This window comes from Phoenix dactylifera, chromosome 7 (genome assembly GCF_009389715.1).
Source record: "Phoenix dactylifera cultivar Barhee BC4 chromosome 7, palm_55x_up_171113_PBpolish2nd_filt_p, whole genome shotgun sequence".
NCBI lineage: Eukaryota > Viridiplantae > Streptophyta > Magnoliopsida > Arecales > Arecaceae > Phoenix > Phoenix dactylifera.
This window is the reverse complement of record NC_052398.1, coordinates 941,149-1,012,237: the sequence shown is the minus strand read 5'-3', so window position 1 is coordinate 1,012,237 and position 71,089 is coordinate 941,149. Positions and strand designations below refer to the sequence as shown.

The following is a 71,089-nucleotide window of genomic DNA, read 5'->3' as shown; positions in this document are numbered from 1 at the left end:
CCCCCCGAAATTGAGCATAACGATGGAAAAATCATGGCAAAAATTCCACTTATTTTGTAGAGAGACTGAATTGTTAGGGGGGAATCTGGTAAAAATTTCATAAAAAGAGGAGCTACTATTGAATTTCCACGAAGAAAAGGCTCTCTTACCAGTCTCCTGATCTTTCTAGCCGGCGACGACAGGGAGAACTCCGAGAAGTCGCCGTACACTTCCTCCAGATCCTTCCTCTTCATCTTCCCCGGCAGAAATCCCGCCATCTCCCAACCAACCCACAAACCCTAACCCCAGCCGCCAGTCACAAATTCTCCTCCGAGTCGGCCACCAGAACACCAAGATTATACGAGAAATCCCAAAACCCCAAACCCCCTTTTCACCAAAACCAACTCCCTAGGGTTTCCACCTCCGCTTCTCCAACAATTCCTCTCCCCCTGCTCGCCTCTCCGTCGGGTTTACTCCTCTCTCTCTCTCTCTCTCTCTCTCTCGATTGGTCCGTCGTTGAGAGCTTGGTAGTGTCTAGTGATGGGTGAAATAAGTGTGGGAAGGAGAAAAGGGGGTTGGCGAAGACGCTTCCGCGGCACTCTCGATCTCTCCAGAACCACCGTCGCGGCTTTCAGATGTAATTACTGGAATGCCCTCAAGATTTAAGGTACGTGGGAATCGGTTTTGGGGCGAAGACGTCCGGTTTCGTCATTTAGACCTTCGTGAGCAGCTAGGCAACCGACTACTGGACACGTGGCAGGGAGACATCGGCTTGGGCGATCTCTGCCAACTACATGCCGTGTACATGGGAAGGTACTGTCGATCCAGATCAAGATGAACGAGACAAACCGTTCGTGCACTTGATTTCGTATCACATGGGAGCCCCCATTTAGCGAACCCAGCTCCAGTCGTGGCAGTACTTAAGTTTGGCACATGGAATACACGGCGAAACAAATCATGCCGTAATTGCATCCGGTCGAAGACTATGGACCGGATGGATGAACCTGCATCGGCTAAACGACATGCCATGTGCGATTTGATGACGATTAGATTGCATCGGGATAAAGCACTTCTACGCTATTCACACTAGCTAGTGTTTATTATTTTTTAAAACATGCCTCAGAATGTAATCGGCTGATAAGCTCTGAACCACAAATAAGTATCATTGGCCATCGAGCCTACTGTGCGAGATAGATAATTGGCACATAGATCAAGAGGTCGAGTCTTACGTTCACCCGGGAACCGTCTATATATATATATATATACACACATAACTTGTCCAAGTTCGCTCTTTCCTCATTTATTATTGTATTAGATTTGAGCTGATTATGAGCTGCCGTTAGATATAGAAAAAATTAAATTTTAAATAAATTCAGCAGAGTTTAGACTCGAAACCTAGATCACCATACCAAATGATTCCATGGCCAAAAATTTTGCTGCGCGCACGCATATATATATATATCTATATATATATGTGTGTGTGTGTATATATGTATATATATAAAGAGAAAGATAGATAAATAGATAGATGTTAATTTCAATGATTAGCACTTTCGCTCAAGGTACCGTCAACTTTATTTATAATGTCGTGCTTGATTAAAACTTGATCAACCATTAAAAAACTATGAGAGAGATATTCCAAAGTCAGGAGGGCAGATTTGGAGCTATGATCTTTTCCAATTTGCTGTTGAAATAGAGATATGAAAGGTCCACTTCTATGTCGCCTGCAATCTGCGTATGGTAGTTGTAATGTCCGGGCCCACAACCTACTAGGCCCAATAGAAAAATAGGCCCAGTTAAGGGTTGGGCCCAAATTTTACTGTAGCCAGTATAATAATTATTATAAAAAAAAAAAATCATACTGTAGCCAGTACGAAGGGATAAGATCGACAGGGAAGGGTGACCCCCACCCCTGCTGGCAGTTGATGCCGGCGCACCGGAGACAGAGGGGGCGGCGGCCATTCCCGGAGAGGGGAGGCATGGAGCGGATGGGACCTCTCAGAGAGGGGGGTCTCATCTTCTAAACCACTATTTAAGTCCCTGCCGGCAACCCTAAGTCGGAGGCCCCCAAGAACACTGAAAGAGAGAGAGCCGAAGCCCTGGAGCCTAAGGCGGAAGAGCCCTGAAGCTCCAAGAGGAAGGAGGGACTACGAGGGGGAGGAACGGCCCAACGGTAACCAGCAAAAATCCAGGTAAGTGGCCCTTAGGTTAAATAATAAAGTTTTAGGGAGTGGAGATACCCCTCTGTAGGGTATTCTCCCCTCTGTTTCACTGATGAAACAGAGGGGAGGAGACTGGCACAGAGAGAGAGAAGGAGACCGGCACGGGAGAGAAGAACAGGAGGAGGGCCGTGGGCCAGACCCACAGGCTGCGGGCCGGACCAACAGGCCGCGGGCCGGCCTGAGAACGGCCCAAGCCGAGCCCACGCCACCCGGGCCGAGCCCAGCCGGACTCGGCCTGCGGGTGACAGGCCCCGGCCGTGGCTGCCCTAGGGCTGAGGGGCAGCCAAGGGCCGCCGGGTCTGCCGTGCCGGCGACCAACGCGGCCTCAAGGCCGCCAGCCTCAGCCGAGCCCCACCTCTCCGCCGGCCGAGAGGTGGTGGCGAGACTCCCACAAAAAAAAAAAAAAAAAAAAAAAAAGAGAAGAAGAAGAGGGGGATACTTACCGCGGACCACGGCCTTACCTCGCCGTGGTCGGAGCCGGAGAAGTTCTCCCGAAGGAGATCGGCCTCGATCCCACCTCCCGGCTCTTCTCCTCTCCTCCGGCACCACTTCGAAGGAGAGGGAAAGGGCCGGCCTCCCACCGTCGCCGCCCCGAAGGGGGAAACACCACTCCGGGCTGGTAGATCTGGCCGGGGAGGGTTCGGTGAAGGTCGGAAGGAGGAGGAGGCGGTAGATCCGGCCGGCGGAGAAGAAGAAGGCCACAGATCTGGCCGGAGGAGAAGAAGGGGAGCCGGAGAAGAGGGCCGGAAGCATGGGCTTCGGTAGAGACAAAGAAGGTGAAGAGGCGGAAGCCTCTGGAAGGGGGGAGAAAGAACCCGATAACGGGTTCGCGGGTCGGATCCGAATCCGAACCCGCAACCCGTTAAGCCCAAAGAAAAAGAAAAAGAAAAAGAAAAAGAAAAAGAAAAAGAAAAAGAAAAAAAAAAAAAAAGGGGAAAGGGTTTAGCCAAATTTGACTAAACCCGAGCCCAATCAAATTGGGCTAAGTCTGGACAAGCCAGACTATAAATTAAACCAAAATTAAAGCCCAAATTAAGCCAATGTAATTAATTTGGGGGCCAAATTGATCCCGGATTGACCCTGACTCAGGCCCAAACGGGTCACAGTGACCCTAAACCCGAAATTAAACCCAATTAAGCTGGGAATTAAGCTTAGTGGCCAATCGGAAGGCCAATTAAGACTTATGAGCCCAGCCAAGACCCCAATACAGAGGAATTAGGCTTGGGCTAAATTTCAGATAGAAAAGGAAATAATATATTGTTATTATGACATGATTGTAGGTGACTTAGGACACGTCACCAGGACGCAGGAGACCTAGGAGAAAGGCGAATCACTGTAAGTAACCTGTTCTAATCCTATTATAGATCATGTCATGTTATTAATGTTTTCCTAAGCATTTATTTTAAGTACATATGTTTCATGCATGATATGTTACAATGCATAAGTAACTTGCATGATCCCAGAAGCTATGGCTATGTATGCAACCTGATGATATTGATATTTTAATCATGCATGTAAGTTTATAAAGTCTTAGCTAGCCCCAGAGGCACTATAATGGGCTCAAAGATGCTACTGAGAATGACTGAGCCGCCAGTAGCTGAATAGTAACTGAGCTGCCCCGCCAGTGGCTGAATAATAACTGAGCCTGCCCCGCCAGTGGCTGAATTGGAATTGGGCTTGCCCCGCCAGTGGCTGAATAGTAACTGAGCTGCCCCGCCAGTGGCTGAATAGTAACTGAGCTGGCCCCGCCAGTGGTCGAGTCTGACTTCGCAGTAGCATCCGAGAGAAAAAGGACCACGGCATGCTGGGGGCACGGTTTCATATGCATATTTTATGAAAAATTTTGTGATTTGCACTACTGCTTTGTTTAAATTGCATACTTATTATGCCAGGATGATTTTTAGATAAACATGCATGTCAGCTTCTCAAAACCCTGATTTACATGTTTAGTCTACTGGTTGATCCGGTAGGATTATGCAGGATTACTTACTGAGCCGTGTAGCTCACATCTGTTTATGTTTCGTTTTCTTTCAGATCCTCACCAGTGATCGCCATCAGACATGTTTTTATTTTGTTACAGAGCTTCGTATTTTTGGAGAAGCTTATATACTTCTGTATATATGAATAGCCTAGAAGTTCTGTATTTTTGGTTTCAAACTTGAAGGTTGTACTGCAAAACTTTTAATATATATATATATAAGTTTGAATCCTTTTGGCTACCTGTTACCCCTGTATGAGGCTGCGTGCTACTGTAGGCGATAGTCGGCAATAGCACGGCCGTGTCACGGATCCGGGTCCGGGGCGTGACATCTAGTGGTATCAGAGCCTTAGGTTAAACAATAGAATAACCATAAAATGCCTAAGGAAAAGGATAGAAAAAGAATTAGAGACAAATCTTTTACAGCTTGACATGCAAGACTTTGATATTATCTTGGGCATGGACTGGAGGTCACGGTATCACGCCCACATTGATTGTTACCACAAGAGGGTGGTATTTCGGATACCTGGGGAGCAAGAATTTTTCTTTCAGGGCGATATACCCCTTCAAGATGCTCCTACACTACACTTTATTTCCGCCTTGAAAGCTGGAAAGGCTGTGAGAAAAGGGTGTAAGGCCTATCTGGCCTGTGTAATGGATACCCAGAAAGAGACCAAACTGGAAGATATTCCAGTAGTCAGAGAATATCCGGATGTCTTTCCGGAGGAATTACCAGGATTACCCCCAGACCGAGAGATCGAATTCACAATCGACCTCGCACCAGGAGAGGGGCCAGTCTCCAAGGCTCCTTACCGGATGGCCCCTGCTGAGTTAAGGGAATTGAAAGTACAACTACAAGAACTCCTGGATAAAAAGTTCATCCAGCCCAGTGCGTCGCCATGGGGAGCTCCTGTCCTATTTGTGAAAAAGAAAGACGGGAGTATGCGGCTATGCATCGATTACCGGGAATTGAACAAGATAACCATAAAGAACAAATATCCCCTACCTCGGATCGATGACCTGTTTGATCAGCTGCAAGGCGCCCAAGTCTTCTCCAAGATAGATTTGAGGTCAGGCTACCATCAGCTGAAGATCAAATCTGAGGATGTGCCAAAAACTGCATTTCGAACCAGGTATGGGCATTATGAATTTCTGGTTATGCCTTTTGGACTGACCAATGCCCCGGCTGCATTTATGGACTTGATGAACAGAGTCTTTAAACAATATTTGGATCAGTTCGTGATAGTTTTTATCGATGACATTTTGATATACTCAAAGAGCCGGAAGGAACATGAAGACCATTTGAGGATAGTGCTACAAATCCTTCGAGAGAAGAGGCTGTACGCCAAGCTGAACAAATGTGAGTTCTGGCTGGACAGTGTGGCGTTCCTCGGCCATATAATCTCCAAGGAAGGAGTGTCAGTGGACCCCAAGAAGATAGAAGCGGTGGTGGATTGGCCTCGTCCCACCAACGCCAAGGAAATAAGAAGCTTTTTGGGATTAGCCGGGTATTACCGGCGATTTGTGGAAGGGTTCTCCAAAATAGCTACCCCCTTGACCCAGTTGACTAAGAAACGGGCCAAGTTTATCTGGGACGGCAAGTGTGAGAGGAGCTTCCAGGAGCTTAAACAAAGGTTAGTTTCTGCCCCAATTTTGACATTACCGTCCTTAACTGGAGAATTTACCATCTACAGTGATGCTTCCAAGAACGGGCTAGGCTGTGTGCTGATGCAAGATGGCAAGGTGGTAGCCTATGCCTCGAGACAGCTGAAACCCTATGAACAGAATTACCCGACACACGACCTAGAGTTGGCCGCAGTAGTGTTCGCCTTGAAACTTTGGAGACATTATTTGTATGGCGAACACTGTGATGTGTACACCGACCACAAGAGCCTGAAGTATATATTCACCCAGAAGGAATTGAATATGAGGCAAAGAAGGTGGTTGGAACTCTTGAAGGATTATGACCTGAGTATTAAATACCACCCAGGAAAGGCCAACGTGGTGGCGGATGCCCTAAGTAGAAAGTCAGTTATAAGCTCCGCCGCTTTACTCACCACTCAACCACAGATTCAGAAGGATCTCGATAAAATGCAGGTTGAGGTGGTTACCCAAACTACAAAAATTTTGCTGGCCGCCTTGAGTATACAACCAACCTTGATCGATAGAATAAAGGTTGCCCAGCAGTCTGATGAGCACATTTGCCAGCTCAAGGATGAAGTGGAGAAAGGGTTGCGACCCGAACTCCAAATGCACCCAGATGGCACTCTAAGGTTTGGCCACCGACTGTGTGTACCGGCAAATGTTGACCTAAAAAGGGAAATCATGGAAGAAGCCCACCAATCCCGTTTCTCTATCACCCAGGCAGTACTAAAATGTACTGGGACCTTCGGGAACATTACTGGTGGAAGGGGATGAAGAGAGAAATAGCTGAGTTTGTGGCCCGATGCTTGACCTGTCAGCTAGTAAAAGCAGAGCACCAGAGGCCAGCAGGGTTGCTGGAACCAATAGAAATTCCGGAATGGAAGTGGGAGCACATCACGATGGATTTTGTTACAGGACTCCCCAAAACGGTGAGAAAGAATGATGCAGTGTGGGTGATTGTTGATCGCCTTACAAAATCAGCTCATTTTCTGCCATTCAGAATTGGTACTCCTTTAGATAAGCTGGCCCAATTATACATCGATGAGATTGTACGCCTGCACGGAGTACCAGTGAGTATCATTTCTGATCGTGACCCCCGATTCGTGTCCAGATTCTGGAAAAGCTTTCAGAAGGCCATGGGTACCGGACTGAGGCTCAGTACAGCATACCACCCCCAGACTGACGGCCAGTCAGAGCGGACAATCCAAACTCTGGAAGACATGCTGAGGGCTTGCACTGTGGACCTAGGTGGAAACTGGGATAGTCACATACCACTGGTGGAATTTGCTTATAACAATAGCTACCATTCCAGTATCCAGATGGCCCCATACGAAGCTCTCTATGGGAGAAGATGCCGATCCCCCTTACACTGGGATGATGTCGGGGAGCGGAAAATGCTAGGACCTGAACTGGTCCAGCACACCAGAGACAAGGTACTACTAATTAAGCAAAGGCTTCAGGCTGCCCAGGATAGACAGAAAAGATGGGCTGACAGAGGAAGAAGGGCCTTGGAATTTTTGGAGGGGAACTTTGTCTTCCTAAAAAAAAATTTCACCATCAAAGGGTATTACCCGATTCGGAAGACACGGCAAATTAAGTCCTCGCTACATTGGCCCATTTGAGGTTCTTGCTAGAATAGGCAAAGTTGCCTACAAATTGGCCCTACCTTCAGAGCTATCAGGCGTACACAACGTCTTTCACGTCTCCTTGTTACGGAGGTACGTTCCGGATCCCAGCCATGTGGTGCCACCTGAGCCTCTGCAATTAAATAAAGATTTAACCTATGAGGAGGCTCCCCTGTGCATCATAGACAGAAAAGAGCAAATCCTCCGAAGGCGCACCATTCCCTACGTTAAAGTCCAGTGGACCAACCACACTGAAAGGGAAGCTACCTGGGAATTGGAGGAAGAGATGCGACAACGCTACCCTCAGCTCTTCGAGAACCAAGGTATGTTTAATTTCGAGGACGAAATTGATTTAAGGGGGGAAGAATGTAATGTCCGGGCCCACAACCTACTAGGCCCAATAGAAAAATAGGCCCAGTTAAGGGTTGGGCCCAAATTTTACTGTAGCCAGTATAATGATTATTATAAAAAAAAAAAAATCATACTGTAGCCAGTACGAAGGGATAAGACCGACAGGGAAGGGTGACCCCCACCCCTGCTGGCAGTTGATGCCGGCGCACCGGAGACAGAGGGGGCGGCGGCCATTCCCGGAGAGGGGAGGCATGGAGCGGATGGGACCTCTCAGAGAGGGGGGTCTCATCTTCTAAACCACTATTTAAGTCCCTGCCGGCAACCCTAAGTCGGAGGCCCCCAAGAACACTGAAAGAGAGAGAGCCGAAGCCCTGGAGCCTAAGGCGGAAGAGCCCTGAAGCTCCAAGAGGAAGGAGGGACTACGAGGGGGAGGAACGGCCCAACGGTAACCAGCAAAAATCCAGGTAAGTGGCCCTTAGGTTAAATAATAAAGTTTTAGGGAGTGGAGATACCCCTCTGTAGGGTATTCTCCCCTCTGTTTCACTGATGAAACAGAGGGGAGGAGACTGGCACAGAGAGAGAGAAGGAGACCGGCACGGGAGAGAAGAACAGGAGGAGGGCCGTGGGCCAGACCCACAGGCTGCGGGCCGGACCAACAGGCCGCGGGCCGGCCTGAGAACGGCCCAAGCCGAGCCCACGCCACCCGGGCCGAGCCCAGCCGGACTCGGCCTGCGGGTGACAGGCCCCGGCCGTGGCTGCCCTAGGGCTGAGGGGCAGCCAAGGGCCGCCGGGTCTGCCGTGCCGGCGACCAACGCGGCCTCAAGGCCGCCAGCCTCAGCCGAGCCCCACCTCTCCGCCGGCCGAGAGGTGGTGGCGAGACTCCCACAAAAAAAAAAAAAAAAAAAAAAAGAGAAGAAGAAGAGGGGGATACTTACCGCGGACCACGGCCTTACCTCGCCGTGGTCGGAGCCGGAGAAGTTCTCCCGAAGGAGATCGGCCTCGATCCCACCTCCCGGCTCTTCTCCTCTCCTCCGGCACCACTTCGAAGGAGAGGGAAAGGGCCGGCCTCCCACCGTCGCCGCCCCGAAGGGGGAAACACCACTCCGGGCTGGTAGATCTGGCCGGGGAGGGTTCGGTGAAGGTCGGAAGGAGGAGGAGGCGGTAGATCCGGCCGGCGGAGAAGAAGAAGGCCACAGATCTGGCCGGAGGAGAAGAAGGGGAGCCGGAGAAGAGGGCCGGAAGCATGGGCTTCGGTAGAGACAAAGAAGGTGAAGAGGCGGAAGCCTCTGGAAGGGGGGAGAAAGAACCCGATAACGGGTTCGCGGGTCGGATCCGAATCCGAACCCGCAACCCGTTAAGCCCAAAGAAAAAGAAAAAGAAAAAGAAAAAGAAAAAGAAAAAGAAAAAGAAAAAAAAAAAAGGGGAAAGGGTTTAGCCAAATTTGACTAAACCCGAGCCCAATCAAATTGGGCTAAGTCTGGACAAGCCAGACTATAAATTAAACCAAAATTAAAGCCCAAATTAAGCCAATGTAATTAATTTGGGGGCCAAATTGATCCCGGATTGACCCTGACTCAGGCCCAAACGGGTCACAGTGACCCTAAACCCGAAATTAAACCCAATTAAGCTGGGAATTAAGCTTAGTGGCCAATTGGAAGGCCAATTAAGACTTATGAGCCCAGCCAAGACCCCAATACAGAGGAATTAGGCTTGGGCTAAATTTCAGATAGAAAAGGAAATAATATATTGTTATTATGACATGATTGTAGGTGACTTAGGACACGTCACCAGGACGCAGGAGACCTAGGAGAAAGGCGAATCACTGTAAGTAACCTGTTCTAATCCTATTATAGATCATGTCATGTTATTAATGTTTTCCTAAGCATTTATTTTAAGTACATATGTTTCATGCATGATATGTTACAATGCATAAGTAACTTGCATGATCCCAGAAGCTATGGCTATGTATGCAACCTGATGATATTGATATTTTAATCATGCATGTAAGTTTATAAAGTCTTAGCTAGCCCCAGAGGCACTATAATGGGCTCAAAGATGCTACTGAGAATGACTGAGCCGCCAGTAGCTGAATAGTAACTGAGCTGCCCCGCCAGTGGCTGAATAATAACTGAGCCTGCCCCGCCAGTGGCTGAATTGGAATTGGGCCTGCCCCGCCAGTGGCTGAATAGTAACTGAGCTGCCCCGCCAGTGGCTGAATAGTAACTGAGCTGGCCCCGCCAGTGGTCGAGTCTGACTTCGCAGTAGCATCCGAGAGAAAAAGGACCACAGCATGCTGGGGGCACGGTTTCATATGCATATTTTATGAAAAATTTTGTGATTTGCACTACTGCTTTGTTTAAATTGCATACTTATTATGCCAGGATGATTTTTAGATAAACATGCATGTCAGCTTCTCAAAACCCTGATTTACATGTTTAGTCTACTGGTTGATCCGGTAGGATTATGCAGGATTACTTACTGAGCCGTGTAGCTCACATCTGTTTATGTTTCGTTTTCTTTCAGATCCTCACCAGTGATCGCCATCAGACATGTTTTTATTTTGTTACAGAGCTTCGTATTTTTGGAGAAGCTTATATACTTCTGTACATATGAATAGCCTAGAAGTTCTGTATTTTTGGTTTCAAACTTGAAGGTTGTACTGCAAAACTTTTAATATATATATATATAAGTTTGAATCCTTTTGGCTACCTGTTACCCCTGTATGAGGCTGCGTGCTACTGTAGGCGATAGTCGGCAATAGCACGGCCGTGTCACGGATCCGGGTCCGGGGCGTGACAGTAGTACTGTGGGAGAATCATATTCAAAGGTCACGAAGCAGTTTTAATAAGAAACACTAACAATCAATTTTTTTATATAAAAAGCATATTTTGAATTTTTGATAGGAATGCTGCCTAGCTAAATGATGTTTCTAGATACTTATTTTTTCAAAAAGTATTAACATACTTTAAAATAATAAAAGTAAAGATGTCCTGAATCCAAATTGGCGACTTATTCCAACCATATGCAAAGTTCCTAGATCAAGGACTTGTAAGCAGCGTATCCTTGCTTTTATTTGACTTTCCTTGATACAAAGTAAAGTTCGAGCTTCTACTCAAATTTGCAAACCTAAAGCATTCGAGTTTGAATTTCATAAGTTGAAATTTAACGGATAACAGATGTTTTGCAAATCATACACAATATTTTATAAAATCATATATAAACTTCCCTTATCACCATTTATAAATAATTTAGAATGTCTATCTAAACTATAAAATGATCCTCTTGTAGCCTTCCACGGCCCCAATTAACCATAGTCACTTTTTAAGCTAACTAGGGCCGCTGCATGACTATTCTACTAAGGATACTCTCAACTATGGGTCCACAAATAATGTAATCCTTCCTTTTCTGCATCAAATCATACAACGATAATGTGGATGGCCTCACATGTATTAGGGCACACTTAATATCTCAAGCAGATTATCTTAAAAACGACAGAGAGGTCAATGTCGTCGGGAATCTCATCATTTTGAATGATGTTAAGAAAGTGATGGAGATAGCCGAAGGGCTCGAGGGTGTTCACTCATTGTAGTGGGGGCGAAATATAAGGGAGCAGAGGCACTTGAGGGCTTGGGGGAGTTAGGACCAGTGCCTCGTTGAGGGAGTGAAGAAACTTAGAAGAAGAAAATTTCGATGGTGGTATGTCGGTGGATGGAGTCTTGGAAGGTGTGAAATTTGTGATCAGATACCATTTTGGCAGGTTGATTGCAGCCGGAGGCCGGCGTACCTCGGGTCTGATCGTTGCTGGGGCAGAGTTACGGGCAGCTTGGAAGGACATCTCTTATGCGAGGCGCGTTCTCGGTGCCGATAGGAAGTACCTTGAGGAGGACTCCTCCATGGTGATTGACTGAATCTGTGGTGTGGGCAGGTATGGGGATGACCCCCTATTGATTTGTGAGATACGTCGACTGATCAGGAAGTTCATCTCCTTTCAAGCAGCACATGTGTTTCAGGAGGCGAACCGAGTAGCAGACTGGGTCGCCTCATTTATAGCTCGCCACTCCGAAGAGTCCATCTGGACGTCATTGGTAGTTTTATTTTCTTCTCTGTATCTTTCACTTTTTTTTGATCTGGCAAGCTGTATCCACTTTAGAGCTATATGAAATGCCGCTTTTAACAAAAAAGAAAAAGAAAGAGGGGAACATCCTACTCCTTAAGATGGTTGAGGTTATTGATGAGGAAGTTTACGAGGAAGGTGCAAAAGCTGTGGTCCTTTCTATATTCTTGATCCCTGTGATCTTTACAATCTTCCCATCCTCAACCAAATAGTCTGCCATTAACTCAACCTCACACCTTCGACATCCTTGACGACCAAAAATCCTGGCCTTGACTAGGTAATGTGGCGAGGTTGATTACATCATCCCTCAAAACACCCCTAAACACACTGCAGCCAATGGCTTTGATTTTCTTCACCATCTCAAGAATGTAGTTGCAGTTCACACAACATGAACTTAGCATTCTTGACATGAACTTATCAAATACGAAGCTTTTGACAAGTTTGGTATTGGCGAAGGTGTCGCCAGGCTTCTTGATGGCTTTCACATCGCCATGGTCAATTAGATCGAGATGGGTGGGGTTAACAACGGACATGATGGTGTCTATATTTTATCGAGGATGGTGGCATCATCTATTGGTGATGAAGATATCATCGAAGGTAGATATCATCTTCTCCATGCTTTTAGGGCCAAGGTTGGCACATGGTGTCGACCATTGCATGGTAGGCCATGATATTGGCCCATCAAACTTCGTCTCTGCAAATTTGAAGACCGGAAGTGGAGATGAGTGGAGGAAAAAAAAAAAAAAGGGGGGGGGGGGGGGGGGGGGGGGGAAGAAGATCTATTTAATCTTAAAGTATTCAGGCCATAAAATATCCAGAGTCCCCTACTAACGTCTAAAAATGATTTCTTTATGCATGGTCCGCAAACAAAAACTTAATCCAAGGATCCCTTAACAATTTAAATAGTAATGTTTTGTACCAATTTGAAAATAATGATAAAGGGAGGATTTATATATAATTTTAATAAAATATTAGAAGTAATGTACGAAAAAACTAAATGTCTGTGCTTGGCTTGCACTCTAGCTGAAAAAGCTTAGTGGAGCCTATTATTGGGCCGAGCCTTGGCATATTTTGAAACATCCAGGATAATTTTTAGCCTTAATGGAACAACCTTTCTTATTTTGTACCTACTACCATCAAAATTCAATTTGAAATTTCCAAGGAGCTGTGTCCTATTTATTATTGAGCCTACTATTGAGCTGCTGCATCTTGCATGCAAGAATGTCATAGAAGCGTCCAAATTGGCAAATTGTGCCGTGTGATTCGGAGCAGTGCACAATAATAACGCCTAATCCAGATTTAAGCAGGCAACGGCTAAAAGATTATAAAAATGCGGGGCGGCGCCAGAGTCCACAGGAAGGCAGACCGGACTCGGACCCGGACCCATTTCAGTTAACGGGTCAGGTCCAAGAACCGCCAAGGCCCCGAGGGCTGTTTCGGACCATGCGGTCCATACCCACACTGCTATGTGGCACAGGAAAGGACTAAGCCCGGATTCCTCTCCCATCACTCCGCCAAAAGCCTTTCCAAAAACCCTTCTCGCCTTCCCCCTCCCCGTTCTCCGCTGCGGCCCGGCCATGGCGGCCGCCTCTCGATCCCTCGCCGGCATGGAGGTTCCCATCGCCGGAAGCGAAAAGGTCCGATGGATCGATCTCATCGTCCCTTCCTCCTCCTCCATGCCGTCTCCTCCTCAGCTCCCTTCGTCCCAGCCCTCCGCCCCTACGGCCTTCCGGAACGCCGCTTCTTGTCACGTTATCCCTGGAGATCCTCCGGCCTATCTCATCTGGTAACCCTTCTTCTTCTCTTCTAATGTTCTCCCTCCTCTTTATTGGTTTCTTGATTTGATTTCAGTTCGCTCCACTGTCTTTGATTCTTTTTCAACGTATACCGTCATTTGTGCTGTAATGCCTATTACCTTATTACCTTATGGAATCTTTTTTTTTTTTAATTAATTGATTCCATCTTTGTAGGATCGCCTCTAAGTTCTTGATAGCTTCTTTTCAGTCTTTTTTTTTTGTTTGGCTGCAACCTAAAACCTAACATGTTTTTGCTAGCTTATGGACTCTATTTTTGATTAAAACCAATTGTTTCATCTTGGTAAGACGACCTTTACGGGCCATTCCCGTGAGCACCCAGTTGTTAGACGGAGAATTATTTTTCTTGCAGATTTCTTGAATCTGGGCCTTATTTTACTATCCATTGAAGTTGGCAAGTTTGCTTGCTCTTTTCTTGAATTTGTCCACATCCGAAATCTTGACCTAATTTCTAGTGCTAAATTTGGTTCCAAGAGAAGCACTTGATCCTCCTTTAGAAAGCTAACAGTATCGATCTCAGGTAAGAAATTTACTCTAGCTGCTATGGGATCTCGCGTGCATCCTCTATTCGAATCTAGGGTTGCGAAACACCACTTTATACTACTTGAGCTGGTGCATAGATAAACTTACTTTCTAACATTGGACGTCTTCGGGTGAAGAAAAGTCAATTTGTATGCCTGGAATCAAGAAGAGTCTGGAGAAAAGTAAATAAAAATACCAAAGAAGGTAGGGTAGTCGTCCCATCAGTCTGGGGCTGATCATATATCAGTTCAGTGTTTCCATCCAATATGAAGTCAACTACAGCCAGAAATTATCATTGTTTTCTTTTTCATTATTTTCATCCAAATCCTTTTGTTACGTTCCTTCTCCTTTCCGACACTTCAACCCATATTTTTTTCGCCAGGGCCATTCTTGTCCATGCTGTACGCACACAGATCCCTGTAAACATATAGACCCTCCTGTATGTTTTTTTGATCAGTGCAACTCCTAGACTTCTTGTAACATGCTCGGTTGTGATTCTACCTTCCATAATTTTACCACACGTGTATGCCATCTTTATAACCATATTCCTCAGCTGGTACAGTAAAGCTGGTCTCTCTGTTGCGTTATAAACTTTATTTCAGATACGTGGTTGTACAAAGATGTGACGATGATGTTACACAAAAAAGGCAGGACCTATATTCTTTTTTCCATTCTAATTTCTGACTTTCCCTTATTCTTCTTTCCCTGCTTTTGTCAATAGTGCAATCACATCAGAATCTTAACACACTTGCTTAGCAGCAAAACTTTTTATTCTGATTTGGCCTTGGCCTTCTATAAGATGCATGTGTTATACCATTTGATATTTTCCTTCTTTGGATTTTAAAACTTAAATTCAAACTTCCCAGGAGGCTTCATAAGAATCTTCCAAATGTCCTTGAGGTGGTTGAGCTTTTTCCACATAAAGAATTTCCTGAGACCGGACTGCACCTTGTATTTCAGGACGCACTCTGTCCCTTTGCCTTTTTATGCAAAAATGAGGTTAGTTCAGTGTTGATTCTGAAGTACATATATTCCAAGCATGTAGTCTTATGGGAACTTTTCTTGGAACAGTCTTCTTTTTATCTATTATATATTTTATGCCCTGGGGTAGCTTAAAATTTTTTTCTCCAGATTCAGAGCGGAGCAGGAAATGGTTACTTGCTTTATGCACTGACAGTTTCAGGAGTTGCTTATCTTTTCAACTTGAGAAGTCCATTATCTTATATATCTGGTTCCACCTTCCCTCAGAATGAGCTTGTAGAGTTTAATGTTCAAACTCATGTACAAATTGGAAACATTACAGCGGTAACAGCAGCGCCAGGATGCATAGTAATTGGGCGACAAGATGGATCAATTGGCTGCTACCAACTTGGAATACTAGATCCAAGTGCACCAGGTTTAACTTGAATTCTGGGATTATATTGTATATATCACTAAGCCTTTTTTATTCATGCTTGTCTGAATCTAATGCACTTTCTTTGCCAATATGTTTCTTGTAATTTGCTCATTGCTTGTGAAAACCTTCTTCTCTGCTAATATAGGTTTCATGAATGAGCTTCGTGATGATGTTGGGATTGGTCGCTTATGGAATCTTGTGTCAAGGTATTTCTTTTAGCATACAAATTGTTACCACTTGGGAAATGCTTAAGTCCTTTTCCTTTCGGGGGAAGGGGAGGAGTTGAGTTAGAACAATTTATGAGAGTGATACTTAGCTACCATTTCTTAATTATGAAACAGGCTTTTATTTGTCTAGAAGCATGGAGGGATGAGGAATGATTTTTTTTTTTTTCTTTTCAGAAGATAAGCGTCTTGCAGTTCTCTCTAGCAAAATCAGATACATTGTTCTTTTTTTTTAATGCAAATATTGAAAGATGGCACTTGAACTATCCAAAGGACCGAAAAGTCACCCTTAAGCTGAAAAAGTCATGGAAGCTAAGACCAAACTTAATAAAAGAGGATGGTGAAGCAAGACTTGCACATCGACCAAATGCTGGCAGTCTTTTCAATTGTAGTGGCGGAAAGATTTTATCTATTGTTAAACATGGTTTTTGTCACCTTCATGAATACCTCTCACTATAGGTTGATCTGTGTGAAGGTCTCATTGGTGAATAAAACCATTGAGAGGTGCTTCCTAGAAGAAACAGGGTGACTTGTTGTTTTTATTTATTTATTTATTTTGTTAAATTAGTTGGTAAAGTGATGCTGCCGGTACCGAACCGGTATAGTATGGTACGTTCATTACTATCCTGTTTGGGCTAGTGCATTGTACCTTGCTAAAAACTTTGGCCATCATTTATGTTGCGCCGTACACAAAAAAAGTAGTCATCTAAGTTGTGAATAAGCTAGATGTATAGGAGATTTCTTTTTAATGTTTCATTTTGGGCTTTCATTATGGGGAGACCTTACTTTCATAGTCTTTTTCGATATCGTTTGAGGGTGGTGTTGCTCGTCCTTCTTTCTCATTCACTTCCAGTAAAGGTTACATGTGCTTTCACTATCAGTATTTTCCAGCAGCTAAGTGATTATTCTCATTTAAAAAAAAAATATTTGAAATTCCTCATATGCTAACTTTGGAGAAATGACTGATTTTGGTAGCCATGGAAGGACTCAAAGAAATGTCAACAAGCTTTTATCTCTTTCTAAATGAAGCCTTAGTGTTAGGGATGCTAAAATGGACCTAAATTGTACTTATGCTTCTGTTTGCAATTTTGCATTGAATTCCTGTTTAGTTTGGTAAAATAATGGATGACTGGGTGGTGTAAATTAGACACACTAAATAAACTTATCTAAATGCACCTTCAGATGTGTTAGTAAGTTCTAATTAAGCTGGAATCAGGAAAATTTAAGATGCTGAGATCATTAATGGCACTATTTAATTATTTGATCCTGCTGTGTCTGGTGCCTTTGATCTTTCTGTAATATTGAATTCAGCGATGGAGATAAATTACATAGACATGGTTTTTCAATTTTTCTTAATTAATTTACCATGATAAAAGAATTTTTGGTCCTTGATATGTTGATTAAAGATGATGACATTTAGTAGGCATTAATATCTATCAGGATGCATCACCTTCTGCATGGTCTCTCCGGCACTTTGGCTCTATTTCCTTTTGTGTTGCCATATTCCATAGCTGGTGCTATATATTTTATTTCTGCCCATTTTTCCATTGCATATTTCATTTTATTACTTTTTATATGCATGGTTTATGTTTTTCGTTTTTCTTTTTAACATTTTGGGGCTTAAGTTGGTATAACTCTAGAATCTACCTTATATCTTCTGCTGCTATTGTGTTTCTTATGCCTTGTTCTTTGTTTTATATGTTTATCCTCCTTTATTTTTTTATCCCAGAGTTTTGTTTTCATAACAAACATTTGCAGGGGAAAGGTTATTGGGGCTGTGCAAGATATGGTGATATCTGGAATTTGTGGAAGAAAATTGCTATTTGTTCTTCATTTGGATGGAATCTTGCGTGTATGGGATCTTGTTAGTCGCATGAAGATTATCAGTGATAATGTTAGCTCAAGTGAACTGGAAGGCAACTTCTGCTACTCCTTTTCCTATACAATTTATTATAACGCATGGCCCATCAGCTCCTTAATAATTATTTGAAGTGCTTTTTGGATCATATATATACTCAAAAATTTCAAACTGTTTCTATTGGAGACCATCATGTATACACATTTCTAACTTTGAAGTATTTGAGATCAGGATCTGAAATTAAAGCATGGTGTAAATCTACTGTTTCTTATGTATGCTTGAAATTTAATTTGGTTATAGCGCTAATGCATGATTTCATTTCAGACTACTAATTTACACTTATATTCACTTTTCTGTCCTTTTTATATTTCTATCTGACATTTTACATTTTTTTTTGTTGGAAGTGATGTTTGACCTTTTGCTTTCCCTTCCAGAACCAATGCATCTTTTTTTCACCTCATAAGATTATTATACAGAAAGGAATTTTTTGTGTTGATTTTGATCTGTTTTTGTGAAGGGTCTTTGTCCATGTATGTGGTATTTCTTTTTTCTTCATGCAGGCAACATCCAGATGCCAATTGTCTTGTGAAAAATATTTCCTTTTGTAACATTTAATTGCGATTTGTTACTTTATTAGATTCGATGTTTTTTAACATCACTTCTTGTATACATAATTTCTAATATTTATATATATTTGTACGGTTATTCTTGCTGAATATTATTTGTTGGAATTATCAATGCTGTTACTATTTCTCTTGTCTATTTCTTACTATCTATCTATTACTTTTTAATTATGCACTTTTACATATTGTTTTCTAGATAAAGAAATTTCAATATGTTCCTTATTAGAATCATCTTTACTGAAAACATTACACACTCCATTTGTAAATTTTATGAGGTAAAGGGCTCTTCAGTTAAGTGTAAATTTTCCTACTTGTAGTCTTCAATGCACCCTAAAGTAGATGAAATAATTAATTTTATGGATGTGAAAGGTAAAGAAAATGAAATAAGTTTCAGTCCTATATGACTCTGGTGACAAGAGCATAGTTTTTCTTTTTTGTTGATCGAGTGGCTTGATGAAGAACCAGCCATGATTTTGTATTTAATCTTATGATCCTTATGAGACTGAATCAGTGTATACTCGCACAATGCTGTTATCATTTGGATGCAATACATCATGATTTTTGTATCTGGTTTGCAAAGTGTTGTATCATGTTCAATATCAACCTCTTTAAAATTTTTGAAGGTGATAATTATTATATCTTACTCTGGAAAAAAGGTTTTCTGTCTCCTGCAAAATATATTGCCATTGAAATTCGGTGTTTGATGAGTTGTGTGCATTGACGTCGAGTGTTGTGCAACAATAATTTGGACTCGTGATGCTAAGCAAATGTTATGTTTTACTTGTTCTGGGGACACTTTGCTTGCTTTTGTTAATCATCTCTTCTGTTTTTCTGTTAATTTCAGGATCTAATCCCTCCAGGTTATGTGTTGGTGATGCCAATCATGATACAAACCTAATTTGTTTGGCAATTTTACATGAAGGCATTTTGGTACGTTCGCTGTAGATTTATCATCCACAGTTATAAGGTTATGCTTATCTACAGAAAATGCATTATTTTCTATTTTGTTTATCATTTCATTTCTTTTTGTTTTTTAGTTTGTCTTCAGTTATGATCATCAATTATAATATGCTTCCATTATAATATTGGATATCATTAGGCAAGATAGTTACTACAGATATTTGGTAACATATTATCTGTTGTTTTGAAATAAACAGTGTTTATGTGCTATGGGCCCATGTTGTGGTTCACAGTTCAAGATCAAGTAGACATATGGCTTTCATCAAATGTATTAGTTCAAGTTACCCTAATATATGTAATTTAGTTGGTGTATGATTTTCATTTGGCCTCCATGTAAAGAAGCAGGTCAATCTCAAATTTGATCCCAAATCTGGTAATATGGTTACCATGTTCTAACTTATGTGAATTTCTTCTATTCCTTAGAAATGTGATTAATTATATTATCTTTAGAAATGCGAACAAATGAATAAAAGATCAAAGACAGAAGCTATTTGAACAGAGCTTTCTTGATTAAGCAATTGACAACATGTTGCCAACAGTAATGAGATGTTGGAATCTTGTCCAAATCTGGTAATATGGTTACCATGTTCTAACTTATGTGAATTTCTTCTATTCCTTAGAAATGTGATTAATTATATTATCTTTAGAAATGCGAACAAACGAATAAAAGATCAAAGACAGAAGCTATTTGAACAGAGCTTTCTTGATTAAGCAATTGACAACATGTTGCCAACAGTAATGAGATGTTGGAATCTTGTCAGCATGCTGTGTTTCTCCTATGAGGAAGAAATTGAAAAAAATCATGAAGATTTCAAATAAAATCTGATTACATAAGAATTTTGAGACACATGGAAGAGTTCCAAAAATTAAGCGTGCACTACAAGCATATTTTTACATTAATGGTATAATAAAATAAAGCATGGTCAAAGAAAAGGGAGATAAAAGGTGTATCATGAGTGTCTATTTACCACTCTTATTTCCCTTATAAACTAGCCACCAATAGCATCCAAATAAGCTTAAATGGCTCTCAATTTAAGTCCTAGAAAAGAATTATTTAAAACTATATTCAATAAATAGCATCTGAAATTGTGTACTCTAACTTAAACTAACTGGCTTTACCACTTTCTAGCATAATTCGTCATTATGGCAACCCTTAATTAAGGCTTCCTATGGTTCGATTGTCACTCTGTCAAAATCTCAAACAATCTCTAGGCCTCTAGGTTATCAATGTATACACCGAAAGCGGCTAAATCTATCATTACTAGAAATCTGTCATTACTGACAGCAAAAGAAAGTTTGCTATGAAAAGTTGGGAATTTTTTTCTTTAATTAAATCTGAGAGTAGTTAACATATGGGCTTTCAACCCATAAAAATTTGGGTTTAAAATTCTATGTCTATCCTGCGTAAAAAGAATTTCTAATTCAGCCTTCAGGTATTCTACCCTGCAGAACATCTACTCCAAAATAAATATAAAATAATCTCATAGAAAGAGAATTAAATATCAAATTAAAAGTTCTATATGTTGATCAAATATGCAAAAGTTATGGTAAAAATCAAACTCCAGGGTAACCAACACAAGGATTTAATTGAATACATTCACCATTACCTACAATATGTTACAATTTAATTTCTACTTTGAGATTTCTAATGGCTGAACCCCCCTTCTAAAAAAAATTTAGAAGAATAATCTCGTAATAAGTTATGTGACAATGCACACATTAATTAGTCAAGCCTTCTACAAGATTTTCTTTTTCCAAAAACCAAGATTTTGTCCTTCATATCCTTTGCAACCCTTTTTTTCTTCTCTCAGTAGTCGAGCATTCCTTCCCTTTTCTTTTCCAATGCAACACAAACAAAAATAGGGTCTTCTAGGATTTCTCCAAGTCTAAAATTTGAGGAAATATTAAAAATTTTAGGTCGGGTTCAATGATAACTGCCAACCTGTTATTACCTGCTATAATGGGTCTGCACAGCAGGCCTAACGTCAAAAATTCATAATTTGGTCATTTATGTCCAAATATGCCAAAACTAGCACCCCTTTCAGAGCTTTCGAAGTCTGGTTTCATATAAAACTGGTTTCACTCAAAAATTCTGCACGTTTTTTGAGTGATGGTCGGTCAAAGCTTGCTGGGTTGAATCCTTAGGTATTAGCCTGTTCTACTAAATCTTAAGTTCTAGTCTAATGCTACTAGTTCTTATTAATCCCGACAAAAGCAAAATTAAATACATTAAATAAGAATATATATAAATAAAATAAAATAAATAAAATATAATATTAAATTTAGGAATGTATGGGGTGTCACATTTCTGGTTCTTGTTATTACACAAAACTATGCTGTAAGTTCCATTATTTCTCTTATTATTTGTTTTTTTCTTTTTTTCCAAATAAGATTGGAAAAGTAAACTCTATTGTATTTCAAGCATTGGGTGTATTATGTTCTTATGATAATTGGAGTGGTTAATCTATTATTAGGGTTGTTTAGAAATAAACTTTTCCCATCATTAACTAAACCGATATGCTATTTCTGGCACTTGTTTGAATATGAACTATGGAAATAACTAACCAGCTCATATTTGAAGGTATCTGATAGGAAGATGGTCGCTTTGCATCATTTCGGTTTTAGTGCTGGAGAAAAGGTCTTGTTATCGCCAGAGCCTGCGATGCAGAATATCCACTTGGAGGAGGTAAACATGACCTATGTGCATTTTTTTGTTCCACTAATCTTGTAGATGGTTGATAATAATTTCGCATCTGCTATTAATTGGAGGGCTTTAGTTGATGGTTGATATGAGGAGGATCAAAGAGGTCATTTGTTTTGACCCCTCATCCTTAGGAGAAAAGGTTTTATCAGTCTGTGAGCAAGGCCCGAAAAACCGGGTGTAGCAATGTATGTATTGTGCCATGCCGCCCATGTCAGCACACCATGAGTCAATATTGGGGGTGTCCATTGTAGGCGGCCGATAGATGACTGCTGCACTGCTCTTTCTGCTTTCTAAAACACTTCCATAAAAATATCCATTTAGAATCAACCTGAAAGTGAATGTTACATGCACGGTTAGTTATCCTTGTAAATTGGTTAGGATTCCTTGTGATATTGTCAAGAAAGATATTGGCATTTGTTTTGAATTAACCGGAAGATGTGGAAGCCTTAGGAACTTCACTATCTTTCTTTCCCTTTTAACCTTTTGAGTACAATTTTTTGAAGCCAAAGCAAATTTAACTTCGTAAAATGGAAGACCTTTTCAACTCCAAATCCCTAATTTTAGAGCTGCTAAAATTTTTGAGGAATGTTTTGTGATTTTTGGGAATTGTTTGGTCAGTGATGGCTCTCGACATTCTTCCCTGTTTACTGTATTGTTTGTCATTTTTTGGACCCTTTGTCTCACCTTTAATTCTTTTTTAAGTTGCCAAGCTATGAATAAATCATACTAACTTTTATTTAGATGGTTTCTAAGGTCAACATTTCCCTAGGATCTACTCAAGTCAGTGGCCAAAGTTCATAGGTAAATATGTTTATTGTTTGGGTTGCAAATTTGAAAATCTAACCCTATGTTTTTCATAATCATTTTTATTAGTTCTGGTTTTTGAGATAAGTGAATGTATATGTGAAGTTGGTTTTGTGCCGAGAGTAGTGGTTATCTACTTTATAGTTGCCAAGTCGGGAAATTAGTGCAAGAAATGATACGAGAAACGAGAGAGGGAGTTGGTTAAAAATTTATACTATTCAGAAACATAAAACATCTATATAAAATTATTAAAATTATTCGTATATTCAGTATAAGAAATAAGAAACATATCTTATAAAGCTTAGCAAAACATTAAAAATCTCTACTCATTACCCATATGCTTTTTTTTTTCAAAAAAAGGCAGAAAGGGTGAATATTTTTATTTTTTCTTCTTTTTTTGTGGAGCCTAGTATGTAATTTTTTGAGGCATGAAGTTGTGGCTTCACTTATATTAGCATTAGTATATTACTTTTAAGTAAAAATAGTTTTGGATTTATAAGACTTCTAATTGAAGAAGTAAAATTGAACAAGAGTCATGTGCAGAAACTTGTGGGACAGTGGGATCGAGGCACATGGGGAAGAGATAAAAAAGAAAGTCACATAACCTTTTCTTGTTTCTCATCCTTTCTCATCTGGTGGGATACCTCATTGGCAATTTTGAAAATGCGAATTTTGTGTTTTTTAAAATGCACTTGGCACTTGTTTCTTAGTTCAGTTTCCCGGGAAACCCCTCTTTGAGTAGGAAAAGTGCTTTTACTGGTATCAATGGTCTGCTAGATAGTAGACACTAAAGTTGTTTGCTGTTAATTAAAAACAATATCCTGCTTCCACTTTATTAAATGGTCTAGCCTGACTTTGGAATTTGGATGTTGCTGCATACTTGTCATCAGGGAAAACTCATTGACTGGAAACTCCATTCCAGCAAACTCTGGATACTTAAGGATGATGGATCAATGCTGTATGATCTATCTTATTTTGATTATAACGTGTAAGTATGATTGCTGTCCTACTATCTCTTGCATCTTTTCCTTTTTTTTTTCCTTTTTGCAGGTGCTGCATTCGCATCATTTGTCCTATAGATTAGGCTCTCTCTTTCTCTTATCATTTGCAAGTTGTTAATTTTGATTATTCTCTTGAACAATGCTGCCCTAAATGCCTTGCATGATTTTTTCCTACCAAAAGATGCCTTAATATGATGTTCATATATGTATATATATAAACATAGTAAAGCCTGAAAAAAATAATCATTGATCTAATGGTCTTTATTAATTAATAATTTTGTATCTCAGAATGAAGGTGGTTGTTTGGCTGGCTATTAAGATTTAAAAGGAAGGTTTGCCGCTGTAAAGTCAGACCTTCCATCCAGAAATTCACTTCTTCCTCGTTGTTTTCTTTTTCCCACCATCTAATGAGGTCTGATTAAATGCTGCTGTTCAATCATTTAATCGATACTTATTAGATATTTCTTGGAAGGTGATGCCCATTTTGTATTTGAAGATTTAACTGCATAAAATGTGATCATAGATAAGATCTTAGACTTAAGTCATATCTGATCATAATATTGAATAGCATTAACTTTTACTTCTTGGAAAGCAATATCTTAGTGAATGGACTATGCAGCAGTTCATGTTGGTCTTCAAAGGCTTGTATCAGCCTCCTTGTTTCATTGTTAAGATGTCCTTATGCACCTGAAGGACCTATAAAATGCAAGTCAAAAAAAAAATGAAGTTAGTATTTCTCATCATAGTATCTTCTGTTTATGTCCTCTCTGATATAAGAGTTGATCATTTTTTAATTGGGACTTCAAATATGGATACATACACTGATCTGCACCCAAAGAGATGGTTATATAGAAGAAGGTATTTGTCCTAAATTCCTTTTTAGGCTTAGTGTAAGGTAAAACCATAGCAGTTTCTTTAATTCCAAATTACTTTTTTAATTCTATTTTTTCTTTACGCATTTCATCAATTACCATCTTAGCTCGCTGAAGCCAATTAAATGAGGTATACCTTGTTGGTTATGGTAAATTACTCATATGCTTTTAATTTCCCTTTTTTGAGTTGTGTTGCATGAATTTGTTGCCTAACTGTGTGTTACTTTAGTGGTCGTAGTAGGAGAAAGGAAGGCTCAGTTTATATTTGTCCGTCCTGATTTTTTTCCTTTTCTTTTCCTTTTTATTTTTCTTTTTTCCAAGGGAACACACAGGTACTTATAATTTGCAAGAAGACTTTGTCGCTGACCAACTATTTCAAAGTTCCGAACATGCTTTAGACGACTTAATATGGACCAACAGTTCTATTTTTTCTTCAATTAAGGTATCAATTTTTTCTTTTTTGGGTTTAAGTTTTCTGCCATTCGAATTCCATGATGGATGTAAGTAGCTCCAGTGGTGCTTGTATGGGTTGATTTTTGGAAGCAGAACATTGGAATGGTGTTGGAAGAAGGAAAAGAATTTCATATCTGAATGTTAAGATTAGGAATTACAGAACTATTTTCTATCCTTGATCTTCTAATTGGTTCCCTAACCTGCTTTTAACCTTGTTCTTCTATTCTCATTAGGAATTGTTATTACTTTTCAACTTCTTTCACTCCAATCGTCAGTTATTTCTTCCTTTACAGCTTCATGGTGCACTTAAGTGGAATTGTTCCTTTCTCAGCAATGCATGATACGTGATCCTGATATTATTACAAAAAGAATGGGTATCATTGTACAAAGTGATACAGTATATCTCATTAAATGCTCTGAAATATCTCCCAGTTCTTCAAGTCCTTGTGAAAATGCTGATTGTTTATTTTTAGTTCAATGTCAGAGTTCACATTGCATGTTATGTTCTTTGTGGAGTTGCCTTTATTTCCTTGCTAAGCCAGGTTTGATTCTCTTGCTTACCTGCTGAGCTCTTCTCAGCTCAATTTGCTTCATTCACACACACCCAATTCACATTATTAATCCACTAAGCTAAGTACAGAAGTTTGAGAATCCTAGGGCCATGTAGCCAAACACCACAAATCTGACTTTATTTGAGTGATAAACAAATGCTCAGGGGATGTTGATTTTGGAATATTTTGGATATTTGATTTTTTTTATCAGCTCATTGATAATGTTCTCTATATCAAGCCCAAGAGAGTGGTGCTTAGAGTCTTTTTGTGTCACTTGATTTCTTATACACTCTCAAGTCATGTATGATCTAGAGACTACTTTTGCTCAGGTGTTGCTGGACTTGTCAAGCAGTGACCCTGCAATAGTTAAGAGGTGGCTGAAGGCTGTTGGCACAGTTAAGGGGAACATGTAGCTTGAGGAAAGAGAATGCATCAAGAGAATAGAGAAAACTGAGGTTGCATCAATAGGTGGACGATTATAGTGCTCGGAGTTTTTTTGGAGGTTGAATCAGGTTGACATTGTAGTCACTAGAGTGAGAACAGGGTGTAGCTGGAGGACTGAAAAACAGTAAGTGTCATGATTGAAGTGGACAAAGAGAGGGAATAGGGAGTGAAATAGTTGGCATGAGGAAAAGGTGAAATTGGGCTTTGAGCACCAACATAACTGTTCTTGTTTGGAGTATCAGTTTAAAATTTATCATAGATCCTTCGAAACAAACTTGAATTTACAGATCCCTTGCTAAAGAAAGTTAAATTTGCAGCAGTGGCTTAATAATTTATTGTAACATGATATAATGATCAAGATAATCTATTTCTATCATCAACACCTCATTTCATGTTCGTGTTCACATGTTTAGGGTAAATTAAGGTATTGGATAAAATAACTATTCATACCTTTTATTTTTTGTTATCTGTGATGTTTCTTTTTATTTGAGGACCCCTGTTGCTACTTTGCATGCATATTTACTTGCAAGTTGCAACCTTGAGAACCTTACACTTTTGCAGGATCGAACTGCCTATTTTATCTCGTCAATATTTTTGCGGAGGTTACTCCAACCTGGGGTGTATCATAGTTCTGCTCTACGTGCAACAATTTTGGAGCATAAGAAGTACCTATCTGACCATGAATTTAAGTCTCTTACTGTGGCTGGATTGAAAAAAGAGATTTTTACAATTATTGAAGGCGAGGTAAAACTCTATAAATATTTCCTGCTTTAGTGTGCAATCTTCTTCCTGATCAATAACTCCTTCCTTTTTGAAATCAGGGAGCTACTTTGAATTCTAGTTCAGCCGTTTATCACTGGAAGAGTTTTTGTTCATGTTTCTTTGGCCACTGGTGTCAAAACAGTATGCCATACGGGTTGCTTCTCGATTCTTCAAATGATGTAATTGGTTTAATCAGGAAGAGCTCAATTTCTCTATTCCGTTCTTTGGAAGGCGCCGAACACATTATTTATGGTTGGATTCAAGATTTAAGTTTGCACCTGTTTAAGTTTTGGATTGGTCATTCATTTAAATCTAGCTGTAGATTATTTAATACTTTACTGATCTGTTATTTGTTGCTACCATCTTTCAGGTTCTTCTGATGAATTTCAAAACCTAAAATGTTCTGGGATGATTTTGCCAGATAGTGACATTGATTCTGAAACCCTTTTTGAAGCACTTAGATGTATGAGTCATATCAATCACCAATTAGGCAGAGCTGCTACTGCTATATTTTATGAATCTCTTGTCAGTCCTATTGTTCCATCTGATGATATCATTTGCCAGTTATTGAAGATACTGGAAACTGGGTACAGTCCATCATTGGCAACATCTCTAAAATCGCAAATTGGAGTTGATGCTACTTGGGAGAAGCAGCAGATGGCTCACAAAAGTCAAAGAAAGTTTGCAGTTGAGATGTTGTTGTCTCTTCATAGTTTGCGTACAAAAGCTACTAACTGGTCTGGAGTTTTAAATGTCATAGAAAAATACTTGAAGTATCTGACCCCGCATAAAAGCACCCAAAATTTTGATTCCAAAGGAATTTACAATATCATCTCTTCTGTATTAGTTCTAACTACCTCCCAAGTTGCAAGAGCGATGTTTGAGTCAGCTTTTGATGTACTTCTGCTTCTGGGGTATCTGGTCAATGTCTGTGGACAGGTATCTAAAACAAGCAAAAGACAAATTATTCTAGTAGCTTGATATGTAACAAAATTTACAACTTGTTGCGATATTATAACAAGCATGTTTGACTGTAGACTAGCAGCTAAGAACTGCAGGCACATGCATTCTCACTATAAGTACTAGCCTTTTCTTTTTGAACAAATAAATTCTAAGGGTTGGCACTTGGCAGGCTATTTAGAGTTTTATTTCGGAGTTCCATACCATTCTGACATGCTTTGTGAGATTTATATATTGGATACAGTTTTTGTTTCTTTCTGTGTCATTTTATTATCGGACGTCTTTTAGGTACCCTTAATCTGAATACAATGTGTCTGATTAATTATCTATCCACTGTAAATTTACTTCATGATTTCTTTGCTTTGATCTCTCCATCTCATTCAACCTTATATTGAATTTTATAAGGAGCTGGCATAATTTTCTAAATCTTATTGCTTGACCATTTAATTTCTAATTATCCAAGGTTGTTTTCTATTTTGGCTGTTTCTAGTTCCATCATATCATGAAAAAGAATTTAACAGCTAAGTTTTTGTCAGTATTTACTAAGCACATACTGTCCACATATTTGGCCTTGCAGGTGTATATGATGCAAACTGATGTTGCTCGCATAAAACTTAAATTAATTCCACTGATTCAGGAAATACTTATGCAATGGCTTATTCTCCATTTTATGACAATTACACCAACTACTCCACCAACAGTGGAGGATTTCAGCTCTCGTCTTTCTTCATTAAATATAGGTACATGCTTCTATCCTTGCATCCTGTGTCATTGGTGTTAGTTGAGCATGTTACACACTTATCTTTTTTTGAATATGGATTTTCCACAAGTTACCATAAATAGCAAAAAACGTAGATGACAATGACTTTGGTCTGTAGCAAGGGGAAAATTTTGGTTTTGCACTTTGTAGATTTGAAATGCTCTAATTTCAAAATCAGAACTGGATGGAACAATTGTAGTATTACATTTTAATACATGATTTATGATTGGATATTGTAATAAATTTATTTTTTTGATGTGGATATGATGCTGGATGTCAGCTTGATTTTACTGGTACTGGCGATGGTATCCTGAGCAAGGTTTTCATGAATATGCGCCTGCTGTCTATTTTGTTTGATTAACCTAAATCTCATCAGATCTTTATACTCTTGCTTCAATACCTGAGAATTACTGCATATAAAGAAAGAAATAGACGTTCTTGCAATGCAGTATGTGGGTTCCTTGTTATTTATAATTTCTAAGGACCATAACGGTTCAACTTGATTGTCTTGAAAATCTCAGCCTATTCTTCTATTTTTTCCCCTTCTTAATTCTTTGAATCATATTCTCATTTAGTTGATACTTCACGACATGTAATTTCCCCCCACAAGTCAAGATTAGCTGTTAGCTAATCCAAGTTGCCACCATGATGCACCTCTTTCTTACCAGCCTGGTCAACTGCAAATGTACAGTTCATAGGGAACACATTGTAATATAATATGAAACGAGCTTTCTACAACTAATCCTTGCAATACTTGTAGAAAGTTGGTCTTATTTTCTTAGATGATCAGCCTGAAAAGTAAAGGAAGACATCCAGATCAATGCCAAGGAATTCTGAATGTGAAAACACAAAAAGAAAATACACCATTTTGGGAATCTTGAGGTGTGTAGAAGCCTGCTACTTCAATAGGAAGAAAACACAACTGAAAAATTTTGTACATTTTTGTGTAGGCTGTATCCTTGCTCATTATGATTGTGCACTAGTCACTAATTACTCATGGATCAAGTTAAGTTTCATTAGAACCTATTGATAATTATTCAACCTGTTTGTTTGCCGATTCTGTTCTATATTTGCTGAACAATATTTGTCAAGTCTAATAATGTGGAAACTTAGAATTACAGTATGAAACCGATAATTGTCATGAAAATTAGTTGCATTTGAGTGTACTACAGAACCAAAGTACTTTGTTATTATTATTATTTTTTCAAAGATAAAATTTCAAATTGTAATTCTAGACAACTAGGTTTAGTAGCAAATGAAAATTAATAAAACCCCTTAAACATGTAATTAGAAATTTATATTTTGTTGAGAATTTATCCAAGTTCATGATTTCTTTCAATTTTTCCTAAAAAAATATTCTTTCACCTTGTTATTTTTAATTATCCATTTTGAACTTTATTTTAGCAACAAAACAACTATAAAATATCAATTTTAAAATATAATATTTCAAATTAAGAAAATGAGTAAGATCATGTTTTGGAAAAATTCAAAACTTCTAAATGCAGCTTTTGTTTCAGCCATCTGGTTGCATGCTTTCTTGTACATATATGATAAATGACTTGCCTTCAAATGCATTGGACTCTAAAATATTCTTTTGAGCTTCTCTAAACCTGCAAGGCTCATGAAACACTGATTTTTACACAAGTGTAAACATTCTGACAGTCCTGTTATTTGAGTTGAAAAGCAGCTCCTCTAATCTCTCTCTCTCTCTCTCTCTCTCTCTCTGTGCGCACACGCGCACGCACACACACGCACACATTGTTTCCCCATAAAAGCCCAGTGTAGCAAATAACTTCTATAGAGTGTACAAGTGCATGTTGTAATGCTTTAAATTCTAACTGTTCCGACTTGTTAAAAGATCCTGGACTTTATCGTTCTCCTATTTGATCATGCTTCAATTTCCTTTAATATATGTTGACTGTGATTTTTTTTGCTTAGTTTTAGAGGTTTACTTTTGTTTTCTCAGTTACAATAAGACGTTTACTTTTCATGGTCATAGGTAACAAAACTGATAAAAGATCTTTGGATGGAAAGCTTGGTTCATCTGATTTTACATTGGCTTGTTTGCTGGATTTCCCATGCTTCTCTGAAGGAGAAGACTTTCTTTATTCAAAATCTTTTCCTAATCCGAGCAAATTAATTCACTTAGTACAAAAATTCAGCAGTTTGGTTGTATGGGGCAAGACTGGTGAAGAATTTCCTTTTTCCTCAAAACCTACACTTGAGCTAGCATCACTTCTACTTTGCCATGGCCAATATGAAGCTGCTGAGGTAGCTGTTTCTTTGGTTATTAGATGTTCATTTTTTAATTTTAGTGGCTTCTGTGGTTTCTAATCTGTGTTGTTTTCCTTTTGCTTCCCTTTATCAAGAATCTTTTTCTTATTATTGATGCCCACTTAAGTAGTAGAAAGTCATCCCAAAATGCTCAAAGTACTGATGGTGAATGGTGTGCGCGCCTTCATCTTCTGGGATATTGCCTTCTTGTGCGGGCAAAAGGCAGGCTTCATGGAACCCTTAAAGAGCAGAAAATAAGTGAATCCATCCGTTGTTTTTTCAGGTATCTCGTGTCGTGTATGCTATGAGAATTTTTTTTGGTTAGCATTCATTTTATTCTATTTCCACACAACCACTTTCATTCACCTTTTCTTTCTTTCTTCTTTCTTTTTTGCCTTTTTTTAACTTCTTTTTAACATTGAAGAATTTTCTAAACTTACTAGGAATTGTAAATCATAGAAATCATCTTGTGTTTGTAGTCGGTGCTATCTTTCTTCCCTGGTCCATATTCCATATTCATCTTTCTACTTTCTGGGACAAAATTGGTCACAATCTTAGAAAAAATCACTTATATGTTGGTTACTTTGCTTTGTTAGCTTCTATTTAAATTGTACAATGCAATAGACCTGCCGTTATGATGTCATGTGACTAATGCATGATAACTGAGCGAATTTGAATTACTACCTTATAGAATGTAATTTATCATAAATTTGAGCTCTTAATATCAGTGGTGAGAATAGCAGAGGATGTCAAGTCCCTTTGCCCATCCTTCTCCTAGGTGTTATTTATCAAAATGCTCATATTTTCAATTTATTTACCTATTCTGTACAACTTTTCGAAACGCATCACATTATTCATTGTCTCTTGTTTTCCATTTATATCTTGACCCAGAGCTGCATCTGGACAGGGAGCACCACAATCTTTGCAAAATCTCTCTTTTGAAACTGGCCTCCAATATTCTGGTAACTTTTCTCCTTTTAGATATCGTTGATGCTTAAAACATTTGTTTTAGTAGTTTGATCCCGCTATATAATTTTCTTTTATCAGGAGAACATGGATCTATAGCAGTCTGGAGACTTCATTATTATCAATGGGCAATGCAGATTTTTGAGCAATATGGTGTCAATGAAGGAGCTTGTCAGTTTGCTCTTGCTGCTCTTGAGCAAGTGGATGTTGTTCTTAATTTGAGTGATGGTAACAATGATGACGACCTCCTTCCTGAACCTGCAACTACAATTCGGGGACGGCTATGGGCGAATGTCTTTAAATTCACCTTAGATATGAAGCAATATGGAGATGCCTATTGTGCCATAATCTCGAATCCAGACGAGGATAGCAAATACATATGCCTGAGGCGTTTTGTTATTGTTCTTTGCGAACTTGGCGAAGCTAAGGTTATCCTGTTCTCTTATCATTCTACTTTTTGCTGTACATATCATTCTTGTTATCTTTGCCATTGGTTGATAGATAATAAAACATTTGATCCCCCCACCTCCCGAAAAAAGAAAATAAGAGAAACAAGAATCATATACTAGCCCAAGAAATCGACCATGATGAGGCCTAATAAACGTTGCATGTTTATCTATGTAGAGAATCTGTGGATCTAAGAAGCATCATGAGTGGTGAACTGGGACTTGGGGTCATACCCCTATTCTCAGCAAGAGATTCCGTGTTTAAGTCTTGGGTGGTGCTTCCCCAAGTACTAGGGCTTAGATAATTTTATTGCAGGTGGATCTCCCTTTTTCTCAAAAAAAGCACCATGAGTGCATATAACAGTAAAAATATCCTTTTTTTTTTCTTACAAGCCATACTTAGGCGATGATTTTTCTTCATTTCAGAGATTACATAGCCAAATCCATCCAATTCGTTGTAAAAATCCTTATGGGTTTAAGTAGTTTGGATCACAATTGCTTGACATCCATTAAATTTCATCCATCATGTTCTTCATCTAAAAATAATGTATTGGTCAACAGTTGATGTTTGATAACATCAGAGTTAGCTGTAATTAGGAATGTTAGGCTAATGAGGATTCATAAATCCAGCTAGACAGCTCCAAATTGTAGGGGCCAAGCTTCATGATTTTGGTTATAGTTATCAATCAACTTCTGCAGATTGTTTTGACAAGCCTATGAGGTTCCTTTTTCCCAACTTTTCATTGATATTATTCATTTTTTAATTTTATTCAGTAAACTTCATCATTTCATGATTTTTATGATTATTGTGGTATCCTTTCTTTACTTGAGCACATCTTCTATTTTGGCCGGTTTCCTTCTGTTTCCTTGAGTGGAAGGGCGCATTTGTAGTCTGGAATCAAATGCTTTGACCTCTAAGTTGGGATCACTTTAGAACTTCCTAAGGGCCATGTGGAAAGTACTACTGCAGCTTGGGTGGGTTGGGTTGGGTTTAGGGCTAACCCCAACCAAACCCAACCTCAATCTCCTAAGCAAGTCCAACACGACCTTAGTTTGAATTTCTCCAACCCAACCTAACGGTCGCAACCCATCTCCATCTTAAGCAAAATTTGGATTTGGTTGGGTTAGTGTTAGGTTAGATTGGATTGGTTTAGGTTCATGGAGGAATTCTAGGACTAAGAAAATGTTTCTGACATTCCTATTTGGTTGATATCATTTTGGGGTGTGATCACAATTAGGCATATATTTACGCAATTCTGTAACTCAACAGAGCTAGAGATATTGTTAAATGAAACACACAAGTATGCTATATAAAAACATAAACAAATACATGTTGTGTTTAACTAACTACAGAGTTGGGTTCAAGCTCATTAGTAACTCACTCCAAATTTGCAAAATCTTGGCCCATCCCAACCCAACAAGTTGTGGTTGGGCTGGTTGGGTTTGGGTTGAGCCCAACTGGAGTTCCAATGCTTGTGAAAAGCATGGTTGTTTGCAGTACATTTTTTCCCATGGCAGTTACTGCTATGCACGTTTATCTATACCTGGTTTAAACTCTACGATTTCCTTACTTCTAGATGTTGGGTACTCGTATCACATTTTTGTCTTTCGCAATTCACACCTCAATTTCTTGCCTTTCGTTGCTGACAAAAATCTGTTCATTTGCCACGTGCATTTCACACTCTCCCAATTTTTTAAATTCTAGTCAATGTGATTGATATAACAAAATTTATGGCATTTGTGTGAAATAATCTTGTATGATGAAACATATGGCATTTTCACATGTATGGGTCTATTTGAAAGTTGAACCATATTAGTATGCAGTTCCTTTAACACTGGTAAATGCCTTTCTAAGGGGGTCAAAATTTTTTGGGCCCTTGCTTGATACTTTCTGATTTCACACAGGTTCTTTGTGATGGCAAGCTGCCATTTGTGGGATTCGCAGAAAAAGTAGAGCAGGAGCTTGTTTGGAAGGTGAAGCCTGGTCTCATTAGGTTTCAATTTAACCGAAGTTCGCTATTTTTCTACAAAAAATTCTGTAGATATAATTTACGATGAACCATACATTGACTTTATAGGCTGAACGCTCAGATATTTCTGCAAGGCCAAATCTATACAAACTGCTTTATGCTTTTGAAGTGCATCGAAACAACTGGAGAAAGGCTGCTAGTTACATGTACCGATACTCTGTGAGATTGAAGAAAGAAGCAACCTTGGATGGAAGACACCTGCTTTCTTCAGCATTACAAGAGAGGCTACAAGCATTGGCTGCTGCAATCAATGCTCTGCAACTTGTTGATCACGCTTATGCTTGGATTGACTCTCAATATGGTGATAACTTTACTCATGATCAAGGTTCCCCAAATAAAAAGCCTAGAAATGTCCTGACAGCAAATTGTAAGTGTTGAATTCTTTAAGCTGTTAAGAAATTAGAATCATGTTATCCACATCCTTCAACAAGAAAAAATAATTGAATCTCTATTTCATTTAGCTGCTTCTGTTGATGGTGCTCCTCAGTCTTGGGGGCTGCAATACTGTGTTGATATTGAAATGCTTGAAAAGGAGCATGTGCTAACATCAGCGCAATATCTGCTTGCTCTTGTGAATGATAAGTTCAAGTTTTCTGGTAATTGACACTACTAGTTGAAATTGATTATCAATTGTAACAGTCATAGTTCAATTCTGCTGGAAGCTTGTTACAGCAATTATCTTATGCTCGTGGGCGGAAATCCTGTTATACAGCACTGTTTTCTTCTTTACAGGAACCCAAGCACTGGGAAATTTGGTGGATGTTCTGATCCAGGAAAATATATATGACATGGCTTTTACGATAATAGTCAAATTTTGGAAGGGTTCCGGACTAAAAAGGTACAGTAATACTAATTTCAGAATATCATTTTTAACTCTAATTATATTGGACTCATGTGACAACCAAATTTATTTCAGGGAATTGGAACGGGCCTTTGTTGCTATCTCACAGAAATGCTGTCCAAATAGAGCAGGCTCCTCTGTTATAGGGTGAGCTCAAATCTGTTACTTTTTATGTTCTACATGCCAGATTACTTTGCTGGTTTCTATGCAGCAAGTGGCTGGTGGCATGCTTGCTGAAGGGATTACATTTGTTGATTTCAGGAGCAATGTAAAAGCCAGCAACCTTCTGCTGCCATCTTCTGAGGATGACACATATGCTGATGGAAAGCTAAATTCTAGTCCTGTAATTCATCAATTCAAGGGAAATGGCCAGTGGGAAACACTTGAAGTCTATCTTGTATGTACAAAAAATTAAATGCTTTCTTCTGCCCGAAGTTTATAAAATGCTTTAGACATTGCAATGCATATGTTATGACCTTTGGTCTGTTTCATGAAAATGAGACCCATGGGTGGAGGTACCAAGTGTTACTGTACCTCATTTCTTCTCAAGTTCAAAATAACCTTCCTGAAGGAGTGTTTCCCAACTCTTCTTACGTTGTAAAATCTATCATTGAGCATCTGTAGTTTCACATGAAGTTCCTCTTGAGGGCACACGACAGTGGCATCAATTTTACAAGAAACCTTAAACTGTATAATGCAGACATTTTCTTCTTGCAGAGAATCGAACTAATATTTACAACTTCATCTATTATATACATTCTTTCAACAAAAAGTACCGAAGCTGCAACTTTTTGTGAGCACACATCTTATATCTTTCCCTGAAATGGATGTTAATGAACTCCTAAAGTTTTATATGTTGACATCAAATGCCTCCATTATGATAAGAAGATACCCAAACATCACCTTTTGGTTTTTCACATGAATTTGGCTTAAGAGTATGTTGATTATATCAGTGAAAGTTACAGCACATTTTGGATTCTCTTAGCACTCACGAAGGACATATCGACTTACTAGTGTTAGCCAAATGTTTGAAGAAAAACTTTGGTTCCCCAAGTAGTTATATTTGTGTCCCAGAACCTTGCATAATAGTGTTTTCATGTTCGTTATTTCTGTAAAAGTTTGGTGGTGCTGAAGCATTTTGTTATTTTATTTTGTAGCTAAGGTAATTCTCAGAGAATTACGTGATCCGACATTTCCATAATTTTTTTTTTCTCTCTGGAGGGTTTTTATTAATCGGTTATGGTTGCATAAGCAACAGTTTTCAGCATTTGGTGAGCAAATAGTGACTCCTAAACTGACTTTTTGTGCTCTGTAATGTTAGTGTGTTAACTCTATAGTACGGTGCAAGCATTGGGAGCAAAGAACTTTGTATTGCTCCTCTCATCCTGCTGCTTCTTGAGTTCTTGTCTGAAATAAAAATACCTCTTGATTTTACTCCAAATTTCAACATTATATATTTGCACTTGCCTCACCCCAATAATAAAAGAATGCAGTTATTGTTTCACAGTGTATGTGTATAATTAGAAGATGTTTTACACTTAATCATATGACTGTTGGGATCTCCATGGGTAAGTTTAAAATCAAAATGTAATATTGACTATTTTTATTAATGTCAAGGGCAAGCCTTTGGCATTCATGGAGTTGTCCGTCTGGATCAAAGTAATAAATAAAACCATATTAAGCATCGTATTTCCTTTTTGAGTCACAATTTTGTAGGGTCTAAGAAAATTCGGCCTTTACAACATTGAGCATTTGATTCTTGTTTCCATACATACTGTTGAGGCTAGCAGTAAGCTTTTCTTATGTTTTGATTTTACAGCTTTATTGTCATCTGGAGTTGAACTGTCTACACTATTAAAATTTGATCACCTCTGTTGTAGCTTGTACTTTAGGCTACTTGTAGTTACATGCAGAGTATGTAATTATTCCATATAATTTTTATGTGTGTGTGCAGTCAAAAGAAATACCTTTACATCTTGTTGGTTATTTCTGCTATCACAGGAGAAATACAGAAAGTTGCATTCAAGATTGCCGGTGACTGTTGCTGAAACACTTCTATATACTGATCCTCAGATTGAGCTGCCTCTTTGGTTGGTTCATATGTTCAAGGTGATACTGTTAATTGTAATCTTGAATTTACTTCTAGTTTATGGCCAGTTGTGAGTTCATGGGAATTGCTTCTAAACATGATGCGGTTGCTCCCCTACCCTGTTCTGCCAACATACTATTTTGTTTCTTTTATGTGAATTGCTTCTTTAAGTTCTACTTTTTTGTGGCTCATAAACATCCATTTCAAAAGCCCAGTCATCCTTTCGATGTGTACACCTGATGTTTGTCTATGATTCTCACTGATATATTCTGAATTCACATACAGCGCCTAATTCCAGGTGGATGTTTTTTTGTTTGCATTACTCCCTGTGCATATGTAGCTTGATCCAATGATACAAGATAACCGACTTTGAAATGTACTAGGGTGGACGGAGGGCAATGTCCTGGGGGATGACTGGCCAGGAAGCAGATGCAGCAACCTTATTCAGACTCTATGTGGATTATGGTCGACATGCTGAAGCTACAAACTTGTTGCTCGAGTACCTAGAATCCTTTGCATCTTTGGTAAGTTAGCGTACCAAATTTCTCCCACCATTTGGTCCTTGGCTGAATGCTCCTCAGTTGATAATCATCATTTATACAATGATTTTCAGAGACCAGCCGATGTAGTCAATCGAAAAAAGATGTCGGCGATTTGGTTTCCTTACACAACAATTGAACGGCTGTGGTCCCAGCTTGAGGAGTTGCAGAGTGCAGGTCACATGGTTGAGCAATGTGACAAACTAAAAAGATTGTTGCGTGGAGCTTTGAAGAGCCACCTAAAACAGGTAGAGGTTTTTTGAGCCATAACGTTTGGGTCTCTCTGTCTTTTGATATGGCTACTGATTTGTTTGGATCTCCTTGGCGCACAGGTGGAGATGGACTCGGAGGATGCGCTATCCTCTGCAGCTGGAGAAGAAACACAGAATTCCAGCAGCTAGGTGCGGTGGAAGTAGTCTCGAATTTATTGTTGTTTGTGGACTTGTATTTAATCTAGTTGCTGTTAATATGGGCACCAGTACTTCTTATGTTATTTACCTGTTGTTTTGCTGGACTGATTGGAAGTATTTTTCCCAACAGAAACCTGATGACCTGTAATGGAATGGGGTCTTGCTTCTGGCTGATGACTGATGCTGATTTTGAACCCATGTGTCGCTAATGGATGATGTTATGATGGCAGTTACAATGATCTCGGTCTGTCTTCTCGCTCTATGAGCACAATTTAAAATGGAATGGTAGTAAAACGTTGGCTTGCCATTTTGAAAAAAAGTATAAATCGATTTTTGTTTGTCAATTAAATTTGAATATGTATTCATGACACAAGAAATGGTATCGCAAAGAACTCGACTCTCTGAGGCGCCTATAACTGGAGGCTAGCACTCTTCAATTTAAAGCGGTAGGGTTTAATTTTTATTAAACTAGTCCATCGCCATCACCCCCCTCCCCTTTTTAAGACGAAGATGCAGAAAACGGTTGGGTGACAATAGAAATCAGGGGCTAGTCTCGATCGCAGAAGACCAGCTTCGCACCCTTGAGGCAGAGACCCTGCTCACCGAGCCCCTCCACCACCTTCCCGTAGCTGTACCTAAGGGGCATCACACGCAGCATGCGGTGGAACTCCCTGATGCAATCCCCACGCCTCTTCCGGTGGTCCGCTCTGGCGCTCAATCCCACCCGTGTGATCTCTCTTTCCCTCTCTTGCTCTTTCACTGCATCACCATGACGGTCGTCGCTGCTGCTGCTGCTGCTGTTTCCGCTGTTCCGGGGGTCGCCCCAGTCTCTGACCCTCCTGCCCTCCACCAGCACGGTGACGGGCCCCGCCCTGCCCTCCGCGGCCATGGCCATGGCGACAACGAAGTTCATGAGGATGTCCTCGCAGTTGCGCTGGCGGTCCACCAATCGCCGCGCCTCGGCTAAGCGGGTCCAGCAGCTGTAGCGGTGGAGGTAGTCGGTTCCGAGGATCATGAACTTGGTGAGCACGATCGAGTAGCGGTCCGGGTGGATGGTGTAGATCCAGGTCCGGCGTGCCAGGTCCAGGTCGTGGGACCGCGCGAAGAAGCCCACCAGGCTGTGCTCGTGGGACCTCCACACCGCGAAGGCCAAGGCCAGGGACCGGTGGTCGACCTCCACGTCGTCGTCGCAGACGGCCACGGCACGCGTGCGGATGGCGGCGCGCGGCAGGAACCGGGCGTTGAGAGACGGGGACGGGTCGCGGACGAGGGTGACTTTGGAGGAGGAGGAGAGGAGGGGCGAGAGCACGTGGGAAGGTGTTGAAGGGTTGCCCCACAGGATGATGACCGCGGCGACGGAGGGGAGAGAGGCGTAGCCGGCTGCGAGGGAGCGCAGGAGCGGGAGGCGGCGCTCCGAATAGCCGCTGATGAGGACGGTGAGCTGGTCCGGCCGAAAGGTCAGCGGGTCCGGCAGGGATCGGGGATCGCAGGCGTCCTCTGAGGATGCGGCAGTGGTGCCGGAGAGAAGGGAGAACACTAAGAAGAAAGAGAAGAAGGAAAGGAGGTGTTTTCGCCGCTGCATCGCGGCGGCCGAAGGCGGAGGAGGCACGCGGACCGGGTGTGAGTTTCGGCGATGGGAGGGGACCAAGAAAGGTTTTCTTTCTGTCCTCTTTGGGTGGAGTCAACGGATCGGGGTCCTTGGATCGAGCAGTATGGGTGGTTTCAGATTGGATTCTAACCGCTCGTTAGGGATCAAGATTTGTCCAAAAAAGAAAAAAGTAGGTCCATTCACTCTCACTCGGAGGGTTGGCAAAAAGTAGACGATCGCAACGATGGTGGTGATGGTAGGCCCCATCAGGCACACCGAAACTCCCCCAACGTCCACGGGTGGAGATGGGGAGGGAGGGGCGGCGGTTTGGAATCCGACCAGGGCAGTGACTCTAGACCGTTGGTTGCGGTATTCCCGTTCATCATCAGGGTTCCAAGTCAGGCAACGGTAGCAGGAGCGTGGAGGGGCAACAAGGGAGGCGAAGCGGGGCATTTTTATTCATTCCCTGTTCATTAGATGGGATCCGAAAAACAAACTTTTTCATGCTGATCCATAACTTGATTCTTTTTGATAAGTTACTTTAACCTTTTTTTCATGAGATAGAGAGTTTCACCAACCCAATTGTTAGAGACGGATTCCTAAACTGCTATTTTTTCTGCTACATATAAAAATTATTTTTTTAATATTATTTTTTTTGGTTTTAAGAAATCGGATATTATTTTGTTTTTACACCAAACGAATGATCTTATTAGAGTTGAGATAGGGTGTCTCTGCCTCAACCTCTTATATTCTCAACTTAATCTTTGGATGATCTTCTTAATTATACGACTGTATATGCTGTGGGTAATCCCGTGGGCGGGACATCACCCAAACCCGTTTGACATAGGAAGTCGGGTCCCGACTTTGGAGCGGATGCGAAGGGAAATCCGTTAGCGGACCGTCCGTGGTCCGGACCATCGTTCTGTTCTACAAGTAAGTCGTAAGCGGGTGCGAAGAAGGCAATTCCAACGAATCCGAACAAACAAAAACATCCGTCGGTGGATCCCACGCGTTGGCCACAATCACCCGATAAGGCTCCTCTCCAAAACCCTAGCCTCCTCTCTCTCAAAGCTTCGCCGCCGACCGAATCGCCCGTCCAGAATGGAACACCAGCCCTCAACCCTCAACGACTCCATCACCACCACCACCAATAACAAGAGCAAGAAGAAGCGGCAGCTGCCGGGCCCGGAGGAGGTGCTGGCCCACTACGAGGCCCAGGGTCTGGGCTCCCGCGAGGCCTCCCTCCAGGCCATCGGCGAGCTCCAGTCCCTCCTCTACAAGTCCGTCGTATCCGGCCGCGGCGGCAAGAAGGACACCGACTCCGTCCGAAAGCTCGACACCCTCAACGCCCGCCTCGCCATCCTCGAGATGAAGCTCGACTCCAAGCCCGGTTTCCTCCCGTCCTTCGCCATCGGCCTCGCCTCCGGCGCCGCCCTCCCCCCCATCCTCTCCGGCCTCGGCGCCATGTGGAACGCAGTCAAGATCGCCGCCAGGAGCTCCCCTCCCTCTTCCTCTCTCTAGTTTCTTTTCTTTCTTTCTTCTCTATCCATCCTTTTTCATCTTTTCTTTCCTTCTGGCTAGCTGGGGTTGTGATGGCCGACCTGGATATACGTTATGAACATGAAAATATAATTCTTCTTTTTCTCGATATTAGCAGTTTAAACAAGAAAGAGACGATTAGCCAATGGGCATGGAGTCCGAAGTTTGTCAGGAAATTAGGATCTATTTCCTAAAAATAAGAATGGATTCCTGGCTTATTACTGAACATTTTACATAGGTTAGTCATTCGATGTTAGTCATTATGGAATTTAATTTAAAAATGATATAGAAAAAAGATAAGAATTACAAATATCAGTTTACAGAATTACAATATCAATTTATTTTCCTGTTCTTTTCTATGAAGTTGAAGCTTTGGAATATATCTTGCTCTGTTCATTCTTCAACCAAATCGTAGAGGTTGTTGCTTATGTGTTTTTCAGTTATGGTGCTCCATGGATTTCTATTTCCAGACTGCATATCATATGAAAAATAGCTGATAACCACTAACATACATTCTGAGCCCCTGGGGTTCCTCAAATGTTTGATTCTATCTGCAGAAAAAAAATTGCTCTGCTAAATGATTAGTATCAGTTGATTTTCTAGATTACTGAAATGCTGCGCTCCCCACCTATCTAGTTTTGATACTTAGCAGAAGTGCACAAATGACTGCAAGATCATGCAACTATCTTGTTTGGCTGAGTGACTTCTGAGTAAATTTAAACCAAAACAACATGAAATCTTATGAACAAACAAAATCCAGAGGGCCTACCTCAAACATTCTACTATCAATTGACAAACTGTAGGATGATTACAGTTGAAGGTGTTTCCACAAGCTGAATAATTATAGAACTCGCCCTGCAGAAAAACAAAATGCCTGCCTCTCTTTAGTTGATGAAACGCTTCCGATGAAAAACCATAATATAATATGTAAGTATATATGTGTATTCATACATAGATACATGTAATTCGTTTATATACATGTATGCATATAAAAAGAAATAAGTGGAAGAAATGAATAGATCTGCACTGATCAAATAAAGATTCCTAGGTAAATATGATTCTGTCATTTATCCCAAAAAAAAAAAAAAAAAAATCTTCCCTAAAGGGTTTGGTTGATCCATAAACATGAGAAAGAAATAACTTACTGACAATGTGGGCAAGCACATTTTAAGTGCTGGTGTCTCTGCCCCTAAATGATAATATGGGACCATTCTCATTCCCTTCAGCGGAATGATTCAGGACGACATTCAAGAGCACCTAAAGAAAATCTAGCGAGAAAAATCAGTAGATAATAGAGATGGAGATTAGATAGAATATGCACCAAGCACCTTAATTACCTCAATGCCTCGTTTATGAGTTTCTCTAGCAAGTATTGAATTCATTGATTGCATCACTGCCACAGATAGTCATGCAGGCTGATGAATACCTCATCATTGGTGCAAATAGTTTATTGTTGAGTGTCCCCAGAAATTCAACCTGACACAGGAGATAAAAAGATCAAGGAAAATGATGAGAAATTCTCCACAAAGGATGGACAAAGTTGCTGCTGAGGAAGTTAGTAAAGTTTTTATATGATAGAAGATGAAAAACCTGAAAAATGGGGACTGATTATAAAGCATTTATATAAGATGATGCAAAATGTAGTCACATTAAATTAGAGGAAAGGCCGGAGGCCCTGAGTTGGCTTTAAAATCAACAAAATGAACCCTGTAAAGCAAGATGCTTTAATTTGTGCAGAGGGTTAAAAAGGAGGTCGGGAAGACTCGAGAAAATTAAAATGCAAGAAAGGATTTTAAGATTAGGAAACTAGTAAAAGCATGCAAAGCTTCAAAGTTTATTAAATCAACAATATTTACAAAATGGCCTTTTGGCATATCCTAGGCACAAGGCACTATAATACCAAGTCCAACAAGCTCTTGAAGCCTCCACGCCATACAGGCTGCGCCACAAGTGCCTTTAGCAGCGGGACTATTGCAATGACCTGGAAATCATGGAGCAGCTGACAGGACTCGAACCCTTGATTTGGCAACTTCGCAAAGCATCAGGCTAGGTGATGACGAAGTGGACACCCTTAAATAAGAGACAGCCCGAGAAACTTATGCATGCAATATTACTTTTAGAGTCTATACTCTACCGAAATTCTCTCTCTTCTATATTGTTGCCTCGTTGTTCTAACATCGGAGGATCTTCCATTGGAAACTTTTTGACAAGTGAATTTTTTTGCAGACCATATCTGGAGAAGATTCACCCCCCACATCTCGGTCAGCTTGCTCAATTTATCTCTAGCTGACCTCAAGGTTCTCTGAGCTTCACTCTGACCTCAATTCGATTCGGCGGCAACAGTATTAATAGAAGATAATAGCTAATTTCTTTTAAGAAATAGATGATAATTAATTTCTAACTGTTATTGGCCAGAATATTGACGATAACATGCCAGTCATGACTATTAGTCAGAGAGATAGTAATATCTCAAAATTTTGCTAAAATCCCAGCATTGTAAAAGAAATAATTTTAGATTCTTCCGACTTTCATTTTTCTGGTTGAGAGTATACCGTTGTAATAATCTCCTCCCGAAAAAGGTTCACATGCATTTTGCTTGTATCTGAACTGAGCTCTTAGTCCATTGCATCCTCTTGGTTATATACAAGAGAGGTCAAGCACTCTATCCCAGCCTTGAATTGGGGGGGTAGAACTTGGGGCCTCCCTTTGGATAATCCTGCTTCATCTTCAGAATTGGAAACATGATCTTTAGTATTATAGAATATAAGATCTCGTTCAGCCATATCAATCAAATCTCTCCCATTCTATTCATGTAGGAGAGGAAGAAAAAAAAAACTCATTGGTTTTTTTTTTAGTTCTATAAATATAGACCTGATCTCGCATGCATTCATGTGAATCTTGTTAAATTGCACAAGATTGTCCAAATGGACTCTAAATGGATGGTTTCATCTACGAATTCAGCAGGAAATATAATCCAATTCTACCGAATTACCCTAACAAGCCCTATAAGAAAAACAGAAATATGCATATAATTAGTTAGATACATTTGGCCTTCACAAGATGCACTTAATTTCTTTTATAAATATTATTATTATTAGTATTATATGTTGATCAACTAGATATGAAATATACTACATTATTGGCCAACGGCTGAGGATAGCCATACACGTCCAGAGTCGGATTTAAATACCTCTTCAGTAGCAGGCCGATAATAAGTCTGGCCATCGAAGGCTTTGTGGGGAGCAAGCCCTCCTACTTTTTGATCGAGATGTGCATTGAGGTCCATGGACCAGGTGATGCTCTAGTACCGTCCATCATTTATAGGCCAAGCCAAACTTCTTTTGTGGGAGCAATCTGGATGGAAAAATAAATTCCATACCGGATAACCATATTCAGTGAAGAAGGTAGATGAAAGAAATAATAAAATAATTGATGGGAATCATATTTATTTATCTGAGAAAGAAGATAATAAAAATAACAAACAAATACCACCATAGATGGTATTTGTTTTCCCTCGGTTACCGAGTCGAGGTAATCTAAATATATTATTTTTTGACAGATGTCGTAACTTATATTATATTAATATTTCTATTAATTATATGTGATACTTAATATCAGTACATTAATATGTTATAAATATAATAAATATATGGATTAATAGTTTATAATAAGAATACATTTAATATTTTATATATTCATTAATAAATAATAAATATTTATTAATCATCAATGAATCTAATATAAGATTTAGTAATAATTGATATATTTATTTATATATCAAAACATACTAAATTTTATTTATAATAAGAAATGTAGTTTCTAATATATGTATAATTAATTTAAAAATATTTAAATTTAATCGTATTTATGTAATTATATGTATAACTTATGTAAATATATTTTTAAAATTCGAAATAGCTAATACTACAGCATGTGTGTAAGTGGGCCATAAATATAGAACAAATGAACTCAAAAAATATTATTATTATTTGACTTGTTTATTTAAAAATATCGTTAGAAATTTGACCGTTTTTCCGTATAAGATTACCACCAACCAAACATAGTAATGTTTTCTCATGCTTTTTTTTCAAAAATAATTTTTCTACCATCAAAATATGATAAAATTTTTTTTTTTCTATAATTATGTTTTTAGATATATAATTTTCAGAAATTCTCGAATTATTTCATGCATACTCTATCCAAATGAACCCTAAAATTTTAGCTGCCATCGGGGATCGGTCTCGCCCGATTTGGCCCACTACTCGAAAAACTGATGGGGGTCTGCTCCCGACAAAAGCTTCGAAAAGCCGCAAAAGATGAGAAGTCTTTCTCCCTCCGAAGTGGATGGGATGGGAGAAGAAGGGGAAAGACAAAGCCTCCCGGATTCTCCTCGGTTTGTCGATCCCATCCATAACGGATATCATCAATACTGTTACAGTCTCCCCGGAAGAAGAGAGAGAAAAAAAGGGAAAATAATGCATATCAGTTGAAAATTAATAATATTTTCAAAAGAATGTCAGGAATATTTTACACAAGAAAACTATGCCTTGCTTTTCTTTTTCTGTTCTGATCCTTTCTGACAATATTTTCAAAAGAATTGGAATGTGCAGCTGTTAGAATCCATTTTAATTGAGTCGAAAATTTTGATATGTTTCATGGCAACTTGGTTGCATTTATTTCAATCCGAGATCCCGGTGCAATGTAAACCTCAAATGACAAAACTATCTTCCTTAAACCTCAAATGACAAAAGAATTGTTCAATTCATTATTGTTCAAGGTCGCAACTGACTTCCACTTCCAGTGACCTTCCCCCAACCAAGCAAAGATAAATTGAAGGCAAGCTTAGAATTGATGAACTGGCGGAGCCCAAGGTCCACCCATGCGAACAAGACGATAGCGGGCAAAGGAAGAGGCCAATTAGTGTAGAGATTGATAGCATGAAGTTGGAAAGAAATCTTGGACAGTTCAGAGTTATTGCAATCAAGCAGGTTACGAGTATATAAGATGGCCGGGGCCCGAAATCACTGCATTAGTTGATGTTGGCGTCGGAAGACAACTTCAAATTTTGCAATGCGCCCTTTACAATTTCAAAAGAATATATAAAATAATACATCTCAACAGCCCAACATCTAGAATATCTGCAAAAGAGTGGGGGAAATAGGGCTGTAGCTTTCTGAAAAATGCCAAATTAAAGAAGAAATCTCTTGTGAAAATCAATCCTGTTGTTCTGTAGCTTTCCCTTATTGCTGTCTTAATTGTCAAATAGCATAGATAACAAGGAATTAGTTATGAATCTTTTGCGTAAGATTTCTTTGCTGCATAAGCTTTCTCTTTCCTAATTTTTAATCAAATCATTATGGAAAAAAATTACCAAGTTATATATATATATATGTGCGCATAAAATTTCCAAGGTCGCACTAAATAGCTAATGGATAGCATCTAGCTCCACTATCACATGGAAAGTGGAGTTTTCACGTCATTGGAAGCATCAACTTAGGAACCGGGCATTCTCCAGACTAGGAAAAAAATATGGTTTTCCAAACCAAGGAGGCACGTACATATAGATAATTTCGGAGCTTTTGCCTGACAGTAGATTTACAAGTATCACAGTTAATAATTAGTATAGTTGAAGAGAAGAGTAATATTGGAATGAAGAAAACCATCAATCGGACATTACCTTTTAAAAGTGATACATCAAATCTCAAGATGATCTTGTCATCTTATGATTGATACAGGACGCTACATTTTTTACAGGTGGGTGGCTGCAATTAAATTGAGCTAGCAATTGTCGAGTTTTGCCTACCCTCAACGACACCTGCCTAATATTATTCCCTTTGCTACGTCTTCCTTGCAACTAATTATAGAAAAAGGCCAACCTACCAACATGCATAAAGGCGGTCGACAAGGAAATTTGCAACTTCAACACTATGGCTTGAAACTTTCCACCTCTACAATCAATATATATATATATATATATATATATATATATATATATATATATATAGAGAGAGAGAGAGAGAGAGAGAGAGAGAGAGAGAGAGAGAGAGAGCGAGCATTAGAAAAAAGAACATCATGCTAGATGCTCCCATGAAATCCTTCCTAATATCTTCACACAATCTAAAATAATCATCATTCATAATTTTTTTCCATTGAAGATGGAATAGGCTACATAGCCCAATTAACGTAACACCAGAGAATCAAAACAGCCATTGCCCGCACCAGTTTAAGCCATGTATGGAAGAGGCACAGGCATATCTTACCCACCCAAGCATTCAAGAATCAAGATTGCATGCTCATGATCCTTCTTCGTTCAGGATAACCTACTATCTTCTAGCTGTTGGCGGACGGCATAATAAAGAAAATAATGACAAACAACATAAAAGTTCAATTACGACAAAATAATTGGAATTAATTGTGAAGAAAATATTGGAATTAATATTTCCCCATCAGTAGCGTCTATCATAAAACAACAGGGAAATACCATTCTTTTTTTATGGTCCTCTCCAATTCAACTACATCACCATCATCATCATCAACCCCATCCACAGAACACATACTATCAAAAGTGAACGAAAATCTTACCAGTTCAGCCATATATACGAGACGTTCATGCACTAAAAGTCAGTTATCCTAATCAATTGCATTAATATTTTTCATCATCATCCACCCAAAAAACGCCCCCAAACTCAAAGTTTGAAGGAAAATATTGGGATCTCATGTATGGAAACATGAATATGGACGGATGCATGGAAAACACATGGCCTTCCCCCTCGTCTTACCAGATTGCATCATCATTTCTTCATACATAAAGGAAAAAAAAGGTTAAAAACTAAAAATCCTCGAGGACCGAAGACCCTTCAAAAATAAATCACAAAAAGCCCCCGATCAAACGTTAGTATTGGACAAAAGAGGAGCGAAGCTACTGTACGAGGGGTCCTTCTTGCAGGGGGAGGATGAGGCGCGGTCGGCGAAGAGACGGAGGAAGGCGTCGAGATTGAGACCCTTGAACCGGTCCTCGTCCCGCTCGAGGGCGTCGACGACCCACCGGAAAAAAGCCGGGTCGCATGGAAGCGCAAGACCGCCGGCCGGTTGGAAGCCGTACTCCTCCTCCGCCCGGTCCAGCAGCGACGCGAAGACCGGCAGGTTCAGGAACCGAGTCGGGATCACGAACCGCCGCCGCTCCGGGCCCACGTACACGGCCACGAATCCGGCCCGCACCGGCCGGTTCGAGCCGGAGTCCCACTCCAAGGGAGAGGAGCGCCGCTCTCCGCTGCCGCCGCGGAGGCTGAGGGACCGCCACCGCTTCATCACCCGCTTCAGCTGCACGATCTGCCGTATCTTCACCACCTTGTTGATGGCCGTCGCCATATTTTTTTTTTAAAAAAATACCAATAAGACACTGAAAGAAAACTATTATTATCGTAGAAATAATTTCGAAGAAACTCACTCACTCTTTCTTCTTTCTCTTTTCGACGATGGAGAGGGATGGGTTGAGGAGAAAGAAAGAAATGATTTTGAGAAGCTGGAAAGTTTATAGTGGCGAGCGAATGGAGCTTGAAGAGGTGAAGGAGGGCTTAAATATTAGAAAATAATAAGTTCATGGATATACTAGAATACCCTTCTGTTTATATCCGGATGAACATGTATCAGCATCTTGCCAAGTCAATTCAGTATACGCCTGTGCCTTTTCTGCATCATCCCTGCGGGGGAACAAAATCTGAAGGCAAAGAATTGATTATATTCTGATCGCATAATTTACCAAGCCTTCGTGAAATCCGAAAAATTCTGATGGCAAGGTAATGAGTCGCGTGTGTGTACGCAATGAAATAAAATCAATTTATTTTGAATAGAAGAATCGAGACAGATTTATTTTTTCAGAAACTGCTTTATTTAGCAGATTTGCTTGTATCTCATCATAGTCAAACTCTTTCTAAAATCTCCATCATTATATAGTCGATTTTTAGCAAGCAGATTTTTCGGGCTTTTTTTGGTTGGTACATATTTCTTAGATATTTGACCAGTCGTAAATTGTAGACCGCTGGTTCTTTGTTTACTGCTGCCACTAGTTAGGCATTAATAGACAAAGTATATTTATTTCTAAATAATATCAGGGCCATAGTTATTTATACAATATATACAGTATGCCGGTACAAGGAAGGCTACCACAATCTTTGACCAATCAGCTCTTCCATTTTTTTTTGGTACAATCCAATAAGCTCTTCTATCAATTGCTATTCGCTGAGCAGGCCAAAATTTATTCTGGATGCACACTTCAAGAGTCCCTGCGCAAGTGCTCCATCCATCTTGTACTACTTTTTTAATCTATTCTGGTCCTAGCGAAGATCCAGTTCTGTTAGTCCAGTCATTGCTGATGGGTTCGCATCAGTTATTGGAGTAGTTGCATAGATTTGCGTCATATAGTCATTGGAGGATTCTATTTCTATCCGGTCATTCTCAACTAAACTGTATTTTAATCAATATTTTATATACCCCAATACTTCTCAAGATTTTTAATCGCCAGTGCTAGTGGTCGACACATCATTGTACGGCTCCTGCCGAGATTAGATTCCAAATATTCAGATAGAATGGATGGCTCTTGTGAGGAGGAGATGGAAGCCGGATGGCTTCGTACGACCTTCCAACTACCCTGGAAGATTGATACGGCCAGAATGCCGTTTAAATCCATAACAAATAGCGATGTATTGGATTAATATAGGGACTGAAATCAAACAGGGTGAAGCTGCTGCTCGCTGCTTGCTGCTTGCTGCTTGGAAAAGATAAAGAATGCAGCAGCCTGCGATGCCTAGGAAGGAGGGCAACCCAGGTGCACCGTTACCAGCGCGCGTAACACTCGGATTTAACTATGAAAGTATCCCTCCAAATCTATATAGAAATCATTTATAAAATTTTGGAAATAAATGGAAAAACGGGAGGATAGCCTCCTGCCAGAGGAACGAAAAGATTGATAAAGTTTATAAACGGGAGGATAGCCTCCTTCGTCGCACGGCACTCTGGAGAGTTTCCGTGGACATCTATAGGAGATATTTCTGCAGATCTGTACTCTTTACTTTATCATGATCAGGCAGAATGTACTCACTTTAGAGCTATATAATTTGCCGTTTTGATAAAAAAAAAGACGATAAATTCCACCCGCCTTAGCAAGCAAAATAAAAAAATAAAAAAAGACAATAAATAATTAAAAGGATGCGTCGACCAATAGGAGGATGACAGGTAATGCCGGGAAGGTTGGCCCGGCGTGGGGTCCACTGGCGCGGGCGGCGCTGACCGACATTCGGAGCAGAGTTCGGAGTCGGGCGTAGATTCGATTCTTTGTTGGACCGGCGGTGGTTGTCCGACCGGCTCGTGAAACCGCTTTGTCGTGCAGGGGGGGGTGGGATTTTTGTCGAAAATCGGAAAGGAGAGGCCAGTGGGCGTCCCACACAAGCACGTGGCGTCCACCAACACCAACCCTAGCTAACCACCCCACCCCACCCTTTCTTTTTTTTTCTTCTTTTTGCCTATTTTTCTTCATCTAGACATAAGCATTCCATGGGCGTGGATTCCGTTAAAATATAGGAATTATGACTAGAGACAATCTTGCTGGGAACTGCAACTTGGATATCTAATTTTTAATAGTATTTAGAGTAACCATTATGTAGGCAACTAATAATAATCTAAATTAATATAATACTACGCAATCAGATTTGTCTAGCTCATGATCTACACGGCAACTCAGATATATATAAAAATTTTCTAAAATATTCTAGTTGGAGTCCTCTAACTAATCTAAAAGCAAAAACGAGCGGATCACAAAGAGCCAACTTTTAAAATCGAAGCCTCTTGGCTCAACCCGGCAACTAGTCAGCTCTCCAATAAACCCAAGCGGAGCAAAATCTTTTCATGACAAAGGCAGCCTGACCTCTTCGTCGAAATACACACAAGATTTGGATGATTCTATCACGTGCCAGGCAGTTACGACACGTCTTCGATTCTTACGCCATATCAGCAAGATGTTATAACATAACTCTGAGTTTGTTAAGATACAATTCGTGGAAGATTCGAGATCCTAGCTATAAATAGGCCTAAAGACCCTCCATGAAAGATAATAATAATCCCTCTAGAGTATCCCTAATATTGGAATTATTGCAACCATTCTATGTATTCATTTTTTTTTCTTACTTTCTACGAAAAACTCTTTCTGGCTGAAGTACCAGAAGATCCGGCCGGAGCCAATCTAACGAGCTCTCTAATTTTTTTCTGTTGTCTTGTAGATCCATGGAGATGATTTGCATCGGTATTTTGGGATTGGCAGCAACGCATTTCATGGTAAATCATGATAAGAGAAATTCTTGCCCCTAATCTCTGCACTTGGCGGTGACAACTTCACTTGCAAAGAGCACCTACCATATAGAGCACGGATCCTCATTTCCAGTGGATTTTTTTTTTCAAGTTATGGTTCAAAAGTCCGTACATAATTTACGCAGTATGGGTGGTTAGCGGGCCTGTGCTTTGTAAAGTAATCCTTCGAGAGTTGTACTTGAAGTTTGAGTCAATATTTCGTATAATGGATATAAAACTGTCCAAAAAGGAACAAATTCCCTCTTGAAATCCTCCTATTCGCCTATTCAAAATTTAAAATGGATCGCAATATTTTGACTGCTTGATCCTTTGTGACTAGATAGGAGATTGATTTAAGCTTTGTTTTTAGGGGAAAAAAAATAAGAACTATGTATTTGGATCCTGTTGAACCACCGGACAAGATGCAGCAAGGTGGGAAGTGTATGCATCTTGGCTAGTGCCATCTCCTGTTGTCCTACGATATACAAACAAATAGTATTTTGCACAGGATCATTCTTGTTTAAGTTCGAATTGGAGAAGATGTGAAAAAAAAGGAAGTTATGGAAAGAATATGAGAATTGATGATTTATCGAGTTATGACGTGATGTAGAGCAACAATTTATATAACCAGAGGAACTTAGATGATTAAAATTGAATCTCTTTATAGTATTAATAATGCCAATGTTCTAATTCTATAAATATAGAACATACGACCCTCTTGTTTGCATGACAAGTATGGAAAATCTTAATATTTCCTGCGCAAATCCCATGAAATACCGAAATTCTTTCTTTGCTTGATTCTAAAAATCTCGAGTAGAGTTGGCGGTTTCTTCCCTTATTGATGTTGGAACTCTTTGAAAAATATCAGCGAAGGAACCGGATTAGGTTGCAACCCCTTGCCGCCACAATATTCTCTTCGATGTCAAGCGCATGAATTAAGAAGAAAATCCAATATCCAAAAGAAAAGAAGAAAAAAGCAGCCTCTACAGTTTATCTACAATTGGAATGAAGAAATCCGGTCTTCAGATCAGCAGCTACACCAGCCTCTGCTTCATGTTCTCAGAGTCTAACTTCCACTTTCAATGTCCACTCTGTCTGCTCCAATTTAAGTTCCAGCCTCATCTCTTACCGGACTTTGTTGTTCGTCAACTTTCAGATCCCGGTCTCATGGAAGTTGGCCCGGAGTCCATCTGTCATTACAAATCCCTGTTTTCCCTCCTCTCTTGGAGGGGAGCCAATCTCCTCTTCTTTCTTTTTACTCCATTAATAAAATTATGGTGGCACCTTGCCTCCCTGCATCTCAAAAAATAAATAATAAATAAATGAATAAATGGATACTTTTATCCAGCAACTGCTGAGGGAGCGTCTTCTAGGTTGCGGAGCTTTGCCTGAGTCTTTTTAACGTTGCCTTGCTCCAATTCCTAGGCTGGAGACATGGTCAGTGTCCTTTGGGTTGCACATGAACAATGGTAATATATAATGGAGAAGAGAGAGTTGGCTGAGGCAGTCAAATAGCTTCGGTGGCAGCTATTCGGATCTCATTGCTTTTCAAAAGGTGGCAGCTAATTAAGCAGTATATATTATCCATATGGGTGTTGTATGACTGCTGCAAGATGGTGGATGGGTTAAGATGGCAATGAGAGCAGGCAGAAAGAATCAGCTGGAGATTGATCATCTATATGACAACAAAACTTTCAGCAATGATAAGCAGGAAATTTTAACCTCAGTTTTTTTTTTCAAGATTAAAAATATTTTGTTATTTTTTCTTGGTAAAAAAAATATTTTTGTTATTCAAGATAACGTAATCAAAATGTACAATTTCATGCAGCATGAGAATATTCCATTTGGAAATTTTAAGCTAGCTTTAGTTATTTCCAGCTTCAGGTTCTGTTCTCTTCATGGGTCAAACATATAATGCGGCTCATCATCTAATAAAGCAAGGTATTAGTACGATATGTACTAACTCCACTTTGATTTCCTTACTTCCATGTTTTCTTATCTTATTGAATAGATGATGGCCTAAGTGAATCAAACGAAGGGGCCGGGCTCACTCGAGCGAAATTGCTAAAGGTCTCTCGCGAAAACAAGATGTGCTCTCATAAAAAGCTCAAATTATATGTTGAATAAGACCCACACCATCAAGATATCTCAAGATTTTATTATTATATATGCGAACAATCAATGATTTAGGCTCTCTTAAATAAGCTGTCACGCCCCGAACCCGGGACCCGGGGCGCGAGCAGACGCCGCGCACCTGCAGGGCGGACCCCGCAGGCACGCAAGGCAGATAAATCAGATTCAACATCAATAAAAGATAAATTTCAACTTTCAATTCAAATGTCTACATATGCAAATATCAAAGAAAAAGTCCATATCCACTAGCTAACTACATCATGACCACTCCATCCCGTAATCCCTATAATCATATATCATCACCTGCAAAAATATAAATAATAGGAGTGAGCTAACAGCTCAGTAGGCGACATCATGCAATAAAGTCATCATATAACATGTCATAATGCATATAAAAGCAGCTAAACTCATAAATCCAAAAATCCACACAATAATCTGTAAACCCGATCCGAGACTCAAAATATCTCAACCGCATGACTACGGCCACATCACCCAGTGGCATGGTTACACCGAAGTGCCAATACAACTCTCCGAAGAGCCGCTCCACTGAGCCAACGCACCACTGTGCCGCACCCCCTGGTGCCAAACTCACGCTCCACCGAGCCGCTCCGAAGAGCAAAACGCACCCCTGTGCCGCCACTATTCTATCACCGGTGGTCGCGGTGTCGGAACTAGTTCCTCAGTACAAGTCGACAGGGCAAACGTATCATCCCATTGGCGGGGTCTAGACTATAGTCACGCGGATTTTAAAAATCAATAAATCAACTTTCTATATCAAAATCATAATCATACTCCCCACAGTAAAGCATATAACAATTTATGAGATTAAATATTTAATTTTAATTCTAACACATATTGCTAATAATAAATCAATAAATCAACATATGCAAGATACATGTTAGAATTCTACTTTAAGGCAACGGTCACCTACCTGGGTTCGCTTAAAGAATCCCTGTCACAGATATCACGAACCCCTGTTTAAAACATAAACATTAATTATTTAATGAACTAAGAAACATAATTTTAAACTATTTCCAATTTCTTAAACTCCTAAGTTCATAGATCCAAGAATGGGCCCCTAAGATCAAACATAGACCCTAAAATCAGAACCCTTTAAACCCAAGTCAATTGTGGCCCAAAACAGATTAGGCCCAATTGAACCAAACCAGATGACAGGTCCAGATCAAATTTCGGGCCCAACCCAAACCAGCCCACAGATCCAATCAGGCCCAACTCAGCCCAAAAGCAGGTCCCTAGCCCAACCCAAACCAGGTCTGATCAGACCAGATTAGACTCAAGTCAGACTAACCCAAATTTCTGACTCAGATCCAAACCATAACCCAAACCCATTCACTCAAATCCAGATCAAACCAAATACAAGGATTAGGTGGAACCGGTTCATAATCTAAACCGGTTCATGGTCTGATCCCCACTTGAGGCACGGATTTCAAAGCCAGGAAAAACCCAGGCCGAATGAAGAAGAAGAAGAAGGAAGAGAAGAAGAAGAAGAAGAAGGAAGAGAAGAAGAAGAAGAAGAAGAAGAAGAAGGAAAAAGAAGAAGGGGGGGGGGTGGCTGGTGGTTCCGGTCGGCCCTCGGCGGCCGACCGTGTCCCTCGGCGGCGGCGCTCGGCCAGCCGCCGTCGGCCATCCCACCTTCACGGGCGGCGCCGGACGGGAAGAAGAAGAGAAGAAGGAGGAGAAGAAAGGGAAGAAAGAGAGGGAGACCGGGGCTGGAAGCCCGGCACCCGTTCACCCACCTCCGGCCGAACCCGTTTCGGCCGGATTGACCTCGGCCGGCCACCGTCGGCCGGCCGAATCCCATTAAAAATTTTCCAAAATCAAGGGATGAAAACCGGTTGTCATCCCTCTTTTCTCTCCCCTTAAATTCCCCAAAAAAAACAATAAATAGATTGCCTTTCTCACCTCTAGTCGTCGGCGTGGTTCCCCGGCGGCGATGGCGACTCCGGCAGCGGCGGCGGCTCCGGCAAACCTCTCAAGAAAATGGAAGAAGATGAGGGGAAAACTCAAATTTTTAGAGGGATGGGGAAGGGATGGGGCTCGGATGAGGCTCTCAGAGGAGAGAAAGAGGGAGAGAGAGAGAGAGGGAGAGAGGGGAAGAGGGGGTGGTGCGGTGATTTCGCTGGCCGTTCGGCCGGCGTGGTCATCGTGGTCACCCCCACGATGACCCAGCTGAAGTCGGCATCCCTTGCCGACTTCAGTCTGTTGGGCCCTAGAACGGGCCCAATTCGAGTCTTCACACTCTAACCAACTAAAAAAAAATTTCGTCCTCGAAATTAAAACATACCTCAATCCGAGAACAAGACAGAAAACTTCTCTCTCATCTCCTCCTCCAGCTCCCAAGTAGCTTCTCTCTCACTGTGATTGCTCCACTGCACCTTTACATAAGGAATCGTGCGCCTCCTCAAAACTTGGTCCTTCCTATCCACTATACGGATAGGCTGCTCAACATAAGAAAGATCTGCGCGGAGCTGCAAAGGTGCCACTTCAATCACATGACTGGAATCAGCAATGTACCTCCTCAACATAGAGACATGAAAAACAGAATGAACTCCCGATAGAGCAGGTGGAAGTGCCAGTCTATAAGCAACAGATCCAACTCTCTCGAGAATCTCGAAGGGTCCCACATATCTCGGACTGAGCTTGCCTCGAACTCCAAACCGCATGATCCCTTTAGAAGGGGATACTCTGAGGAACACATGATCTCCGACCTGAAATTCCAATTCCCGCCTCCTGATATCTGCATAGCTTTTCTGTCTGCTCTGAGCTGCTCGGAGTCGTTCTCTGATCAACTGAATCTTTTCCACTGTCTGCTGCACCATCTCTGGACCCAAGATCTTCCTCTCCCCCACATCATCCCAACAGATAGGCGATCTGCACTTCCTACCATATAGAGCCTCATAAGGAGCCATCTGTATGCTTGCCTGGTAGCTATTATTATAAGCAAACTCTACCAGTGACAAGTGATGATCCCAAGAGCCCCTCATATCAATAGAGCAGGCTCTCAGCATATCCTCTAGAATCTGGATGGTCCTCTCAGACTGTCCATCTGTCTGTGGATGAAAGGCTGTACTGAAGCTAAGGGTGGTCCCCAAAGCTCTGTGCAAGCTGCCCCAGAAATGTGCCACAAACCGGGAGTCTCTGTCTGATACAATGGATACTGGAACTCCGTGCAGCCGTACTATCTGCTCGATATATAATTCTGCCAGCTTCTCCAGTGTCATCCCAGTCTTGATTGCCAGAAAATGAGCTGTTTTGGTCAGTCTGTCTACGATCACCCAGACTGAATCATGACCTCTAAGGGTACGAGGTAGCCCTGATACGAAATCCATAGTGATATGCTCCCATTTCCACTCTGGAATCGGCAGAGGCTGTAGCATACCTGCTGGTCTCTGATGCTCAATCTTAACTTGCTGACAAGTTAAGCATTGAGATACATGCTGGACAATCTCCCTCTTCATGTTATTCCACCAAAACACCGCTTTCAGATCCTTGTACATCTTGGTACTGCCTGGGTGCACTGTATATCCCGTACTGTGAGCTTCATCCATGATTTCCTTCTTCAGACCAGGATTATCTGGAACACAGACTCTGTTAATAAACCTCAAAGAGCCATCTTCATGTATACGGAAATCTGACTGTGTACCAGACTCGATATCCCTCCTGATCTTCTGGAGTCGAGGGTCATCAACTTGCGCTGCCTTAATTCTATCAATAAGTGTAGGCTGGACTCGCAAGTTTGCCAATTTCATAGTAGCCTCATGTAGATACACCTCTATCTCTGCTCTCCTCAGATCTTCCAGAATATCCTTCTGAGTAGTAATCAAGGCTGCAATATTCCCTGAAGATTTCCGGCTCAGTGCATCTGCTACTACATTTGCCTTTCCAGGGTGATAGTGGATAGTCAGATCATAATCTTTTAACAACTCCAGCCACCTCCTCTGTCTCATGTTCAGCTCTTTTTGAGTAAAGAAATATTTCAGACTTTTATGATCAGTGAATACCTGGCATGTCTCTCCATACAGATAATGTCTCCAGATCTTTAAGGCAAAAACCACAGCTGCAAGCTCAAGATCATGAGTGGGATAATTCTCTTCATAGGGCTTAAGCTGTCGGGAGGCATAAGCAATAACCTTCCCATTTTGCATTAACACACAACCCAAACCCTTCTTGGAAGCATCACTGTAAATGGTAAAATCAGTACCGGTAACTGGTAGGGTCAGAATAGGTGCTGATACTAGACGGTGTTTCAATTCCTTGAAACTTTTCTCACACTGATCCGACCATTCAAACTTTACTCCTTTGCGAGTGAGTCGAGTCAGGGGTCCAGCAATACTAGAGAAGCCCTCCACAAACCTTCTGTAATAACCGGCTAGTCCAAGGAAGCTGCGAATCTCAGACACATTACTCGGTCTGCTCCAGTCAACCACAGCTTCAATCTTCTTTGGGTCAACCATAATTCCATCCTTAGAGATAACATGCCCCAAAAACATCACCCTGTCCAACCAAAATTCACATTTCTTTAATTTACTATACACTGATTCTGCCTCAGAGTCTCCAAAACAATCTTCAAGTGATGCTCATGCTCTGCCTGACTCCTTGAATATATCAGAATATCATCAATAAATACTATCACAAATTTATCCAGAAAAGGCTTAAACACTCTGTTCATCAGGTTCATAAATGCTGCTGGTGCATTAGTCAAACCAAAAGGCATCACAAGGAACTCATAGTGTCCATACCTGGTATGGAAAGCAGTCTTGGCTATGTCAGACTCCTTTATTCTCAGCTGATGATATCCAGATCGAAGATCAATTTTCGAAAATACCTGAGCACCCTGAAGCTGGTCAAATAAATCATCGATCCGAGGTAGAGGGTACCTATTCTTAATAGTCACCTTATTGATTTCCCGGTAATCAATACACAGTCTCATGCTACCATCTTTCTTTCTGACAAATAATACTGGAGCACCCCAAGGAGAGACACTAGGTCGAATGAAACCTAGATCCAATAGCTCCTGTAATTGGTCCTTCAGCTCCTTTAGTTCAGCAGGGGCCATTCTATAAGGAGCTTTAGACAAAGGTGCAGTACCAGGGATTATATCAATAGCAAACTCGACATCTCTATCAGGAGGTAAGCCAGGCAGATCATCAGGAAAGACATCAGGGTACTCACTGACTACTGGTATATCCTCAATTCTCTATTCAGACTGCTCAGAATCTGCAATTGCGGCCATAAAGATGGGAAACTCCTTTCTAAGAGATCTTATGCCCTGCATAGCAGACACTACCTGAGAAGAGACACCCCAGTCATCACCCATAAAACTGAACTCATCAGTACCCGGGATCCGGAAAGTCACCCTCTTCAGAAAACAGTCTATGGTAGCGTGGTATGCAGCCAACCAATCCATACCCAGGATTACATCAAAGTCACGTAAATTCATAACAATCAAATTAGCTCTCAAATCTCTATCCTCAACTAGTACTGGACAGGAAATGCAGATCTGACTAACTGTCATCGTAACCCCAGCTGGAGTACTAATACATAATTCCCTCTCTAAGGAAGAGTAGTGTAAATCACACTTATGCACATATGAAGATGAGATAAAAGAATGCGTAGCACCAGAATCAAATAACACATAAGCATAAGTGGAAGATACTAACAGTGTACCTGTCACTACAGTGTTGGATGCCTGAGCATCCTGCTGGGTCAGTGCATAAACTCGTCCTTGGGTACGAGATCCTCCTCCCCTTTGCTGCCTGGGGACAGCTGACTGGGTAGCCTGTACTGGAGTGAAGGAAGTCTGTCGTTGAGGAGCTATAGAAGTCGGTGGCCTCTGCGCGGATCTAGTACGAGGACAACTGGAAATCCTGTGACCCGGCTGACCACACCCGAAACAAACTCCAGAAAAAGTCTGAGTCTGAGGGCACTCAGCTATCCGGTGGCCCTGCTGACCACACCTGAAACATGCTCCAATACCAGGTCGTGTCTGACGACACTCAACAGCTCTATGTCCAGTCTGGCCACACCTGAAGCACACTCCTGATATCCCCCTGCGATCCGGTGCAGTCCTCCCATATGGAACTCGCTGCCCTGCTCCTGGACGGAACTGCATAGGTCGGCGCAGATGCCGCTCACCGTCAGAATCAAAGTCCCTGGTCCTCTTCGACTTCCCTTTCTGAGCATCCTGTGTCTCCTTCCAGATGATCTCCATATTTTTAGCTCTGTCAACTAGGTCATCATAATCAGTCGAGTGAACAGCAGCTAAACCCTGACGCAGAGGCGAGGCCTCAGTCCTTCCTCAAATCTACTCATCCTAGATTTAGGGTCTTGGACAAGAGATGGTGCAAAGCGGGACAACCGATCAAACTCAGCCTCATAGTCCTCCACAGTCATACTCCCCTGAGAGAGGCTCAGAAACTCCCTCTCCAGCTCCCTGATACGACTGGAAGGGAAATACTTGGAGTAGAAGGCCATGCGGAATCCCGGCCAGGTCACAGATCCTGCATCCTGCATCATGGTCCTCTCTACAGACTCCCACCAATGATGAGCCCGGTCCTGAAGCATATATGTGGCAAATCTGATCTTCTCCTCCTCAGTACAACCCATGGCCCTGAAGGCCTTCTCCATCTCATCTATCCACCATTCGGCCTCTTGGGGATCGGTAGTTCCCTTGAAGGCCGGAGGAGCTAACTTCCTGAACTCTGCTATACTCCTCCCCTGATCTGAAGAACTAGCAGAGGAAAATAGCTGCTGTGGTCCCCTCTGCTGTCGGACTAACCCAACAACCTCTCTGATCAGCTCCATCACCTGGGTCGGACCTCCCATCCTGCTCTCCTGGCCATGATCTGGTCCATCCAGTACTGTCTGATCAGCCTCATCCTCCTGGACTCTCTCAGTCGGATGAGAAGTGGCTGGATCACTCCCGATAGTCTCGATCAGGCGGCGAGGTGCCACACGTGCACGGCGGGGCGGCATGCTGATACATACACAAATAACACAACATCAGGGTTAGATCCATCCACTGTAAAATTTTCTACTCCACTATCATTTCTTCACATGTGTCCCTTTTTTTTTTTTAAATAACACATCATTAGTGTTGGATCCATCCACCCATAAGATTTTCTACCCCACTCTCATTTCTTTACATGTGTCCCTATATTCCTAAGTTTTTTTTTTTTTTTTTCCGAATACACATCATTAGTGTTAGATTCACCGACCCATAAGATTTTCTACCCCACTCTCATTTCTTCACATGTGTCCCTATATTCCTAAGTTTTTTTTTTAATTATTATTATTTATTATTATATTTATTATGATTTTGTTTTAATGTCCCTAGTGATCTTTAACCTAGGCTCTGATACCAATAAATCTGTCACGCCCCGAACCCGGGGCCCGGGGCGCGAGCAGATGCCGCGCACCTGCAGGGCGGACCCCGCAGACACGCAAGGCAGATAAATCAGATTCAACATCAATAACTAAACAAAAATAAATTCCAACTTTCAATTCAAATGTCTACATATGCAAATATCAAAGGAAAAGTCCATATCCACTAGCTAACTACATCATGACCACTCCATCCCGTAATCCCTATAATCATATATCATCACCTGCAAAAATATAAATAATAGGAGTGAGCTAACAGCTCAGTAGGCGACATCATGCAATAAAGTCATCATATAACATGTCATAATGCATATAAAAGCAGCTAAACTCATAAATCCAAAAATCCACACAATAATCTGTAAACCCGATCCGAGACTCAAAATATCTCAACCGCATGACTACGGCCACATCACCCAGTGGCATGGTTACACCGAAGTGCCAATACAACTCTCCGAAGAGCCGCTCCACTGAGCCAACGCACCACTGTGCCGCACCCCCTGGTGCCAAACTCACGCTCCACCGAGCCGCTCCGAAGAGCAAAACGCACCCCTGTGCCGCCACTATTCTATCACCGGTGGTCGCGGTGTCGGAACTAGTTCCTCAGTACAAGTCGACAGGGCCAACGTATCATCCCATTGGCGGGGTCTAGACTATAGTCACGCGGATTTTAAAAATCAATAAATCAACTTTCTATATCAAAATCATAATCATACTCCCCACAGTAAAGCGCATAACAATTTATGAGATTAAATATTTAATTTTAATTCTAACACATATTGCTAATAATAAATCAATAAATCAACATATGCAAGATACATGTTAGAATTCTACTTTAAGGCAACGGTCACCTACCTGGGTTCGCTTAAAGAATCCCTGTCACAGATATCACGAACCCCTGTTTAAAACATAAACATTAATTATTTAATGAACTAAGAAACATAATTTTAAACTATTTTCAATTCCTTAAACTCCTAAGTTCATAGATCCAAGAATGGGCCCCTAAGATCAAACATAGACCCTAAAATCAGAACCCTTTAAACCCAAGTCAATTGTGGCCCAAAACAGATTAGGCCCAATTGAACCAAACCAGATGACAGGTCCAGATCAAATTTCGGGCCCAACCCAAACCAGCCCACAGATCCAATCAGGCCCAACTCAGCCCAAAAGCAGGTCCCTAGCCCAACCCAAACCAGGTCTGATCAGACCAGATTAGACTCAAGTCAGACTAACCCAAATTTCTGACTCAGATCCAAACCATAACCCAAACCCATTCACTCAAATCCAGATCAAATCAAATACAAGGATTAGGTGGAACCGGTTCATAATCTAAACCGGTTCATGGTCTGATCCCCACTTGAGGCACGGATTTCAAAGCCAGGAAAAACCCAGGCCGAATGAAGAAGAAGAAGAAGGAAGAGAAGAAGAAGAAGAAGAAGGAAGAGAAGAAGAAGAAGAAGAAGAAGAAGGAAAAAGAAGAAGGGGGGGGGGTGGCTGGTGGTTCCGGTCGGCCCTCGGCGGCCGACCGTGTCCCTCGGCGGCGGCGCTCGGCCAGCCGCCGTCGGCCATCCCACCTTCACGGGCGGCGCCGGACGGGAAGAAGAAGAGAAGAAGGAGGAGAAGAAAGGGAAGAAAGAGAGGGAGACCGGGGCTGGAAGCCCGGCACCCGTTCACCCACCTCCGGCCGAACCCGTTTCGGCCGGATTGACCTTGGCCGGCCACCGTCGGCCGGCCAAATCCCATTAAAAATTTTCCAAAATCAAGGGATGAAAACCGGTTGTCATCCCTCTTTTCTCTCCCCTTAAATTCCCAAAAAAAAACAATAAATAGATTGCCTTTCTCACCTCTAGTCGTCGGCGTGGTTCCCCGGCGGCGATGGCGGCTCCGGCAGCGGCGGCGGCTCCGGCAAACCTCTCAAGAAAATGGAAGAAGATGAGGGGAAAACTCAAATTTTTAGAGGGATGGGGAAGGGATGGGGCTCGGATGAGGCTCTCAGAGGAGAGAAAGAGGGAGAGAGAGAGAGAGGGAGAGAGGGGAAGAGGGGGTGGTGCGGTGATTTCGCTGGCCGTTCGGCCGGCGTGGTCATCGTGGTCACCCCCACGATGACCCAGCTGAAGTCGGCATCCCTTGCCGACTTCAGTCTGTTGGGCCCTAGAACGGGCCCAATTCGAGTCTTCACATAAGCATTCTAAAATTTTTGTACACATTTTTGAACTAAAAATAGAGCATATTAAACGATCTGAAATTAATCAACTACTTCTCGAGCTTGACTCTTACTCGGGCTTCGGGGCAGACCTCAGACTTCATGATCATTTTCTATTTTTTAAAATATTTTAAAATATTAAGAAATACTAAAAAATATTTTTAAAAATATTAAAGTTAAATAATTAATTATTACCAACAACCTACAATATATCTATTATTCTACTAAATTCATGCATCACCAACAACTGATAATGGAAACTACAAAAATGTCAAACATAAACAAAAAAAAATAAAAGAAATTCATGATGACTCGGGCTCGAGCAGAGCTTTAATTCCAAACCTGAGCCCAGCCAGCTAAAACTTTCTCTCGTGCCTAATGCTGCAGAACATGCTTTGCATAGCCAAGCGTGCGCGCGTGGCCACTAATCCACTCATCTTGAATGGCGGCTTGGGCTTTAAGGGACAGTACTTCTACAAAAATTTGGGAACTTGCTTTTACCCATCCGGGATTAAAACAAAAAAAATTAAACCTTTGAAATGGAGGAGATAAGATTCCATTAAAAATTTAAATATTTTATAAAACAGAAATTTAAAAGGTAAGGCACCGCAGAAGGTTAAAAATCTTCAACACGCCGTTTATCAAAAACAAGGTGAAAGCCTCCGAAAGAGAGGATGGCCTGACTCCATTAGATCCCCATGGGCCACGTGGAGTAGTGAGATAATATTATTCTTGCTCTTTGCATGCGGAGCCATTTGGTTAGAGTGGAAGGAGCAGGAGGTCCTGCACCCAACAAATTATATTCATCTGCTGCAACCTCACAGCCATGGAGCCTGAGAAGCCATGTTTCCAAGGACAGCCACAGGCCAAGGCAGGCAAACTGTATATGGTATCCATTAATTAGATTGAAAGTTATGGTGCTGGCGCTCTCTGGCTGATGGAGATGGTCCTCTTGGAACCTGTCCAGGCCAGGCCTCCACAATGTAGTTCCTTCCGTTTTCCCTTCTCGATCCTTTCTCCCCCCCTCCCTCTCCTTTCTATTCGTGCCCATTGCATATCTAATGAATCGAGTGGCCGACGCCTTCACCAATTTGCTGAAAAAAGATCTTGCAGCTTACCAAGAATTAGTGTGGAATTCTTCAACTTTGACTGGGTTTCGGTCAACTCTTTGCCTCGTTTTTAAAACAGGTCAAAAGGAGCTGCTGCACCCTGACTTGGGTCACGAGAGCGAGGCGCTATTATAATCTTGGAATGATATTTCTGGAGTGCTCAGTTTCTTTCTCATGCGCTGTCCGCAGAAGCCACTGAGCACCTGCTCGTTAACATCGGCTCCTGGGCTATCTTTTCATCTCCTCCGCCCAGGCGTGCGAAGCTCTTACGGTGGGCGCCTAGGCTTGCCTCCGTACTTATCTAACCTAGTCTTTACGTGGGCGGACCGACCCTTTTTGAGGCCATCGATCTCACTTTCATTGCTTGGGAAATTGTTCTATACTTGGAACAGCTCGTCTTTTGACTTTTTGGCCAGTTCCATTGCATTGCCCATGCCTCTGTCACCTCTGGAGCCAGATTGGGAAATACCCTTAGGGCTCGTTTGGTTCGCAGGAAAAGGAGGGGGGAAAGTGTGGTCAACGGGAAAGTAATGAAATGCCTCTTGTTTGGTTGGAGTTTTCAAAGGAGAGAGATGGGAAAGTTGTATTCCCATGGGAATATGATTCCCACATTTCATGGGAAAGTCTTTCCCATGAGAAACATGGGAAAGTTACTTTCCCATGAGGTGGGAATCACTCCTTTTTTATCTTTTCCCAAAAAGACCCTTCAACATTAAAGAAGCATTAAAGAGGCATTAAAGAACTAATTTTTATTAGGGGCATAATAGGAATTATACATAACTTTCCTAGGAAAGTGGATGGTCAACCAAACATAAGCACTTTGGAAATTTGTCATTTTCCAATGGTTAACCAAACATGCCAAAAATACTTTCCTAGGTATTCTCTTCCTAGGAATATGATTCCCAGGAATCATATTCCTAGGAGGGAAAATCCTTCCCGCGAACCAAACGAGCCCTTTATACTGAACGAGATACGAAAACCCAGTCTCAGCTTGATGTCACTCGATATGGGTCGTATTCTTTTAAAAAGTAGACAAGTCGATTTAAAGATCAACTCTTGATTTGTTTTATTAGAACCAGGTCCCGGGACTTGAGCCCAAACTATCGTACGTACCAAGAAATATTGGCCCCGCATATAGTCTTTAGAGGGACGGGAAAGTAATTTCCCGTATATATAAAGGTACATAAAGACCGGCGGCAAGAGAGTGTCTAGCCAAGGCAAATTTAGAGCGAGAAGCTCCAGTTAGAGAGAGAAAGTTTCAACGGCTAGTCGGCGGCGTCTCCATCGGCGTCCGACGAGGCTCCGGCCGTCCTGTGTAACACTCACGGCAGGCGGGCGGGGCGGTGTGAAGCATAGCAACCTGGTTTCGGCAAGCCTCCCCGGATCGGCAAACTTTTTCTCGACTTCCGGTGCTCCTCGGGCGGCTTGGGGGAAACTCCATGGATCGCAAGGGGAAGGCACCGATGGGGAAGACGACGGAGCCGACGGAGAAGACGACGGAGGGAGCGGCTCGAGGACCGGGTAAGTTCAACAACCCTGGGCGCGGAGGTAAATCTGGTGCTTGGTCACGGCCGGGGCCGTGGGTTACTCAGAGGCCCACGGAGATGGAGCGGCTGAGCCGCCGCTTCCCGGACGTCCTCCGGCTACCGGAGGAGCTGATAGCGGCGGCCCGGCTGAAGTGGGAGGGGCGCGCATTGGTGGCGCGCAGCTTCGGCCGCCGCATCCCGGCGGAGTGGGTGGCCAAAGACGTGGCCGCCCGAGCTAAGTTGAAAGATGTGGTGGCCGTCCCGCTCGCGGACGACCACCTCGCCCTCCGGTTCCGGTCGACGGAGGACCGGGACCGAGCTCTGAGCGAGGGCCCGTGGGTGGTGGCGGGGCAGCTCCTCGCCATGAGCCCATGGGTCCCGGATTTTGAGCCGGACGCCGACATGGTGAAGACGGCGATAGTTTGGCTTCGACTGCCCCGCCTTCCGCCGGAGTATTGGTCGACCTCGACCATCCTCCACATCGCGGCTAAGGCGGGCCGGCCGATTGCAGTGGACGAAGTAACAGAGCAACAGGGAGCCATGGGTTTTGCCCGTGTAAAGGTGGCTCTCGACACTACGGCGCCGCTGCTGCCAGGGGTGCTGATCCAGGGAATGACGAGGGTGCGCTGGCAGCCCTTTGTCTTCGAAAACCTGCCGGCGATCTGCCCCCGGTGTGGATGCATGGATCATGCGGACGCCGCCGCATGCCGTTCTCTGGCGACTGGCCGAGCTGCGGGTGGCCCGACCTCGGGAGCGGAGGACCCTGAGGGCGGGACAGACCGGACGATTCCGGCCACTGAGGAGGAGGACCAAGGGCCAGTGTACGGCCCTTGGATGGTGGCGACACGGCGGAGGTTTCCACGGGAGAACCCTCCGCCACGATCGGGGGAGACAACCGGACCCGACAAGGGGCCTGGGCCGTCATCGACCCGGTCGCCACCCCCTGCGGTCAACCCGACCTCGCCGGCGTCACCGGCGGACGCCGACGGTTGGCAGAAGCCAACGAAAGTCGCGCGCCGCCGGTTGCCGCTGGCCAGTGGAGGGGACAGGCCCGTTCCGGCCGCCCTTACAGGGCCCGTCTGGTTTGCTGAGGCCGGCAACCCGGGACCCGACTCGGCCGAACCGGGGCCAAGCCGGCGGGTCGACCCGGTCGCCTCGGCTGACCCGGCCCCCCCGCGGGCTGACCCTGGGCCCAATGGGGCGGTCGTGGCCCGGGCCCAAAATCAAAAGCGGCCCAGGCCCCTAGCGGGCCTTGGCCCACATGGGGGCCCAGGCCTGCTCGCCCAACCTACGGGGCAGGCCCAGCGCGCACGGGCCCAGCGGGCTGGGCGCCGCGGCCGTGGGCCGGCCCTCTTGATCGGCGCGCACCGCGCCATTGGCGCGCCGCGCCCCGTTGGCGCGCCAAGCGTAGGGCACGCGCCGCCGGCTGTGGGCGCGCCCTGCGCCGGGTCCGCGCCCGTTGGCGCGAACGCGCCCTGCACCGGGTCCGCGCCCGTTGTCGCGGGCGCGCCCGCTGAGGGGGCTGCTCCCGGTGAATGGGCCGCACAGGCCTTGGAACAGCAGGGCCCGCGGGCCCAATCTGCTATGGGGACGCAGGCCCTGCTACCTTCGGGCCTTGGAGCTGGCACGGAGGCCCAGGCGACCCGGGATCTGGCTGGTGGGGGCCCACGGGACTCTGCCCAGCTAGCCTTGGGTGCGGGGGATCTGGCTGACCTGTCTTCCTTGGCCCAGGACGAGCTGACCATAGCTGAGGGACCTGTGGCACCAGTAGGGCCCTTCCAGTTCACCCCACCACGCCAGGAGTTGGCGGTGGGTCTGGGGTTCTCGCAGGTTGACGGCCTGGACCACCCCATGGTGGGTGTGCCGAGCGAGTCGCGACCGTGGGACGCTTTCGTGGACCATGGGGGTGGCCCGAATGGAGTCTTCCGCTTTGGCCCACCCCCCCAGGCTGCGGGAGTGCGGGAGGATGCCACCCCAGGTGGGTGTGTGGTGGGGGACCACCCCATCCCACACACGGAGGGGAGCATGGCTGAGGCCCCACCATCAGGAGGGGGTACGGACCACTCTATTGCCGTGCAGCGCGTCAGGGCTGCAGTCATGGGGGTTGTATCCGCAGCTGGTGGCGAGGAGGAGGGGCGAGACTGCCGGGGCGCCGGGCCGGAGGATGGCCCTGCGACTCTGGGGGAGGATGAGTCTGAGGCCGACTATGTGGACTGTGACCCATGATGATACTTGCCTGGAACTGTAGAGGGGCGGCCAAGCCGTCCTTCATGTCTACTTTCAAACGATTAGTACAGGTGCATAGTCCGAAGATTTGTTTCTTATGTGAGACCCGATTATCTGTCGATGGGCTCAGCCGCTTGAGACGTCGTATGGAGAGGGATTGGAAGACCTATGCAGTCGACTCCCAGGGGCTGTCGGGGGGCATTTTGGTCTTATGGAGGCGGGGTGTGGCGACAGTCGATGTCTTCCACAACTGCTCCCAACAAGTCATTATGATCATATCACGACCCGACGCCCCTCCATGGGTACTGTGTAGTGTGTATGCTAGCACGGACTACCGAGCCAGGAGAGTCCTCTGGCAGGAGATCACCAATCTGACCGCCCAGGGCATTCCGGCGGTAGCAATTGGTGATTTCAACTGTATCCAGAGTGAGGATGAGAAGCGGGGGGGCGCGGCATTTACGGATCGAGTGGACAGGAGAGAGTTCCGGGATTTTGTGTCGCGGAGCGGCCTGGTAGACTTGGGGTTCACAGGACCTCAGTTTACTTGGTGCAATAATCAGCTGGGCAGTGCTAGGGTTTGGGAGCGATTAGATAGGGCCCTTGCGTCCCCTGATTGGATCCTCCGATTCCCTACAGGCCGGGTCAGCCATTTGCCTCGGATTGCCTCGGACCATTGCCCATTGCTGCTAGCCATCTCATCCGGCTCTACGCACCGCAGCCCCTTCCGTTTTGAGAAGGTTTGGCTGTCGTACCCCCAGTCCTGGGATATCGTCTGCGACGCGTGGCGAGTCCCGGTGCACGGCGATGCCATGCAACGGGTCTCACGTAAACTTGAGCTGACTAAACGGCGCCTTCGCCGATGGAATCGTGAGGTTGTGGGCAATATCTTTCGGCGACTGGAGGGGGTTGAGACTTCGATCGCCGAGCTACAGAGGAAGGAAGACTTGGGAGGCGTGCTTCCGGAGGACGATATGGCTGATCTCCGGGGACTCCTTGCGGCTCACCATTCGCTACTACGGCAGCATGAGATATTCTGGCGACAGAAATCTCGGGTGCAGTGGGTAAGCGAAGGTGATCGTAACACTAGGTTCTTTCATCGGTCGACGGTTGTCCGGAGACAGAGGAGCATGATCCACTCTCTGCGAGCTGGGTCTGGTCATCGAGTGGAGGGTGAGCCTGCCATCCGACAGGTCTTACTCGATTTTTTTCGTACTAGGTGGACGGAGGATGAGGAGGCCAGTGATGGGGACCCTCTTCTGACGGTGGACGTGGGTATTGGTGATTCTGAGAGCGTACTCCTGACCCGGCCAGTGTCGGCACAGGAGGTGCAGGAGGCAGTATGGGCCTTGGCCGCAGACAAGGCCCTGGGACCTGACGGTTTCCCCCCTTTCTTCTTTCGGCAGTATTGGGGCATTATCCGACAGGCGGTGGTGGAGGCTATCCAGTGTTTCTTTGCCCAGGCAGCTATGCCTGAGGACTGGAAGGCCACCCTCATCACGCTAATACCTAAATGCCAAAATGCGGCTGAACCTTGTCACTTTAGGCCCATTAGCTTGTGCACAACCCTATATAAGGTTGTCGCAAGAATTATGGTAGGCAGAATGAAGCCCCTCCTGCCTGGTATCATTAGCCAGGAGCAGGGGGCCTTTGTGGCTGGCAGAAATATTTCTCATAATGTTATGTTGGCCCAGAAAATGATGTGGGATCTCCGACGCGCATCGAAGCGACACAGTCTGATGGCAGTCAAGCTGGACATGGAACGGGCTTACGACAGGATCAGGTGGAGCTTTCTTCAGCACGCGTTGGAGGCTTACGGCTTCCCCGGGCAGTGGATCGACTGGGTTATGGAGTGTGTTCGGGGGCCAAAGTTTTCTATCTTGGTCAACGGCACGCCGTCACCTTACTTCGAGTCCTCTATTGGGCTACGGCAGGGATGTCCCTTATCCCCTTACTTGTTTATTATCTGTGCTGACATTTTATCTCGGTCTCTGCAAAGAGCGTGCGCCAGCCGTGAGCTGGAGGCCTATATCCCAGCCACGGGGGCTCGCCCTATCACACATTTACTTTTTGCTGACGACTGTCTTCTTTTGGCCAGGGCACGGACTATAGAGGCTCGGGCCCTTCGCAGGGTGGTGGCGGCCTACTGCGCGGCATCCGGCCAGAGAGTGAATTTTTCTAAATCTACTATCTCCTTCAGCCCCAGCACAGAGAGCGGAGTCAGACAGGAGATCAGAGGGGTCCTGCAGATACCGGAGCAGGAAGGGACGCTTACCTACCTAGGCGTGCCTATCACTGGCCGGAGACTGCGGGTGGCAGAGTGCTCCGGCTTGGTACAGCGAGTCCAGAGCAGGCTGGAGGGATGGAGGGCGTCCTCATTATCCATGATGGGGAGAGTGACACTGGTCAGGGCAGTGCTGGGATCTCTACCGGTTTATCTTATGGCCAACACAGTGGTTCCCAAGACGATCCTGTTAAGGATCGAGCGCCTTCTTAGGAATTTCCTGTGGGGGTCATACGGTGGAGGTCATGGAGTGCACCTGGTTGCCTGGGAGCAGGTCTGTCGCCCCACCAGTGAGGGCGGTCTGGGAGTGCAGTCCCTTATTGAGAGGCGCGAGGCTTTCATTGCTCGGCATGCGGCTCGGTTCATCTTAGAGCCACACGGCTTTTGGAGTCAGGTGATGGCAGCCAGATATGGCCGAGGGGCTTCAGGGGTGGCACAGCGGGGCCGCCGAGTCTCCTTCATGTGGCGTGAGATTGGGAGGCACCTGCCGTCAGTATTGGCACACACCAGGATCCTGATTGGCGACGGC

General features: G+C 42.6%; 6 protein-coding genes across 10 annotated transcripts in view; 3 read left to right on the top strand and 3 right to left on the bottom strand.

The window, feature by feature from the left end:
• The window catches only part of LOC103715535, a 2,912-nt gene extending 2,411 nt beyond the window's left edge, over positions 1 to 501 (bottom strand). For both annotated transcript variants that reach the window (XM_017844802.3, XM_017844801.3), the window contains exon 1: positions 150 to 501. Coding sequence is in view for 1 of the 2 variants with exons in the window: in XM_017844801.3 (XP_017700290.2) it covers positions 150 to 257 (108 nt within the window). In the remaining variant the exon portion in view is untranslated. The remainder of the gene's footprint in view (positions 1 to 149) is intronic.
• A 12,905-nt stretch (positions 502 to 13,406) lies between these two features.
• On the top strand, positions 13,407 to 38,618 carry LOC103715534 (nuclear pore complex protein NUP160). 2 transcript variants are annotated; one of them, XM_008803193.4, is made up of 28 exons: positions 13,407 to 13,699; positions 15,116 to 15,248; positions 15,381 to 15,645; positions 15,791 to 15,851; positions 17,628 to 17,785; positions 19,195 to 19,280; positions 21,892 to 21,996; positions 23,709 to 23,806; positions 25,013 to 25,133; positions 26,701 to 26,883; positions 26,961 to 27,153; positions 27,272 to 27,840; positions 28,439 to 28,601; positions 30,621 to 30,892; positions 30,991 to 31,178; positions 31,787 to 31,857; positions 31,943 to 32,289; positions 34,213 to 34,281; positions 34,386 to 34,704; positions 34,799 to 34,933; positions 35,070 to 35,175; positions 35,254 to 35,325; positions 35,440 to 35,575; positions 37,180 to 37,287; positions 37,651 to 37,791; positions 37,881 to 38,054; positions 38,139 to 38,207; positions 38,347 to 38,618. In XM_008803193.4, the coding sequence occupies exons 1-27, from the start codon at positions 13,491 to 13,493 to the stop codon at positions 38,205 to 38,207; spliced, it is 4,551 nt and encodes a 1,516-aa protein (XP_008801415.2). In that variant the 5' UTR covers positions 13,407 to 13,490; the 3' UTR covers positions 38,347 to 38,618. The 2 variants fall into 2 exon arrangements, with proteins under 2 accessions (XP_008801415.2, XP_026663659.2); XM_026807858.2 differs by having other exon boundaries at positions 38,139 to 38,586.
• On the bottom strand, positions 38,619 to 40,645 carry LOC103715533 (glycosyltransferase family protein 64 C3). Its single transcript, XM_008803192.4, has one exon. The coding sequence runs from the start codon at positions 39,796 to 39,798 to the stop codon at positions 38,764 to 38,766; it is 1,035 nt and encodes a 344-aa protein (XP_008801414.2). The 5' UTR covers positions 39,799 to 40,645; the 3' UTR covers positions 38,619 to 38,763.
• Positions 40,646 to 40,786: 141 nt separating this feature from the next.
• On the top strand, positions 40,787 to 41,454 carry LOC103715532. The gene has a single exon (XM_008803190.4). It carries the CDS (start codon positions 40,906 to 40,908, stop codon positions 41,323 to 41,325), a length of 420 nt encoding a protein of 139 aa, XP_008801412.2. The 5' UTR covers positions 40,787 to 40,905; the 3' UTR covers positions 41,326 to 41,454.
• Positions 41,455 to 47,971: 6,517 nt separating this feature from the next.
• On the bottom strand, positions 47,972 to 49,105 carry LOC103715531 (auxin-responsive protein SAUR50). 3 transcript variants are annotated; one of them, XM_039127854.1, is made up of 2 exons: positions 48,791 to 49,104; positions 47,972 to 48,690 (listed from the first exon to the last, which is right to left on the bottom strand). In XM_039127854.1, the coding sequence occupies exon 2, from the start codon at positions 48,649 to 48,651 to the stop codon at positions 48,229 to 48,231; it is 423 nt and encodes a 140-aa protein (XP_038983782.1). In that variant the 5' UTR covers positions 48,652 to 48,690; positions 48,791 to 49,104; the 3' UTR covers positions 47,972 to 48,228. The 3 variants fall into 3 exon arrangements, with proteins under 3 accessions (XP_038983782.1, XP_038983781.1, XP_008801409.1); XM_039127853.1 differs by having other exon boundaries at positions 48,795 to 49,092; XM_008803187.4 differs by having other exon boundaries at positions 47,972 to 49,105.
• A 19,320-nt stretch (positions 49,106 to 68,425) lies between these two features.
• The window catches only part of LOC120111388, a 3,375-nt gene continuing 711 nt past the window's right edge, over positions 68,426 to 71,089 (top strand). Inside the window, exon 1 of the mRNA XM_039128430.1 lies at positions 68,426 to 71,089. This exon is cut by the window's right edge and continues 711 nt beyond it. Coding sequence (XP_038984358.1) covers positions 68,426 to 71,089 — 2,664 coding nt within the window.

Bases quoted from the DNA above. Each gene is read 5' to 3' on its own strand.
- LOC103715532 (XM_008803190.4), top strand. From the start codon at position 40,906: ATGGAACACCAGCCCTCAACCCTCAACGACTCCATCACCACCACCACC.
- LOC103715533 (XM_008803192.4), bottom strand. From the start codon at position 39,798: ATGCAGCGGCGAAAACACCTCCTTTCCTTCTTCTCTTTCTTCTTAGTG.
- LOC103715534 (XM_008803193.4), top strand. From the start codon at position 13,491: ATGGCGGCCGCCTCTCGATCCCTCGCCGGCATGGAGGTTCCCATCGCC. The intron at 34,934-35,069 runs GTAATTGACACT...TCTTCTTTACAG, and splicing joins TGATAAGTTCAAGTTTTCTG to GAACCCAAGCACTGGGAAAT. The intron at 37,288-37,650 runs GTGATACTGTTA...GAAATGTACTAG, and splicing joins GGTTGGTTCATATGTTCAAG to GGTGGACGGAGGGCAATGTC.
- LOC103715531 (XM_008803187.4), bottom strand. From the start codon at position 48,711: ATGGCGACGGCCATCAACAAGGTGGTGAAGATACGGCAGATCGTGCAG.